The following is a 66,858-nucleotide window of genomic DNA, read 5'->3' on the forward strand; positions in this document are numbered from 1 at the left end:
CGTACCCAGAAACTGCTAAAGGAATGGAAGATTCAGTATGGTGGGCCAGATTCTAACTTCTCTTACACAGTTATAAATCCAGAATTACTCGATTGACTTCACACTGCTTACTCTGGTTTTACCCCAGCATTTCTGAGGTCAAAATTTGACCCAGCGGCCTTCCTCAGTAAGGTACTCACTTGATTTGTTGGAAATAGGGACCCTTTGGTGTTAAGCCAAATTGTATGGATAACAATGACTTTCAGCCTTTAACCTCAGTGCCATTGCCATCCTTTTCTTGTGGTGAGTCCTTGGCCTTGTAATTTTAAAACTGTGAAGTACTGAAATGCTGCTTTCTTCTATAGTCGTGCCTGTAATGTCCTTTAGCCTGTTGCCTCCACAACTGATAGACAGCAGGACACCCCTGCATGTTTTGAGGTGTGTCAAATATCACCCTGTGAAAACCCTGCAATAAAGGTAACAATGGATGCAACAAAGGAGATGTGATTTCATTATTACTGCTATAGACTGAGATCCATCTGTGAAAAGTGACGCTAGCTTCGAAAAGTCCTCATTTCAATAGAAGTGAAGGAATGAAAAGACTGCAGTTAGTAACATTTACCATCAAACAGGGATGGATTTATTTATTTTTTTAGAGAAATAAAAGTCATCAGATTGAACAAAGTGACTAAAGATGAGGAAGTGATGCAGATTTTCTTTTCATTGAAGTAGAATAAAAATCAAAGCATATTGCAATAAGTTATGTGGTAGCTGGTTTATACAACCAGGCCTTTCTGCTCCCTCCCTGCTTGTGCCAGAGAATTCCTTTTCTTGAAATTTTTGATGGGCTCCTCTCTCTCATCCCTCAGAAGACCTTCACCCCAGATAGATCCACCCCACACCAATATTTCATTTCATTGCTTCCTCCCACTGAGACCTTTGATACTCCCCTTTTCCCTCCTACATACCCACTGGGGCCATTTCACCTGTAGGGAGACACTAGCTGAAGATACCTTACTGCGAAAACCAAACCAAAAATCCCCTTGTCTGAGTGATACGACTCCCAGAGCAGCTTTCCTCTCTTCATCTGGTTGTGGGGGTCAGCAAGGTGATTCTGGGCCAGCAGGGAGCTGTTGCAGCTGGCAAAGGTTAGAGCAGCTGTGAAGTCTCTCCATATTTTGCCAGGGGTTGAACTGGTCCCTATCTGCTTCAAAGATTGGAGAAGCACAAAGTTGTCTTTAAGCCACCTCTCCTGACTGGGGTCCTGCCCAAAGAACAGCTTAGCCACACCCAAAGATCTGGTCCCTGCATTCTCTCCCCATCTCTGCAATTTCCAACTTCATTTATTCCCCATTCCCTATGTCAGTGGTCCCCAACGCGGTGCCCACGGGCGCCATGGTGCCCGCGGGGGCATCTTAATGCACTCACGTCCTGGCCCCTGGGAGAGCACCCACCAAAATGCCGCCGAATTTCAGCGGCATTTCGGCAGGGACGCCTCTCGATGACGACGCTTGTCGCCAACAAGTGATGCCATCGAGAGGCGTCGCCCCCGAATTTCGGCAGGGACACCTCTCGATGACGTCGCTTGTTGATGGCAAGCGGCGTCACCGCGAGGCGTCACCGCCGAAATGCCGCCGAAATTTGGCGGCATTTCGGCAGGTGCTCCACCGCCGCAGTGGTCCTTCGGCTGGCGCCTGCCAGCCAAAATGATTGGGGACCACTGCCCTATGTCATCTTGGGTCAATCACTTAAACTCTGTGCTTTGATCACCTCAGCTGTAAATCAGTGCTAAGAACAACTACCTTTGTAAATCCCTGTGCGATCCTCAGGTGAAAGATACTGTGGATGTGCAGAGCATTAGTCACTACTGTCACTGCTGGCAATAAAACTAATTCAATTCTGAAAAGTAACACTGGAAGAAGGTTTTTGCCCTACTTCTATTTCTGACTTGCACTGACCAGTGTTACTTCTGTTTGATTTTGTTTTGTGAACAGAATGCAGTTTGGAAGCTCCCCAACACAGAAAGCAATTCTTAGGCAAGTCACAATATATAAATAATTCTCTTGAGAACATAGCATGGGTTTGATTGTGCTACTGCTCAGCAGAGCTGATCATCTTGTTTCTGCCATGCCAAACACAGCTCTTTGGGGCGACAGCCCCACAGTCTGTTCTTAATCCCATTCCTGGCACACAATCACCAGCCCTTCCTTCTCTCTGCAACTTTTGCTATACCTATTTTTTGCAAGACTCAGAAAAGACTGGAGAAAAAAAAATCTTGTCAGTGTTTGTAAGTATCCACTAGTCTTATAAGAGGTCCCCGGAGACAAAGCCTTTGGATACGCAAAGGCCCTCATTTAATCCTCTTTCTTCTATGGCCTATATGAGATCTGCACTCCAGAGCTCCAACCTGTGGCATTATCTATGTGTTTGAGGGCTGAGGACAATCTCTGCACCAAATTTCAGCTCTGCTCCTATGATGCTATCCTGGGAAAAGGATGGATTATCCTGAGCCGTATGTTATCTGTGTCTGTGTTGAAAGGAGACAAAAAGAGGAGATGAGGCCTGGTCAAGCCTGGGTGAAAACATCCAACACTAAGTCACATCAGGCCATCAGGAAAAGGCAGACAGAAGGAATCATTTGAGTGTAAGAAAGTGTCGACCTTTCCTGGAATAACTCTGCTCCTCAGCATCCACCCAAGTAGTCGCCAGGGAGTTGCCTGGCTACATATATTTTTATCTATCTGCCGGCTAAATCAGAACCCCAAATGCCCAACATAGCACTTGGAAGCTTTCTGATACTCCCTAGCGGACCCTTGATCCATAAACAAGGAATGGGTTACGAGGAGACGTACAGATAGTATCCTCCCAACAAATGGCTAGTCTGCAAAGATGCTTCCCCTGCACTGAGTGGATCTCAGACACAGAGACACGGGAGAATCTGACCCTCAATGTCTGTCTCTGAGAGCCAATCTCCCATTTAATTATTTTAACATGTTATAAAAAGCCTGTGCACACTTCTCCAGTCCTTTCTATAACTTCCACTATCGCTGCACTAACTCAAATGAGGCGCTACTATCAAAGGGACAAATCCTGAACCCTTATTCAATTTTTTTCTCAGGCCTTATCTCAGGCCAAACTTCCATTGACTTCCGTAGGAGTAAGGAGTAAGCAGACATTGTCTAAATGAGGATCTTTCCTCTCAAGGTGATAAGAGCATCCATCCCCCGCAGGGATGCACTCAGCAGGAAAAATCTTACTGGATCATCAGGGTAGGATGTGTAAATGTAAGCGGAGGGAGGGTTTTTCAATAAATACCTTCCAGAGCAGCGCAAAATTACTCTGTGTAATTAACTGTTTAATCCTTGTGGGTGCACAACCTTGAAACAAATGGATAGCAACTTGGAGACGTCTTCTCCTTTGGCATCTCTGGTGATGGTGATATCGCAGTGCTTCTCCTGGAGATGTATCTGGAGCAACCATGCTCCAGCTTCTTTCTCCATCACACGCTGGTTTGCAGGTGATGGGGGAAAGGATTCAATAGGGAGTGGTGCCATGCAATTCAGCCTTGAGACTGGCTGAGTCTGTTCTCAGGTATTCATTGAAAGAGGCTTGCCTGCCGGTAGACATTCTGCCTGGAGTTACTGGAATTCTTTCTATATATGGAGAAGTCAAAGGTTCAGATGCTCTTTCTGTGAGCTGTTATTGTTATGATAACATGGTGTGCTTCTCTAGTATGCCTGTCTCTCAGGATCTCAAAGCATCTCAAAGGTCAGGTTCCACCCTCAGTTAAAAAAACCAGTGTGATTCTGGAGTAGCTCCAGGAACACTCCACTAAATAAGAGTGACGGAGGCCAAAATTAGACCCTGCCAGAGGCTTCACAACACTCCGGTGGGGGAGATAAGAGATTTCTTTGGATGGCAAGTCCCTCATGGGGCACAGACTGTCCCTTCTTTGATGACTACAGAGTGCCTAGAACATTATGGCTGCAACACAAATAATAACAGGCTCACTTCCCCACCATGGAAATGCAGCTGGCTCTGGGGCCGGTATCTATAGCTGTTAACAGGAACAGCAACACTACACATCATGTACGCTTTTCTCAGATATTCCTTGAAAGCCTTTGGTTCCGTTTGCCTTTTCCTAGGCAAGGTCATGGGTGTCTATGGCCCTGGCACATCTGCCTGCAAGACGGTAGAATCTACACAGTGCCACCTGCAACTCAGGCTAAGGCCATGTAATTGTGAATGTTGTTTTAATGAACATTGAAGTCTTACCAATCCTTATATATTAGAAACGGCCATCTAGCCAGCATGACTTGGAGATGCAGTGCAGAGCAGATGATAAAGCTGTAATCTCCAGTGGCATCAGGAAATCCCTCACAGGGATCACGCTCTTGGCTGATACAATGGGAGACTCGTCTAGTGGTGGAGTTGGGTGACACCTACTGGATGTACTCCGTATTACAGCCTATTACAGCCCACTGCAAACCAATCCTGGAATAGCAGCAAAGAATCCTGTGGCACCTTATAGACTAACAGATGTTTTGCAGCATGAGCTTTCGTGGGTGAATACCCACTTCTTCGGATGCATCCGAAGAAGTGGGTATTCACCCACGAAAGCTCATGCTGCAAAACATCTGTTAGTCTATAAGGTGCCACAGGATTCTTTGCTGCTTCTACAGAACCAGACTAACACGGCTACCCCTCTGATACTTGACACAATCCTGGAATGAATGCGTCCCCCTCCAGCCATGGTGTGGGGTGTGGATAGTGGTGGGTATTTAATTCAGTTACTGTGCAATTCCTCACCTCAACCCCCAGGTCAGCCAAATGCATTGAGAAACGTCATTGCAGGCCTATGACAGACTCATGTCTAACAATACAGGTAACAAAACAGAGTACTTTCTTTTTTTTAGGTCTTTACACTTGATTTGGGTAAAATTAGCCACTTGAGAAGCTTTGGTTTTAGATACACTGGAGAAGATTTGTTTTTAGACCCATGAAAAGCTGAGCAGTGCAGTTGATCACTCCTTGAGTCATTAAATGCCTCTAAACTACAGTAAACTATTATAACCTGTCACCAAACCTGCTCAGGTGAGATGTCCCGCTACTTCTTTGATTCCCTTTCAAACCCCTGGTCAGCTTAAGTTTGGCTGTCCCAGAATTTACTACCAAGTGTTCGAATTGGTGCTGTACCCTTCTAAGGGTAGGAAAATGTACTTTACTCCGTTATAGTTAGGGGTGAGGAGTGGGAAATGGTTGGCAAAACATCTAAGCCAAAGCAGCTCAGGGCTCCTGGTTATTCAACGTGGCGATTGTAACTTAACAAAGATACTTTCCTTCCCCAGACTCTGTCCATGTTCAAGAAGTAGATAATAAGGACAAGCTGCTGCTATTCAAACACAATGCTCCATTGTATGGAATTTGGGACCCTGTCCCACAGTCTGTATCGAGCAAGTGCTTTCCTCCTTCTTCTTTTTTTTTAAAAAGACATTTTTAAACCAAATGTTATTGTTCCTTTTACTAGTATTTCAACTGGGGGAGGGGGGCCCGTGGACAAGCTGCCCCCGGCCAAGGAACACAAACAGGACTTGCTGGGGAAATGAAAAGTCACCAAGTCCTGAAGCTCCTAAGGGAGCGTTGGACCAGACTTGTCAGAGCTTCCAGCTGAAATTAAATCCTAAAGCAAATCCAGCAACTGGGAATTGACTGGCGGGGGGATGGGGAGTGGCGGGGAACAGAGAGGCTGCCAGCTGCATCATTGAAATGGGGGGTGCTTTGACGATTTGGAAAAGTGTGTGTTGGAAGGGCCCGATCCTGCCCCCGTTGAGGTCAAGGGGGGCTTTGCGACTGATTGCAGAGTCGGGCCCTAAGGGAGCAAAGATTCCCCAGTGCAATGAGGGGTGCGAGCAAATGGGCGAAAGGGGGACAGGTAGATTCTGCCGGGAATACTCCGTCTAAAATATCCAGAGGCCTTGTCCATGTGGGTCTAAGTGGGTAGTGCCTGCGTGGGAGCTGGGGGTCCTGTTACTCAAATGAGGGGGGTCGGGGGGGTCGTGTTGGGTTTTCACTGAACCAGGCCCATTAAGGCCTATTTGAAACATTCTCCTGGCACATTCTGAGTGCACCTAAAACACCCCCTTGCTCTGTGCATAGCAAATGGGTTTAAAACAATCAAAGGGACCATTTCTCCCGCTGGAGGAGGATGCAGTTTTGATGCACGTTTTTTTTTTTCTCTTCTCTAGGAGTTTAATGATCCGATTTTTAGTGACATATACTCCCCATTCAACAAACAACCCTCCTGATACGGGGAAACCATTCTTCCTCCACCCCCCCCCCCCCGTATTTCCAGCCAATGCTGCCCCAGAGTCATGCCCGCTGACCACAACCTTTGCACCTGCAAAACGTGCAAGGAAGGAAGGATGCGCTCTCCCACCCGGGCGGCCAATGCAAACAGAAAATGAATGCATCTCTCGCAGAGGGACCGAGGCAGCGTGGTCCAGCCGGAGGTTAGTGGCTTGCAACCCTGGAGCAGCGAGGGATGGAGGCGCCAACTTCGGGCAGAGGATGCCCCGTGTGTTGATTTTGCAGAGGAAGAGGCACTGGCGGCGGTTCAGGGACCGGTTGCAGAAGGCGCAGGAGCGGGGCTTGCCGCTGCCCCAGGCAGTGCCCGGGCGGCTGCTTTTTGACGTGAGGAAGTGCAAAAAACGGCATGCAGTTGCTTTAGGAAGTCAATCGCAGGGGCCGGGGGACGCGTGCGCAGTGCAGCCCCTGCCAGCCTCTCCAAGCTCGTCTCTCTAAGGGTGTCGATTCTGGAGCTTAAAAAAAAAGGGGGGGTGAAGGGGAACGGATGTGCCTCAGCAAAGGGAAGGAGGGCTGCGCTGCTGCGGGGGACTCGGATGCACAGATTGTGAGTACCCCCCCTCCCCTTTGCACCCTGGCTCTGCAGCCAGCCTCCCCCACCCGCCCGGGCTGCTGCTAGAAATGTGCGAGCATTGATGCAAAAATCTTCTTGCTTCCCTTTTGTGTGAGTGGGGAGAGAGCGGGCCGGCAGCGTCTGTGCAGGAGCCGGGGAAGAGAGGGGTTTCCTCTAAGGAGAGACCACAGCACAGATGCGGGGGGGGGGGCGACCCCAACCTTGCAACACCCCTCCTCCTCCCTTGCACTGAATTGCAAATCTTCCATTCCCAGTGCATTGCTCGGGATTGTATCTCTTGGGAGAGACGCTAACCCCCCCCCCCCCGTTGGCTCCCAGCCTTGTATTCACTGGGCTCCCCCTGGCTGCCACCGCCCCTTTTTATTCCCCCCTCCCTCCAATAAATGCATCAAGTGCCGCTGGTAGCCTTGTAAACTGCTGCTCAGGGAGGGAGTGTGTCTGTCTCGAGGGGAGGAGAGGAATAAGCCCCGAGAGCCGCTCAGCTTCCTGGGCAGCATGCATTCCCGCTGAGCCGTTTTGCATTTGCATCCTTTCTAATGAAACCCATGTGCAATGGATTGCAACTGATTAGAGGGAGCGGGGGGGGGGGGTGAGGAAGGAAGATGCAGATAGACGATATGGAGGGGGGTGTCACGGAATTGCGTGCCGACTAATGGGGTGGGGGAAGCCCCAGGGAGGAGGAAGAGCCTGGGGGAGGCGCTGCCCCTCCTCCCCCATGCATCTGCTGTCTGGCTGACCCAGGGATTTGCCTTGCATGTCGCGTGGCAGCGCTGTCAGCTCGCACGAGGCGGGGAGAGGCCGGGCCGGGCCCCTGGCAGCTGCAGCAGGCTCTGCTGGGGGCGTGCAGCGGTTGCCTCAGGAGGAGGCTCTGCTGCCCGTCAGCCATGCAAAGCCAATGGGGTGGGGGTGGGGGGTCCCCTCCCCGCCTTGCTGTTAGGAGGATTCCCCCTGGAACAGCCCGTGGCAGCCTCAGGCAGTGCTGGGGAGGGGTGGCTCCCAGCGACCAACCTCCCCCCACCACCAACAGGTGGCCCCGAGAGTCAGGACTCCTGGGTTCCCTTCCTGCTGATTCGCTCTGTGACCTTTGTGTAAATCACATACATGCTCCGTGACTCAGTTTCCCCATGCCTCAAGCAAGGATACCTGGGGAGTGTGTGTGCTGGGCTGGGGGGAATAATACAGTGGGGCCCTGACCTTTGACTGGGGTTCTGGGCACTACGGGAGTGTAAATAATATTTAAGGAGCTGTGTGCCTCTCAGATGGGTTAGAGAAGCGCAGGCTGTTGTTGTCGCTTCATCCCTTTGAGCATCAACTGCGGAGGTGCCTTGGGAACGGGCAGGTTCCTCCGGGAAGCTCTGATGTCTCGGGAAGCTTCCTCGGGCTGTTGGTTTGGCACAGAGCCGGGGCCTTTTAAAAGAAACTAAACAAAAAGTGTTCGGAGTGAGTGGGAGGGATTTCCCGGCTTGTAGGGGAGTTCATTTCCCTCTCCGAATACAAGGCAGCCAGCCCTCTCGGAATGATTCTTAATCACCATCGAATGTGTGAAGAGCCGGGTGCTGCTGCGTTCTGCCTTGGGAGTGTGGTGCACCAAATAGCAGGTATTTCCAGGCTGTTTTCCTGGGGGCGGATGCAGCTTCAGATTTCCCTACACGGCCTTTGGCCCACCCGCCCTCTCTGCAAATGACCGGAGCTGCATGCTAATAAAAGAGTGCATTGCTGTGCAGTAACCGACCCAACTCCTTGTTACTATAAGAGGCAGTGACCCGGGTGGTCACCATAATACAGTTCAGGAAGGGCCTGGCTGTTTCCATATTATGGCACCAAAGCAGGCCTGGCGAGGGCGGGAGTGAAAAATATAACGGAGTCGTCACTTACAATAAGGCCTATCACAGGTACAGGGCGATCTGCGCCGCTCTCCCCTCCTGGCCTTTGAGGGCACCCCCGTGGGTATAAGCCCTCGTGTCTTTGCCTGTCCTGGGCTGCAGCTGCACCATTCTCCCATGCTGAGACCAAGCCTGGGCTAGGGTCCTCTGTGTATCAGTTGTGCTTGCCCAGCAGATCCACCTGAGTTTGGGTCCCAGGGGTTCTTTCCTGTGGGAGTCTGTGACCAGTGGTATTCAGTGACCAGAACAGCCTTCTTAAAACCCAAGTGGGGTTTGTTTTGACAACAGGAACAAAGCATTTAGAGAAACAGGATTTTGATACAACATGTGGTCTACAGCCAGATGTCGTACCAGGAGGTGTACTGTCCCTGATGGCAGCCTAGACAGGCCTAATTTCTTCAGTCTCCCCCACACCCCTGCACCAGTGGCCTGAACAACTCCCCCTTCTTTTGAGAGAAACCCATTTTAAACTGCCAGTATTGTTCGGTTCGTTTGCATTTCTGGGCTTGGGCCCTTCGGGACAAAACTAGTTTTGCAGGTTGGCTGGGAAGGGGTTAAAATCTTCAAAGCTGAAAGTCTGGGCCTGTTCCTTCACTTTCAGATGTTTGCTGAGGAGCGCTGATCTTGAGTCATTCTCTTCCTTCCTGCTTGTTTTTCCTATTAAACTAAACCAATGTGTGAGTGTCCACATGCCAATAACCAGGTCAACATACACTATTCATAAATTATTACAGAGCAGCTCCAGAGCTGTCACAAGGCCTATGAAGAGGAAAGTGGGAGGCAATGCAGTTTATTGTTCCCTTTGCACTCAGTTTCTCCAGGGGTTCAGGGCATCTTTCCATCCTGCTGTAACCCTGTATGCTCCAGAGTTTACTCCTGCTCCACGAGGCTTCCTTTCACTTGCTCGGTTCCTTACTTGGCTTTGCATAGGCACTTGCATTCTTAGAGCTGTTTACAGGAAGTATTTTAAAGCGAGTGATTTAGATACTTCAGTAAATAAATTTTTTTTTAATGTTGGATGGTACCAGTAATTACTGAGAAACAGGGTGAGGAAGAGGATAAACCGGGGTGGGAATCCGCCAAACATTTCATGGTGGTGTAAAATTGGAAGCCGGGTTGTGCACCAAGTAACTTTATAGGAATTCTAGTAAGCGTTCAGGAGTTATTGGTGGCCAGTTACCAGGAAACTTGAAGTGTGAAATATCTTAACCACCTACCTGCCCAGGATAATTATAACTGTCATCACCCCACCGTTGCCAAAGACTTCTTAAAAATTCTGATCTGCAGAGTATCCTCTTTAAGATCAAACTGCATTCAGCATTGTAACCATTATGAACGATATCAGGGCCCCTCCTAGTTCTACATATGTTCTTAAATTATTCGTCGCAGCCAATCAAATGATTTTCCTGATTGCTTAGTGCTCTCCATTGCGGTTTTGTCACTGCTTTGTATTTCATTCCAGTCCATTCTGCTTCTGCCTTTTCTCTTCTGAGTGGCAACAGAAGTGTTTTATTCTGCTCATTTTTGTCAGTTCTTTCTTAATTCTTTAAATCCAAGCCAGGCGGGCCCTGGGGAGTTCTTGTGGTTTTGCTAGGGCTCAGTACCAGCATTGGGTGTCACTGGAAACCAGGGCTGCAGAGTGTTTAATTAAATCCAAAGTTCCTAGAGGCATCATGCCATGGGTTCATGCTGGTAGCTGCTGCATTCTGAAGAGTCTAGTACACAAATCGCAGGCACAGTGCTTCACTAGCAATAAGTAATGAGGCAGAGTTGTAGGAAAGAGATCTTTACTGAGCATGCAGAGAGGACGCTGTTATATGCTGGAGTTTGGGAGCTAGCTGTCTGGGCTCAGTATGTGTTACTGAGCTCCTGGAGGACACCGGGGTAGGTTCCTCCAGACACCTGACCTTCTTTCTCCAGTTGTGTTCAACATACTACATGCCATATGACTTTTTTTTTCCCCCATTCCAAAATTTTCACACTTCTGGGAAGGTGGCTGTAAAAACATAGGGAAATTATGATATGTCACTAGTTTTTGTGGACAAAGCAGTTTTAACGTTCGGGGCCCATTTCTCCTTGAAACTGGTACTGACATACTATGAAAACGACATGAAAGTGGGACTAATTGCCAGTTAAGAATGAAAAGCAACAATTCTGAACATTTCAAATTCATTGTGAATAACATGCATTTCTGCTATGCCATCTTATTGAATCATAGGGCTGGAAGGGACCTCGAGAGGTCATCAAGACCAGTGGTTCTCAAAGCCGGTCCACCACTTGTTCAGGAAAAGCCCTGGTGGGCCGAGCTAGTTTGTTTACCTGCTGCGTCCACAGGTTCGGCCGATCGCGGCTCTCACTGGCCACGGTTCGCCGCTCTAGGCCAATGGGAGCGGCAGGGAGCGGCGGCCAGCACATCCCTCGGCCTGCGCCACTTCCTGCAGCCCCCAATGGCCTGGGACGGCAAACCGCAGCCAGTGAGAGCTGCGATCGGCCGAACCTGCGGACGCAGCAGGTAAACAAACCGGCCCAGCCTGCCAGAGGGCTTACCCTGGCGAGCCGTGTGCCAAAGGTTGCTGATCCCTGATCTAGACCATCCCAGTCATGTTTGTCTAACCTCTAAAAAATCTCCAGTGATGGATATTCCACAACCTCTCTAGGCATTTTATTCCAGTGCTTAACCACCCTGACAGTTAGGAAGCTTTTCCTGCTGTCCAACCCAAACCTCCCTTGCTGCAATTTAAGCCCATTACTTCTTTTCCTATCCTCAGAGGTTAAGAACAATTTTTCTTGCTCCTTCTTGTAACCACCTTTTATGTACTTGAAAACTGTTCTCATGTCCCCTCTGTCTTCTTTTCCAGACTAAAGGGAAAATGCCCTGGCCCTGCAAAGACTTATACATACACGTAACCTTTTTGCATGTGAGTAATCCCATTGAAATCAATTATGCATGCACTTAAATTTTGCAAGGTCAGGGCATTAATGTGGAAGCCAAACATGCTCATGCCACTCCTAAAGTTGCTAGCGAGTTAGCTTGTGTTATCAAATGTATCTAGCGATACTACGTCAGGTTCAGTAGTATGTGGTCAAAGGGGACTGGGGATGAAACTATACTTATGAAAAATGTTTGGTAATTAAAACGCTCTGCAGCTTGCAGTTAATAAAAAGTCGTCTCTGAATTTGGGCTCAGTGAGCTATCTTTCTCAATCCCCATGGAGTGATGGGGGATAGATCTTTTCTCCTGCTGTGTTCAGGTCATTGTTTCCCCTCTTCCTCCTGCTTCAGGAAAGAGAGGTAGAAACACATCAAATGTGGTAGGGGGATTTCACGTCCTCCCGGCTGTATACGGAAAAGAAGGCCTTATTGTTCGATGGATTGTTTGTTTGTGTAGCTGCGAAACGCAAATCTGGCTCAGGAAGAGGCATCTTCCTCCACAGGTGGAAAGGCCAAGCAGAACTGCGATCCTACTGATACTGGGAATGTTTTAAGCCTTTCCAAAGCTTGTTTTCCATTTCTTAGGTGCTTTCTTCCTCCCGCAATCTCTGCAGGAGCTGCCTCCAACTTCTGGGCTTGTATGGTGCCGACGCTTCACAGCTGGACTGTTATTTCAGTGGAACACTGACTCTGCCCCTGTCTAAGGGTTATGGGCATTCCGGAGAGTGAAACCTTCTCGCTCAGCGTGATTGGCTCATAGTAAATGAGTCCTGTCATGGTTTCCAACAGTAATGGGTTTAGCCCTAAATTGCAGGGAACTGAGTCCTCACCTGCCCCTGCCAAGCCTGTGCCTTTGGACATTTTGTGAAATCAAAAGATTTAGCTTGAATAAAAAATGTTATTAGGACACATAGAAATGAAAAAGGGGGTTTCCTGACCTTGGGAAACTGCGTATTGGGGGTTTGGGTTATATAACAACTTGCCCGTCCAATTCTCCAGCCATCCTCCATCCTCAGACAAGAGTTTGAGAGGTGTGGTTTGACCCTTGGAAGGTGCTTCGTTAACCTACCACGGGCTTTTGTGTGTTTTTAAAAGTTTTTTGCATAGACTATGTCATGCAAAATTTTAAATACAAAGTTTTCTCCTTTTCAACAGTGCTGGAAGTTTGCCACGCTGGTACTATATTGTGAGTGGGAAGTCAAAGAACGAGACTCCCTTCTTGCTGGGTGGGGCTGCAAAATCCATGTTAATGATGAGAGCTCTGAGGAAAGAAAAGCAGCTGGCAGGTTTGTGTTAGCGAGGCTGGGGTAGACAGCCTGCTCTGTGGGAGCTGAGCCTTGCTGTTAACGTGGTGTATCAGAAGGGAAGTCAGACAGCCAACAAGAAGGGTTTCTTTTCTCCTTCTCTGTCTCATGCACAGACACGAGACTGACTAGTTCTTGAACAGTTTCCTCCAGCAGAAAGCAAATGTCCATTAAAGTGCAGAGAAGAGCTGACGGGTACGTAGCCCCCAACATACAGCATTCACTAGCAAGGAAAGCTTGAAGCTAGTTGTCCGAAAAAGAACTCGGTGATACGGACGCAGCTTCCAAGGCAGAGAACTTTCTTTTGCTTGCTGTGAGAGTGACTTCAGTGCTAGCGAGAGGTATTTTAGTGACAGTCCTGGAAACTGAACTCCTCTATCCTCAGAACTGGTGCAGCCCGGGCAGTGTCAGCTCCTCAAGACCACTCTGCCAGCCGGCCTCCAGCCTGACCTAGCCCCTCTCAGTTCTTTGTGAAGAGCCCTTCGCAGTCTGTCAAAATCTGGGCCTCTACTGAGACTGCCAGCAAGGGCTGCAACTGTAGTAGTGTGAACCCCTGTCCCCTGGGAACGTGGGCTGAGACCCGTGCAGCACAGAGCACAGCTCGTTGTGTTGACTGTTAGTGAGACTGATGCCATTTTCCCCCGTCATCTCGCCCAGGCCTGTAGCAAGTAGCGACTTCCAGACGTTATGGACGTGAGGTGGAGCGAGACAGATGACACCCAGGGTAGAAAGCTCTGTGTGCCATTAATCACCCATCCCCCGAGCCATACACTTGCACGTTTGCAAATGATTCAAGATCGGGAGAGGGAGGGGCCAGAGGCCATTTCTCACCCACCTGCACTGCTTTTTCATTGCCTTCGGGTAGACTTTTGAGCGACGCAACCGGCGCGACATTCCTCTTCTGGAGGCTGATGCCTTTGTAGTACTCCCGACTCCTTGGCAGCAGTTAAACCACGGTGCCTCTTCCCTTTACGGTACCAGCATTTTATACCCAGTGTCGTGTCTGACGACCTGCCTAGCTCAGAGGTACGAGCGGAGGGCAGGGTCCTCAGTTACCCGTGGGTATGTGTTTGCGAGCTAAGCAGGAGGAGGCAGAGATGTTCCCGCTTGCTCTCAGTACTTGGGAGGGGCTCAGAAACCTTGGTGATATGGGGGGCATGTGATCAGTCTGGATAGATGGTCTTGTGTGGAGAGCCTGGCACCATAAACCATGAGGAAGAATGGTCTTGTTGTCTCCTGGCTCTGCCACGGCCCCTGTGGGAGTATGGGCAAGTCACCCGGTCTCTGTACCTTGGTTTCCTCACGTGTAAAATGTGGATCATGCTTCCCTACCTCATGTGCTCTGGTGATGGGCGCCCCCCATACGTGTCTAGGTAGAAAATGAATGAGGCTAGAGATAGAGGAGGGAGATGGGTGTTGGGTTCATTCGCTCGCTGTCTTATTGGTTTCTAGGGGTTGTGGTTCGCAGGAGGTTAACTGTCACATCCTCATGACATCTGTGTGTTAAACTCCTGTGTGCAGCCTTCAGAGAACCAAGAGACTCCCCCATAGCAAATAACTCATGAAGCCAGTTGAGCTTTTCTTTCTAGGAACATAGCAATTGCTGGGCTGGATCAGACCCAAGTTCCGGCTTGCTCAGTGTCCTGTCTCTGACAGTGGCTAGCACCCGCTGCTTCAGAGGAAGAAGCCTTGCAGATGAGATGAACCTAGGAGATAATCTTCCTCTGAACTCTCAGGAGCTCGAAGTTGATTTATGCCCTGAGTGTGGGGTTTTATAGAACTTCCAAAACTCTTATTTGTTTCATTAATATTTGCTATGAACGCTGGATACTCTTGCTATGCATATACATGTCTAGTCTTTTCCTGAAATCTGCTGAGCTCTTGGCCTCAGACAACTTGTGGCAGTGAGTTCCACATGCTAATTTTGTGTTGTTTGGGAAACTGTCTCCTTTTATCAGTTATGAACTTGCCACCTTGTAATGAACAATCTACCTTCTCTAAACCATTCGTTACATTGTGGTTGGACTGATTATAATTGAGAACTAGTGTGTTTTTTTTCTGGTGTGCATTCTGACACAAGTTCAATTCACTTTTGCTTGTATTCACTTAAAACTTGTTCTGTCTGTGAACGTTCCTAATGGTTTGTTTGCTAGAAAATGCACAGACAGCAATCACAAGAGGAAAAAGTGTGGTATGCGGGGGACTAGTGAGCTGGGCATTAATTGAGAACAAGATTTGGGATGGAGGATGGCCGAACAGTCAGTTGCCGAACAGTCAGTTGCTCTATTTAAAACTTGACCTCCCTTGTAGAGAGAGCTTTTTCTCTAGCCGGCGCTCAAAGCTTTTTATGAGATCTGATTCCTTCTCCGTTGCAAGAAGTTTGGGGTTGCCACCTGGTCCATTATTTTGTTTTGTTTTGTTTTTTTTTCAAACCGGCTGAGCGGTTTGCTTAGGTTTTTTTTTTTTGTTTTGTTTTGTTATCAGAAAGCCTTTTAAATGCTAAACAGACCCAAGTGTTTTTAACTAGGTACTCCTCCGTATGATTAAACATGGGGGATGCTTTCCTGGATGTTTACAAAAAGTTTCCAGAACAGCTCCCATGTGTTAGTCAAAGTGAATGTAACTAGAATTTTCCATGGAAAGCACCATGTCAGCAAAGGAGGCAGCATTTAATAACACGTCGCACGGCAGTGTACAAAGAGTGGCCACCTATCAGTTCTTCTTCCCTCCCACCCATGGCTCTAACTTCTTACAAGAGGAGAAGTGGCATAAGATTGCTTCCCCCACCTTCAGTTCTGCAGATGGGGGTGTTGCGTGGTGCCAGAAGGGTTCTTATTTCATCCTTGCCCTTGGGAGTTGGACTGATACCTGCGTGTGCTGTGATAGTGAAGAGGTGCTGGTGCCGTGATTGGTGAGTGTAGCAGTGACTCGCATCCAGGTCGTTGAGTTAATCGAGAGAGGTACTAGCATAGGCCGCGCGTTTCCGACTGTGTGTGAGAGAAGGAAAGGCCATTTGGCCGGCGTGGGGTTCCTTTTGAAGGGGTGGTCCTTGTCCTGATGAAAGGGAAACACTCTGAGCCTCATCTCCTGAGATGAAGTCTTGAGGCTGAGAGGCATTGCAGGTGACTTTGCTTTTTCAGCATATGGGTCCAAGTCTTACCCTTCTGCTACACCTCTGCACTCCCTTTGTAGGCTGGAGGGCAGGTCCTCGCAGTCTGCAGACATGGCCTGGTGTAAACTGAGGTCAGAATTCCACCCAGGATATTGACTGTTGCTAGTGCTGCCAGGACCCTGATGGGGAAGAGACACAGAAGGGAGTGTTTTTATCATTGAACCGACCTAGCACATTCCCAGAGGCAGGGCCGATGCTAACTTCTATGGAAACTCTCACTTCGTCTTGCAATGGTGGTGTTGCAAGGGCGGCTGGATGCTGCAGTGGCTCATAGGGAGTATTTTGTGTAGTTTATTTCCATGAGAGAGAGAGTTGGATTCGCTTAACACCACCAGTGAATTGAAAGGCAGCCTCTGAGTGGAGAGAAATAGAGAATAAAACCAAATGCTGGAAATTGGACCTATTGATTCAGGTTCAGCAAGGTTCTCCGGAACACGGGTATAGTATTAGGCTCTTGCGAATCTGGTGCTAACCACAGCCCTTTAACAGAGTAGCTGATGTCTCCTGGGAAAGATTGCTGTGGAGTCCAGAGCCATTATGCCTGCGCAGGGCCCTGTGTATCTTCTGTGCTTTGCTTCGCTTGTTCCTAGTTATGAAGAATTAGTTAATCGGTTTCGGCTGCTCAAAGTTATAATCCCCTTGTTTCCGACATTGCTGCTGCTTTCTATGGAGGTCACAGTGATGGCAAAAGCAGGTGGGGAATGAACAGATGAACTACTTCTCTTCACCATTCCTATTTGTATGCATCTCCCCTGAGCAGCACATGCTGATAGAAGAGAAAAAACCAAAAATAATCGGCATCTTCCCGCAGGAATAAAATCTCCTCCATTTTTCTTTCTACCCCACCTACATGGAACCATAGACATGCAGGGCTGGAAGGGACCTTGAGAGGCCATCTAATTCAGCCTCTAGTGCGGAGGCAGGACCAAGTAAATCTAGACCAGGGGTCGGCAACCTTTCAGAAGTGCTGTGCCGAGTCTTCATTTAGTCACTCGAATTTAGGGTTTCATGTGCCAGTCATACATTTTAACGTTTTTAGGTCTCTTTCTATAAGGCTATAATATATAACTAAACTATTGTTGTATGTAAAGTAACTAAAGTTTTTAAAATATTTAAGAAGCTTCATTTAAAATTAAATTAAAATGCAGAGCCCCTCGGACCGGTGGCCAGGACCTGGGCAGTGTGAGTGCCGCTAAAAATCAGCTCGCGTGCTGCCTTCGGCACCTGTGCCATAGGTTGCCTACCCCTGAGCTAGACCATCCCTGACAGGTGTTTGTCTAACCTGTTCTTAAAAACCAATAATGAGGATTCCACAACCTCCCTTGGAAGCCAGTTCCAAAGCTGAACTGCCCTTATAGACAGAAAAATTTTCCCCATATCTAATCTAAATCTTCCATGCTTCAGATTAAGCCCATTGCTTCTTGTCCTACCTTCAGCAGACGTGGAGAACAATTGGTTCTCTTTAGAACAGTTCTTAACATATTTTAAAACTGTTTGGGGTCCCTCCTCAGTCATCTTTTCTCAAGACTGAACTTGCTCAGTTTTTAAAACCTTTCTCATAGGTCAGGCTTTCCAAACCTTTTATCATTTTTGTAACTCTCCTCTGGATTCTCCCCAGTTTGTTCAGTATTGGACACAGGACTCTGGTAGAGGTCTCACCAGTAGAGCAGGACATTTACCTCCCGTGTCTGACATACGACACTCTTGGTAACACACCCCAGGACAATATTCGCCATCTGTATTCCTGAACTGTTTGTACATCTGTGAGCTATCAGCATAAGATAACTGTAAATAACCCATTTAGCCTGCATCTTTCTTGGAAGTTTCCAAGCATCTCTTGCTTCTGGAGAGAGTTTGGCTTGACCTTTCCTCCCCAACCTCAGCTGCCTCCTGAGCCTTTCTTTTAACAGTCAGGGAAACCCTCTCCTAGAGAGACTTCCACTGTCTGACAACATAGGGGAGAGCGCTGATGCCTGCAGCAACAATACACCTCGTGGAGTAAGAGGTCACCTGGGAAAAACCGGTCTGTCAGTTCTCCCTCTGACTTCCCCTGCTGAAAACCGAGCATGTGCAGTGATTAGGAAACGCGGGCTCAGGGAATAACGATGGCAGGTGAAAATATCAGTGACAAAAGAGCTCCTGTGCCAGGCTGCGGTAGCTTGAAGTTAAGCAGATAGCTTTAACCATATGTGTTAGGAGCTGAGGGGGGAGATTTTATTTGGTTATTGTGTGTATTACCATAGCACCTAGGAGCCCCATTTGTGAACCAGAACCCCATTGTGTGAGGTCCTGTACAAACACAGAACCAAACGACAGTCTGCAGCCCAAAGAGCTGACAATCAAAGTTCTGGTTCTCGTTGTTCTGGAGAGAATAATGGGATGGTCTTGTTTAATTAGAGATTTGGGGCAGTGTTCTTCAGCTAAGTTTTAAGAGTTCCCGTTTGTCTGCTGTTGGAATGTGTTTGTTTGTTTTCATTTCAGCCTATTAAATGAAATTTCCCCATGCTTGGACACAGTCACTGATTGCATGCCTTAGCGGTGCCCCTCTGTGATGGGTTGTCCCACCTGGGGTGCGGTCTGGGAGCCGTGAGAAACCGCTGTGCCCCTCTAAGACACACAACTGGGTTGGGGACGCAGCCAGCCTCACACAGTGGTGTGTCTTAGAGAGAGACAGCAGTTCCCACGGCTCCCACACTGCACCCCAGGGTGTGACAACCTGTCACACCCGCCTTTCGGGCCCCTATGTTCTGCATGTATTTCGTGTCCCCTTGCTTTCATTGCTGAGAATTCCTTGCTGCAGCAGTGAAGAGTCATGGCAGTGAGGCTGCAGAAAGTCACCTATGCAAATCCCGCAGCTTTTCCAGCTCCCTGCAGGATTAATTTATTGCATGGCCCCCAGGGTGGGTGTGTCACACACTGGCCATGCTTGGGCTATAGCAGGCTGAGGAGTGTAGTCATCAGAGACACACTGGGCGAGGGAGCTTTGTCACCTCAGGCTAATCCCGTTCCCTGCACTGCCCAAGGATGGGGCATACAAGTTACGTTTTATATACCGCTGCCTTCTGCGTGAAGCAAGTGGTGCCAGAGGCTGGGCCGCCTAACGTAACCCCTGGAATGCACCTGTAAATCCGATTAAAATACATTAAAAACCACACAACCCCTCTGTGTTTGGGGTCAGTGCTTTGCATCTCTGCCACCTCCTGCTGACAGCGGGTGGAGAAAGTGCACTTGACTCCCCTTGTGAGGGGAGGGAGCGCCTCTTTGCTCAACAGCGACCCCTCTGGCTGATCAAGGTAGGGCAGACAGGCTTCCACCCACTACGACAGGAGCTCTCAAACTGGGGGTCGGGATGTCTCAGGGGGTCGCGGGGTTATTACATGGGGAAGGTCGTGAGCTGACAGCCTCCACCCGAAACCCCGCTTTGCCTCCAGCATTTATAATGGTGTTAAATATATAAAAAAGTGGAGGGCGGGGAAGGGGATCCCATTACGGAAGCCTCTGAGAGCATGGACAGGCTTTAATACAACTGAATGGGTTTAAACCAGAGTCCCTGAAGAAACGATCGCATCCGCTAATGCGTCCGGAGAAGGGGGAATTGCTCTACTGTTTAAATAACACACAGCATCATTTGCTAACCTGCTTTGCAAGCTGCTTGGAGCAGGTGTTCCAAGCAGCGTGCAGGGCTGAATTCTGCTGTCTGGCCCATGGCACTGACATATTGGGTGTATTCCATGTTTCTTCCTCATGCAGAGCACCCAGCGGTGACGGCTGGGAATTCTGCCCCTTGGAGAGGGGCAGCGTGGCTCTGAGAACAGAGTGTTATCCTCGCTAGGTACTGGAACTGTTGTATAAGGCGCTCCCTCCGGAGCGGGTGCTCACTGCGTATGGTTCTGAATTTGCGCTGTCCTCCTTGGAGGAGGAATTAGGGTTCCCGGAGGCTCTTCATTAAGTGTTTTTCATCATTGTGTGACTTCCTTCTAAAGGGCCAGTCTGGCGCTGTTTTGTGCATATTTAAAAAATAAAAGAACCTCTTAGAATTAATAAGAGCAGGCCCCTGTTCAAAGCCCCTTGCCCCTCCCCAACCTAAAGTTAGACCAGAAAGGACCATTAGGTCATCTCATCTGACTTCCTGCAGAACACAGGCCATAGAATTTCTTCCAGTTATTCCTGTCTTGAGCCCAGTAACGAGTGTTTGACTAAAGCGTATCTTCGAGAAAGGCATCCAGTGTTGATATGAAGACTTCAAGTATGCTCTCTCGGGTGCTTCAAATCCTGGGTTAGACTGGATGAGAAAGTTCTTCAATTGGCAAAAGCGTCTAAAGGAGTTGGGCCCTCAAACACCCCTTAACAATTCAATGAGAATCAGGTGCCTCAACCCCTTAGGTTCCTTTGACTATCCTGGCTGAGACAACCAGCACATTTTCCAAGGAAATAATCACCAAAAAGGGACGCAGCCCCACAGAAATGTTTAAAGAAAGAAATTGAATGTTGCTTATCTCCGAGAGAGTGCAAGCCCACTGTTATTCCGGCAAAAAAAACTTGATCAAACTTGCTTACTTGAATAACAGCAGCTTAGCCAAAATGTCAGTGGTTTCTGGCATTCTTGCCTGATGTCAGCGTTTCTCAATTGCATGTGGGGGTTGCTTTTCCAAACGTTCATATGGGTTGAGTCTCCCTCTCACTGGTGGCTCATTTCCTTGGAAGGTGCACTTAGTCACCTTCTTATCTTTAACTCGGAGTTCAAATGACAAAAATCGGTCTTAATGATTTGTTCCCCCTCCTGGTTGTTGGGGGCAGAGGGTGTATTTAAAGTGGCAATGTCAGATCCATTTCTTGCCCCGAATAATAATTGTAACCAACGTTGAGAATGTTGTAATTGGCAATGCGTGTCTGGGTCCACCCCCAAAATATTAATTCCAGGACTGGAAGAATTGAATAAAAACATGGGTCTCCTTGATTTTTTCAAAGCGATGCCCAGGATTTAACTACTGGATAATTCTGATTGATTTCTTAAGGTCTAGATCAGTGGTTCTCAAACTAGGGCCACTGCTTGTTCAGGGAAAACCCCTGGCGGGCCTGGCCGAGCAGGTTCAGCCGATCGCGGCTGTGGCTGTGGTTCGCTGTTCCAGGCCAATGGGAGCTGCTGGAAGTGGTGGCCAGCACGTCCCTCGGCCCCCACTGCTTCCTGCGGCCCCCATTGGCCTGGAGCGGTGAACCGCAGCCAGTGGGAGCCGCGATCGGCCGAACCTGCAGACGAGGCAGGTAAACAAACCGGCCCAGCCTCCAGGGGCTTTCCCTGAACAAGCGGCGGCCCTAGTTTGAGAACCACTGGTCTAGATCCTATAGCAAATGACATCCCACATTTCCAGTCTGTGCATAGTACATGCAATAACTTTATATGGGTATTAAACAGTTCAAATTGATCATTCCTGGATTGAAGTAAAACCCTGAGGTGAAATAGGAAGTGCGGTTCAATGACAGTATACAGCGTCTCTGGGTCTCAAAGCCTGCACCTGTACTGTTTGAGCTAAAAGACAAGTTCAGCCTCTCTTGGGGGATGGAGTGATTTGAAGGAGGAGGGTTATTTGTGGCCAGCTTGCATGTTGCTTTAGCTTTCACTAGCTTTCTCCTAACTGGATCCACATTTATCTTGGGCATCCTGTTTTTCAGTTTTTCTCCTTGCTCTCTCTTTCTGTGGACCACTGTGGGGGTAGATGGTGCCATGCCTTTGAAAGAGAGTTCAAGTATTCCTTCGATTCAGGTGTAAGCAGATGCTAAACAAATAATTATTGATTGTTAGACATCTTTTATGGAGCATCAACGATTGTTTAATAGCTGCCTGTGTATCATAGTAGTATTAATCCTCCTATACATATGCTCTTTAACCTCCACTACTGGTCTTTTAAAATTTTCAGTTAGGGTTGGTTATTGTGTGTGCTGCTTTTATTCTACTTAATAATTACTTATGTTTTTATGGAAGTGTAAGGCTATGGCAAGGCGCTGTAACAGCCATGTATGGATTGCATCGTTAGACTGCAGGGCGTGTTTGTCTAATGAATGCTTAACAAGCTGCAACTCCCTGATGAGATTCCCAGTATATATGTGTAGGGAAGTGAATTTATAACATAACCTACTTCTTTGGGCCACTGTTTTAACTTCACATCTGTGCCCTGAGTTGGCTGGAGCTCATCAAACTCTAGGGATGTCACAGCTTTCTGGATAGTGTTAAGCAGAGGGATCAAAATACCTTTGGGGACCTGTGCAGTTAATAAATACAGCTCTACCCCACTATAACGCGGTCGTGGGGAGCCCGAAATCCCTACCGCGTTATAGCTGAAACCTGTTATATCGGGGTAGGGGCAGCGGGGCTCTGGCAGTGATTTAAAGAGCTCTGGGCTCCAGCCGCTGCGGGGAGCCCCAGGCCCTTTAAATTGCTGGTGGAGCCCCGCTGCTGCAGCCCCGGGGTAGCAGCGGCAGGGCTCCAGCGGGATTTAAAGGGCCCAGGGCTCCCCACAGCAGCCGGAGCCCCAGACCCTTTAAAGTGCCGCCGGAGCCCCACTGCTACCGCGCTATACACGAACCCGTGTTATATCGGATAGCGTTATAGCGGGGTAGAGGTGTATATAACCTAATATGTGGGTACCTCGTAGAATTTCACAGCTGCTGAGGAAACCCAACAGGTCCCTAGAGGAAAACAAATTCCGCAGTGCTGAGACATGTTTATGGCTGAGACTTTTCAGCTAAGACAGATCTTTTGATTTGGAAGTTCTGTACGCCTCCTCTTGTTTGATCAGTCTTTGCTGGTTCAGGGGACAGGATCGCTCTGAAATTTGCCACCCCAGCTGAAACAGTTTTGCAAGACATTAGGCACACTTGTAGCTTTTCACCCCTTACAAGAGTCTGCTAGATTTTAAAGATAGCCATTCCCTTTCCTGGCCTGCTACACTGAGAAGTTTGGTGCTTCTGTTCTGTTGCTACTGTAGCTAAAAAGGGCTCAGATACTTTGCATTTTATATAACCCTGTATGGCTGTGGACAGATTTAGGACAAGGCAGTCGATTACAACTTGTTCCCCTCCCCCCTCCCCAGTGTTGTTCATACAGAGGTACAGTTGCATGCTGATTGTTCACAAGCTGTTTTTACAAGTTGCTGATGAGCAGACTGCAGTTAATTCTGTTCCTTTTTATTCTGAAGGAGTTCAAAGGGGGATGAGTAAAACATGCTACTAAATTCCCACCACGCCAGTGGATACAAAATATATTTGGGGCACCTCCTCAGCTGGGGTAGATTGTCACGGCTCTGTTAAAGTCAATTGAGCTGTGGCAATTTACACTAGCTGAGAATCTGCCGCCTTACGTGGTTTGACATATACTTCGTTATCCTGTGCTTTCAATCAGCGTAGGTGGAATCTCTGGCAAAGTTGCTACAGATGAGGGTGAGAGATGGGTTTTGCCCTCCCTTCAGAACACAAGCTGTGCAAATCGGTTCCAAGGTTTTAGCCTAGTGTGGGATCTGGGGTGAAGCCCCCCCAGGTAGGTATATCTGCTTTGCAGCACTCTGCGTGGTGGAGCTATGAGCATATGGAAGAGAGTTGTCATGCTGTACGATCCTCACACAGAGACTGTGCTAGCGAAGGGTTAACAGAGGCCAGGTTAGGGTTAGTGCGTTGGACTGTTCCCACAGCCATATGCCCTCTACAAATCCAGCCAGTGAAAATGGCTGTGATCCCTGTATCAATCTGATTGTTATCAGCAGACCAACGTAGACATTTGGGTTGGGAAAGATCGATCCGATGATAGAGCGCTCTCCCCTCCCCGCCCCCCGCAGGATGAGGGTTCCAAATGGAGAACAGCTGGAAGGAAGAAGCATTTCTCTCTCCTGTTTAAAATCCCGCCATTGGCTGTTGAGCTACATCATTGATAAAGAGACACCTGAGTAGGAAGAGAAGAGCTTTTAACAGCCCTGCTGGGCTCTGTCTGCTACCAGCGCAAAGGAGAGGGCTGGTTTTCCAGCAGGCAGGTAGACCGGCAGCCGTTGTACACCCAACCCCAGGGAGCCCATGTGTGTCTCTCTCCCCTCCTTAGGTTTTGTTGGTTTTAACACAGATCTGGTTGCCGAGCCTCTGGGTTCATATTCCTCCTGGATCCAGCCATCCCTGTGGCTTTTGTGCTGAGGAAGAGGCCTGCAGCAGTTCTTACAGCTGCCTACTCACGGGATGAGTCTGCAGTTGAGTCCTGCAGGTTGCCCCGGCCCATGGTGTTTCCTGCTGCCATCTCTCGATTTCTCGTCTTTCATTGTGCTGAAGCCTTGATCCAACAATGAGCAGGAACACATGTCAGTAAGAACGAAACCCGGGGAGAAATCTGTGCTGCAAATTGAAAATCTGATGTAGAGACGGCAGCCACTGAAGAAGTGGAGCTGCGAGTCATGCTGCCAGGTCCGGAGAATGACTAGGGCTAGTGAGGGGATGGTCATTGAAGGCAAAAGGTCGCTACCTGCTTCAGCCAGGGCAGAATACTGCAAACTCAGTCACCTGGCTAGAATCACTGAACAAGTAGGAAATGTCTTGGCTTTCTAGGTGAACTAAAAGCCAGGAAGGTGTTTAGACAGGTGGAAGGAAGGGGAACAAATAACTTGCAACATGTAACCTCTTGGACAGACTGTTGAGCATCAGTCTCCACTGCCTTGCAATTTGGTTAGTCGCTTAAACCTGTGCAAAGCAGGTGTTGAACATTCCCTGTGGTGGAGAATCCTGATCTGGTAGTGTTTTATGTCCCTTTGCACAAGCTTATATGACAGTGCTTGGTGTGGTGGAAAATTGAGACCTCCGCCTGTTTATTTCTGTTCACAAAGGGGTGTCCGAATTCTTGAACATTTTGGGGCTTTATGTTGTTCAGATTCAGAGTTTGCAGGTCACTTATGGACACAGTCTGTTGTGAAATACAGAAATGTAGGTCTGGAAGGGACCTTGTGAGGTCATCACGTCCAGCTCCCTGCACTGAGGCAGGATCAAGTAAACCTCGACCATCCCTGCCAGGTGTCTGTCCAACCTGTTCTTAACAACCTCCAGTGATGGGGATTCCACAACCTCCCTTGGAAGCCAATTCCAGTGTGTAACTACCCTTGTAGTTAGAAAGTTTTTCCTAATATCTAATCTAAGTCTCCTTTGCTGTAGATTAAGCCCATTACTTCTTGTCCTACCTTTAGTGGACATGGAGAACAGTTGCATCACCATCCTCTGTATAACAGCCCTTAACAGATTTGAAGACTATTAACAGGTCCCTGCTCAGTTTTCTTTTCTCAAGATTGAACATGCCTTTTTCTCATAGGTCAGGTTCTCTAAACCTTGTGCTATGTTTGTTGCTCTCCTCTGGATGTTCGCAGTCCCTGTTGTGTTGATTAGTTACGTAGTTTTGACCAGTATTCTTGCTTAAATTGCGTTTAACACAAGTGTTCACCGTTGAGAAAGCTCTACTGCTGATGAGAAAGTGAAAGGGTTTTAGAGTCGTGGCCCAATCAAAATTTACTCTCAGATGTGAGTGAATATTCATGGGGACACATATTCCACTGTTGCCTCAGCTCTGATGCCACGTGCCCATTTTGGGTAGGATTGGCCTCCTTGGCTCCCCCTTCTCCTAAAGCAAGCTCTGTCCCAGTGCCTGGGTGTTAGGTGAAAAGAGGGGGCAGCAAGAGAGGCTGGAGGTACAGTGGGAAATAACACCCATTCTTTATCACCAGCAATGACTGGAAATAACTTGGTCCTCTCCTTCTTTTCTGGTTAAGGCCTAGGCCTCCCTCCAACCCCGAGTGTCTGCCTTTTAGTTTGTGTTCTGGGATGCCAGCACAATTGTTGGATGGTAAAAAGGTCCCATAAAACTGTCTCTCCTCTCCCACCACCTGCACAGATTCATTTGCATTTGTTGCTGGAAGCTGAATTTATAAGAGTGATGAAATGCAGAGGGGAAATTAACAATACTGCTTTGCACTCCACTAGCATTGGTCAGACGGGGATCTCAAAGCACCTCAAAAGGAATTAGGCTTCACCGCTCAACTTGTGAGGCAGGGATGCATTACTCCCCGCTAAGAAATGGGGGGAGGTGGAGGCTCGGAGAGTTTACATGATCACTAAGGGTCAGAAACTTGAGCGACGCTTCACAGGGCTGGGGGCAGAATGGAGGATGGGGGCTTGCATGGATCACTGACAAGCTACTATTCCTGAGGTGCACGGCTGTCATGGCAGTGTAGGGAGAGGCAGCCCCTTGAGTAGCTTGGTCCCTGTTCGTGGTGGGCTTTGAAGATCAGGGCCTGGCCCTTGGACGGGTTTGGGTACTAGTTGGGGATCCCTTGCATGACAGCACCGTGGCAATGATGGGTTCCTATTCTGGGCCCGTTAGTTGGAGTTCCTGTCCGCTAAGGATTGGAGGAGAACAGCGCGACCCAAAGGCAGCACCGTTGCCCCAAGCAGCCAAGAAGGTGCAGCACACTGGGTTTCTCTCCTACGGGCTGGCCTGTAAGCGTCTGGTATGTTTTCAAGCCCCACCTTCTATTCTTTTTTTAAACTAGATTGCTAAAGAAAAATACCAATCCTAATAATAGCTCGTACAACTTCCTGTACCGCTGCCAGGTAGCAAGTGCAGGGTGCCGAGGCTGTCAGACAGCCGTCGCGGTGCGGGGCGCCGTCGTCTGAGTAGGCAGAGAGCTGTTGGCTGCGCTGAGACGTGCCAGGTGTTTCAGAGAGCGGCTTTGGGAGGCCCTCTGGAGCAGTGGTTCTCCATCTATTTACCACTGTGGGGTGCATATGCAGCTCCCTGTGTGTTATGTGGGCCGCTTCCACACAATAGCTCTACTACCTGTCTGGCCCTGAGGATGTCTCCTGGGCTGCACGTGTGCTGATTGGGCTGCACGTTGAGAACCAGTGCTCTAGAGCCCGGAGCGTTCTAACTGCTGCACCCTGTCCCGCAGCAAACGGGCTTCACCAGCATGAATTTAGTCGTCATATGGGATTTCTTTCTCCTCCCCCTCCGTTAAATTGACTCACTCCGTTTCCAAGCGCTGTGGCTTCTCTGTCTTTAAAGCATCAAGTCCAGTCCCAGTGTAGTGTTACAAAATAACCTAGGGCCGAGTCCAGCGACCTTCCGCCCGCTCCATTCATTTCACTGTGGGACCGCTCTCTGAGTGCCTGGAAGATGGGCCCTTCCTGTGTTGCTGAGCTCCAGGTAATCTGACTGCTGCGAGGGGAACGGGCAGGGAATCGGAGGAGAGGGACAGTTCCTGTGCAAATGCCAAGAGCACGCGGGACTGATCTGAAGAGCAAATGCAGCATTTTCCTGCCTAGAGGGGCAGGGTGGGGGAACTTAATCCAGCGGCCCTGAGTGCACACAGGGTGCAGAAATGTCTCTGAGCCTGGTTATGTTACCTGATGCCACGAGTTAACAAGTAAGCAAACAGGCATTTTGACTGGAGTGTTGAGAACTCTTCTCCCTAGGGTATGGCATAACCCCCCCCCGCCCACACCCACCCACACACACCTTTATTGCAAATTGGTGTGAAGAGCACAGCTGAACGTCGTGGAAATCCTGCGTGGGAGGCCGTTCAGTAGTCAGAGTAGAGAGGTCTTGGGGAAACCCTGCTGCTAATTTGTGTGACTTGGGGCACGTCACTTAATGTCTGTGAGCCTTTGCTACCCAATCTGTGTGCTGGGGACACTACCAGCCCCTTTGGCAAAGTGCACTGAGATCCTTGGATTGAGAGCCCCGGATTACAGGAATGCGCTCTGCTTGGGGACCGCATGTCAGTCCCGTTCAAAAACATGACTCATAGGGTTAGACGGGACTGCAAGGGGCATCTAGCTAGTCTAACCCCCTGCCAAGATGCAGGATTTGTTGTGTCTAAAAATATATAGACTGCAGCTGCCCAGCTTACATAGCAGTTTAATGGTGGAGCATAATACACCTGTGCTTTGTAATCTGCAAGGGCTTCCCGCTCAGTTCTGGGTGAAATTCAAGAAGCTGACTTTGCTTTATAAAGGTCTAAACTGGGTCCGGGTTGCTATAGAAACTGGTGATTCCCCTCGTGTTCCGGCCCCACACGCTGTGGGGGAAGACCCTCTGTTCTAGAATTTCCCCTGACTTGATCTAAAAGAGTGCGGATTTGCTGGTGGTCCAGGCACCTTGAGAAGCCTATTCGTACAGGCTCTTCCTACAGGCCATAGGGTAAAAGAGGAAGATTCTTTTTGTTTTGTTTTGTTTTTTTGCTGCAGGGAGGGCGGAGGACGAATCTGCTTGTGGTGTCGGCATTTTGTCAGCGTGATGGGGGTTTTTTTCTCCCTTCTCTGTTAGTATGTGTTCAAAACGCACTTAGCAAGAGCACTAGGTGCACAGTGTAAAACTGAAAGCGTTGCAGAGTGGTCGTCCGGGATCTTCAATGTGTCAGTCCTTGGAACTGTTGTGAGTTGCTGTTTCTTTCATGTGAATGCAAGGGTTTGCGGATTGCCACAGTGTGAACTTGTGAAGTCTGACTGTCCAGCTGTTTGCCGCTTATGGTGTTTCCTTTGTTAGCACTGAAGGTGTCAGCGTTTTGAATCAGAGTCTCCCACCCACACATGTAATTCAACTTCTCCTGCATCCTGCAGTGAGTCTGGTGTTGACCTCAGGCCTAGCTCTGTAAAAGGTCATGACACACCAAGACTGAAGGAGGTTATAGAACGAAACAGCTTCAGTTGCTTTAGCGTAGTAACCAACTTTAGATGGGGTTAGAACTAGACTTCAGATGGGGCTGTAATGGGTGATAAGGAGAGGGTGTGTCCTGCATGGATCCTGTTGGCAGAGATAATAGTCTGGGATCGTTGGTGGCGGTGCCTGCGGGCGAGAGCTGCGTGGAGCTGCTTGCACGCCTCCGCCTAGGAGCCAGACCTGCTGGCGACTTCCAGGGCACACCGTGGTCCGCGGTGCCAGGAGAGGCAGGAAGCCTGCCTCTGCACCCCAGCTGCGCCGCTGATCGGGAGCTGCCGGAGGTAAGCCTCAAACCTGCACCTCAATCCTCTGCCCCAAACCCAGAGCCCCTTCCTGCACCCCAACCCCTCATCCCCAGCACCACCCCAGAGTCCGCACCCCCAACCCAGAGCCCTGACCCCTTCCCGCACTCCTGCCCCAGCCCAGAGCCCCCTCCCACACCCTGAACCCCTCATCCCCAGCTCCATTGGGTCGCGGGCATCAACAGTTTTCTTCAATGGGTCGCCGGAAAAAAAAGTTTGAAAACCATTGCTGTAAATGGATGTCTCTGATGATTAGCAGAAACAGCCAGGGAATCCTGGAAACCCACACGAAAGGCAGTGAGATTCATGCTTATGATACACTGGCAAAAAAATAGGTGTCCTCTAAGAGAAGTCCTTCTTTAAACATTGCTGCTTTCCTCTGGGGATGGGAGGGGGACAGTGGTTCATCTGGTCCCTCCCCTGTGTAAACAGTGGTTGGTGATGTATGAAGCGGGTCTCTGCTGGCTTGAATTGTGGGAGCCACTGTTACAACTTCCCAGGCACATTCTCTTGAGCTCCTCTCCCCTGGGTTGTGTCTCATCCATTATTCCTGTGTTTTACACCATGCAGTCTGTGTGACGGGCTGGGGAATTCAGTTGTTTGGCCAAAGTCCCAGCTCCCTCCTCTTCTGCCCCACGCCAGCTAGTTCAGGAGCGTCCTGCTTCTCTCTTAGGGCTGGCCTACGCTTAAAACATTTTAGGTCGACATAGCTACATCGGTCAGGGATGGAGAAAATCCACCCCCTGACCAGTGTCACTCTTCCGACCTAGCCCTCCTTGTAGACACAGGTAGGTTGATGGACGAATGCTTCTGTCAACCTAGCTACCGTTGCCCAGGGAGGTAAAGTTCCTACACTGACAGAAAACCCCTTCTGTGTACGTTGCGTCTCCATGATGGAGTTAAGCCAGCGTAACCATGGCGACGTAGCTGTGCTGGTACAATCTCCGTACTGTAGACATACTCTGAGTGGCATCTCTTTGGGAAGAGCGGCAGGAGCATCCTTGCCTTAAGGGGCAAGGACAGGCAGTGCCCTCCTGGGGGATGGGTGCGGCGCTTTATGGCCTTGGGAAGGGAGGTGCCTTCTTGGCAAATGCGAGAAGCGGGTGGGCCTAACCGGAAAGCTGTCACACTGAAAAGGGGAACCCCTGGTTTTCCGGCGCAGTGAAAGAGAATGACTTTGCAAAAGGAACCCTCTGTCTGAACAGCTTGCCTGGGCAGAGCTGTGGGATGGCTGCTGTCAAGCTGGTTTGGGTGTTAAGTGCATGGGTGTGTCATGGAGTAGAGGGGAGATAACTGGCCTTTGTGCTCCCTCGCCCGGGTTTGAAGCTGAAGAAAACAGCTGGTGTTAGGCCTTGCACTTAACTGATAACCCAGTGGTGCTTCAGCTGCGGGAGGTGCTCTCCAAGCACGGGCACCTAGAGATCCGGAGAATCAGCCCAGTTTTTCTTTGGCTATTCAGATCAGGACACCCCGCCCCCCCCAGCACACTCCCACCCTGTTGATCTCATCGCTCAGGGACCCCTACCCCAGAAAAGCTTTAGAAATACCATGTCCCATGCGCTCTCCTGCTCACAAGCCTCTGTGTCATTCACTTTAATTTAACAGGAGCACTTGTGGGACCTTAGAGACTAACACATTTATTTTAGCATGAGCTTTCGTGAGCTACAGCCCACTTCTTGGGATGCATAGACTGGAACATACAGACAGGAGATAGTTATACATACAGAGAACAAAACTTCCACCTTTTCATGTTCTCTGTATGTATAAATATCTCCTGGCTGTGTGTTCCATTCTATGCATCCGAAGAAGTGAGCTGTAGCTCACGAAAGCTCATGCTAAAATAAATTTGTTAGTCTCTAAGGTGCCACAAGGACTCCTGTTCTTTTTGCGGATACAGACTAACATGGCTGCTACTCTGAAACCTGTCACTTTAATTTTAATCCCGTTTTTGGCCATTGTCCTGTGGGATTGCTTCTTCCCAGTATTAACTGAAAAATGGGGTTTGGTTGGTGCTGGCATTTGAGGGTCTCCCTCTGGGTATGCCTCCCCCGCTGGAAAATGCTGGAATTGGTGACATCAGCAGAGTAGGTGAAGCCCAGGCGTGGCAATCTCAAATCAGTTTTCACTCTGCTTCAGCCTTGGTTTAACACTCTGGGTGCAGAGCTCTCAGCTGGTTACAGTGCGTGGCATTTTATTGAAAAAAGGAAACTGAGGTTGCGTTTCTGATTGTGTTTTACTTTGTGAGTCAGTCTTCGCCAGAAAACCCAAAAGAACCAACCTTACTTTGTGTGTAAAGCGGGAATGGCTCCTCCTCGGTTATCCACAGGTAACAATTTGTAACTCGGCACTCAGATCAGTACAGGATGAATCAGAAGGTGACGGCCCTTTGCGTAGGCTGAGAACAAAGTTCTTTCACTCTTGTTGGTAACAGGTGCTTTACGTGAGAGACCCTTGATTCATGACTGCAGCTTAGTGTGACAGAAGGTTAGAAGCAGTATCGCACGCCTAGCTGTTAGGTGTGCTGCTTGTGGAAGGGACAGGCAATGTATAAGTGATGTATAAGGGATGTTCGGGCTCAAAATTTGGCTCTTACAAGTTACCCTGGCTTGTTACTGGAAAAGTGGCCATGTGAGTACCAGAGGCCAGTGCTGATCATTCAATAATGCCCATTCCAGGAGAGGAAAATCAGCATATCATTAACCCTATTAATACTGGTGCATCCTCAGCAGCTGTTTTGCTGTAGTAAATCCATTTAACCAGCAGGAATACCAGGACGTTCCAGGTATTTCCAGCAAGCACTAAACTTGTGATTCTGTGGGTCAGATCAGGTAGGGGCAACTTCTCGATTGTTCTTGGTTTCCAGTTGTTGGGGGTGTTAAGCTCTCAGGCATAACACGTTGCTTTTAGCTTAAATGGCAGAAACTCTTGGGAAGTTGCTTGTGCATCACAGGGTGTTCTTATCTCAGAGTATCTGTCTTTGTAGCTATGCCCATAGCTGGCTATGCAGTGACAATCTGTGTCAGACATGGGAGCACAACCCTCAGCCTTCTGAGGTGCTTGAAGTGGGAAGAAAAGATGATCGTGAGATGTTAGTGGAGTAAGTTTTGCACCATTCCTGTCCTCGATTTTGATCAGCGCTGTTTTTTTTACCATCATCCTTCCTAGGAAAAGCGAAAACTCAGGCAGTAATTCCATCGGGGTATATATCTTTCCACTCCCCAGTAAAACATTTGTCTAGTAAATGTAAGAAACACAAGCTCTGAGTTTCCTGGACCACGTCAACACAGATGGGAGCAATCCGGGGACGGGCCTGTCAGCTTTCACTCTGCACAGGAAGGCTCACCGGAGAGGAGAACTCATTTGATGGTGCTTTCCCAAAAAAGGTCTGAACTCTTCATTTGATTCTGCCACTTCCCTTGCCACTCCCTTTCCTGTTAGAGGAGGTACTCAGTTTTTTATTCCTTTCTTCAGATCTGCACGTCTGTTTAAATGCTTCATGTAAACTGAGATGCTGTATCAGGAACTATAGCTGGGCTGCTGCTGGAGGGGCACGCAGAATGGCTAGATTGAAGGTTTCCATCCACAGAACAGGTACAGCAGTGGTACAGGCGTCTCCTTTGCTGCTTTGCTGAATTGATTCAAAACACCCGCCAGATTCTCTGGTCTGGGCGAGCTGTGCTCAGCACAGGATCAGAGAGGAGCGGGGGAAGGTAGCTTTACCTCCTCTTTGCAGCTTCCCACCCCGGCTAACATAATTTAGAGCAGTAACAGGCCTGCTGTCTTGTTCTTAGCTGTATGTGATCTGTGTGTGTGTGTCTTGTTTAATAAGACTGAGACTTTTCAGCTTGGGAAAGAGACGGCTAAGGGGGGATATGATAGAGGTCTATAAAATCATGACTGGTGTGGAGAAAGTGAATAAGGAAGTGTTATTTACTCCTTTTCATAACACAAGAACCAGGAGTCACCAAATGAAATTAATAGGCAGCAGGTTTAAAACAAACCAAAGGAAGTATTTCTTCACACAACGCACTGTCAAGCTGTGGAACTCTTTGCGAGAGAACGTTGTGAAAGCCAAGATTAGAACGGGTTGAAAAAGAATCCGATAAATTCATGGAGCAGCAGTGCTGCTTTAGCATGTGGGTAGGGGTGGCAGCCCACACGGCAGGGGTCCAGGGGAGGGGTCTGGGCTGCCACTGCCCTGCCACCCGGCCCCTGCAGCCCAGGTTACACATTGTGGGCCGCATATGTGGCCCAGAGTGTGTAATATGTTGAGAACCACTGTCATAGAGGATAGGTCTATCAATGGCTATTAGCCAGGCTGGGCAGGGATGGTGTCCCTCTGTTTGCCAGGAGCTGGGAATGGGTGACAGGGGTTGGATCACTGGATGATTCCCTGTTCTGTTCCCTCTGGGCCCCCTGGCATTGGCCACTGTTGGAAGACAGGGTATTGGGCTAGATGGACCTTTGGTCTGACCCAATATGGCCGCTCTTATGTCATGACTGTGTTGGGAGGTGGCTCTGGATCACTGAGATTTAAAGGGGCAGACCTCAAGAAGCCAATTTCCCAGCTGCTTTGCACAAAGAGACTGAGAATCAGACCTAACCACCTCTAGCAACAAGGAGGGTGCAAATCACTCTCTGTGCCCATCCAAACCTTGGTGCCTCCAAAGCTGTCAAGCTTATGTCAGTAGAGCCCTGAGCAGCTAGCGGCTTGTAATGACTTGCGCTCAGAACTCAACTGGGGCTGAGGTTTGAACCAAGCACCTGGGGACGGGGGGAAGGGCTGTTTGATCTCATGACTGCTCTTTGGAAGCACCCATTCCCTCCTCTAGATCGTTTAGAATTAAGTGCACTCTCGCTCGTCTCGTGCAGTACTGCAGGAGCCCGGGATGTGCAGGACTCGCTCTTAAAATATCACTTTGTTAGAGATTTCCCAAGTGATAACACCTTGTATGGCCTGTCCTCATGTGAAATCCTTGCCTGGCAGATAAAATCAGCCCAAAACTTTTCAGCTTGGCCACCTCTCGGTTCCCTCTTGGTAACCCCCTAAGTTCTCATACTCTCTCTGTTCATGTGACACCCTAAGGTGATACGTCAATCCACTTCTATTCTAAGTGTAGTTTCTCCCTTCCTGCTTAACTTGGTGGACTGATTGTTAGTCTCTATCGATCCAGGACTGCGAACGTTGTAGATAGCAACTGTGTGCTCTTTGGTACCAATCTAGGAGTCTACCCCAAGCCATAAAATATAGATGGAGGGTGTGTGGGTGCCATATTAAGTTTATTTCAGTCTACAGTTACCACCTTTGTCATTTTCTCTGGGACAAACTGATGTCATGATTGCACTGACACCTTGCAGAGTGATGTTTCAGTGCATCAAAACATCAGTGTGTTGTAAAATGATGGTGACTTTGGAGGCAAATTTGCATCCTGCCAACGGTGTTTGTAGCTATATCCTGTTAAACAGGACAAACAGATCATTGAACGGACACCTGACTTAGCGGTAGTCTGCTGTGTGAATTTACAGGAAAACGCTCTATGGAAAGGCAGACTCTGTTCTCGTTTATCCGCTTCTAGTTAAAAAAAAAAATACACAACTTTTCTATACAGTTTTTTTTTCTCTCTGTATTGTTCAAAAGTACAATTTTCTCTCCTGATGAAATTGAAATTAACATGGCTTTTGTCTGTCTGTGTCTGTGCCCCAGACGCTTCTGTGTTAGAGGTAGGAATGCGCACATGAGTGGCATCAGTGTTCATTGCTTGGGTAGCTAACACATTGTATTTGTATCCCAGGGAAAACTGTGGCTTTTGGGGAGGAATAGTATTTCTCAGTGGTAGTGGTCGACTTTGAATTTTTAAATTGTAAAGACCTGCCCTCTCTAGACTTTAAAAATGGTGAGGAGTCAGTGTCAAGGTCCCGTTTGCACCCAGACTTCATTGAAAACATTTTCCACCTATGACCCCTTTATTCCCTTTTATTACTGATGACCAAGACGTGTATTTTGAGATACAGACCCAGATGTCCCAGTTCAGGTGCACAGTTGCTGTGACTACCAATGCAGAATGTGCAGTTGTTCATACAAAATGTATCTAACTAGCCACTTGGCTGCACCTTTAAGTCACTTTGCAAAAGTATGTGTGGTAACAGCTCACCCACATTCAGCATGCAGTTGTATGTGTGCCTTGCAAAGACAGTTACATGCCCAAGTCCCACGCTGTTATGTTTTAAATGTACTTTCTACTCCCAGAGCTGTGGGCAGGGGCACCCTTTAGTGTGGACTTTTGAAGACCAAAACCGAAATTCATAAACTCCTGAAAATCTGTTCCAGAGACACACATACATGCACACGCTCTCCTTCTCCTCTTCACACTTCAGAATTTCTGGCATCAGAACTGGGCCCTCAGCAGTGAATTCTGATGCTCACAGTCACTAGATTCTGACATCCCTGAGACCAGGGGACCATGGCAAAGCAAGGGTATGAGAGGCAGAAGGGGTGCTTTACAGACACACTGCTGGGACAAGGCTAGTTATGTTGGGCTTTGGGAAGCTTTGTCAGAAATGAGCAAGGGCCCCTTTAAGGGAGGTTTTATTCTGTCTGCTTGGGAAATCTCCCTTGTTCAAGTCTTCCTCTTTTCAGAATTATCTCTCTCTGTCTCTTGCCCACAGTCTTCCCTCTCCTAGGCTCTTGAGACAAAGTATTTCAACTCCAACTGCTGGCATCAGCTAGCCTAGCTGAACTTCCTTCTGTGTGCTGTAGTGTGGCCTCTCTCTATGAATTGCACTAGTGTCTCTATGCACTGCTTAATATTGTGCCTTTTGCCAGCTCTGTGTAATACGTCCATAAACACCCTGTAAAATATGTGCCGGCAATTGCTGTGAGAGGAGTTAACGCTCCAGCTGCATTGCAAAGCAAGATCCCTCCCTTCCCCTCTGACCCCCCACCCATCAGGGGCTAGCCAGGTACACCAGGATACACCGATCGACATTGCAGCCTGCTCCACGTGATTCCAGATGCCACCGCTACCCTTCCAAATTCCATGTGATGGGGACAGAAGGGAATCCGGTTTGTCTCTATGTGACCTGACATGGTTAGTGCAATTTTTTCCTCCTCCAGGCCTTCTTCATCCCCGAATTTCCCCCTATCTTTATGTCCCATGCCATTCCCAGCGGCCATTATGCTCCTGCCCCGGGTGGGACTGTAACAGGGCTCCGCTGAAAGCGAGTCAGTGCTGCCTCTGCAGGTGGCTTGAGGGGTTTCTTCTGAGCCGCCTAACGAAAGCAAATAATCATATTCTGCCCTCCAGGTGCAGCACAGTGTGACACAGGTCTGGAAAGAGTCTTGCATGGGCGTGAGCAGTGCACAGTGCCACCAAGCCAGCCCTGTAAACCTGTCTCGTTGTACGGGCGTATGGGCTCCCCGATGCCCACAGAGGGGTTCCCAAAGACTTGTGCCTCCCTTGCGGATTACTCTGTTACAAATTGACCCGTTCGCTCCTGCACCTGCTTTGACTTTCTAGGAACGTGGGGGTCTTGCATGGGAAGGTTTTGCCAACGGCCCACCCTGTCGGCGCGCGAGAGTAAAGCTAGTCCCAACCCCCCCGCCAAACCCTACGCTCGCCCCGCCTTTGTTGGTGAAAGAACCCTGAAATCTTTTGACCAGCTCCGCTAAATGGAGCCACGTTTGTAGGCTGTAGCTTGTACATCGTGCAGCACAGAAGGGGTTAAATATACCATGACTCTCCTGCTAAAAAAGTCCCTAATGCTTTTCAGTGTCTCTAAGACACTTTCCTCTTGGCTCTCCTTAGCAGCGTTGTTTCTCAGGATCCCCAGGCCCTTCTCCACCCCATGTCGTCTAGTCAGGAAGCTCAGTTTTGAGTCCTACGATCCAACTGGTTTAGAACTGGCCTGAGCTGATCCTCGATTTACTGCACCAGCCTATGTACCTGTTCGGATATCAGCAAAGACGAAGCTTATCCTCCGTAAAACGCTCGCTTGCCATTGGACCACTGATATGCCCAGACCCAATCGTGCTGACCAGTGTCGTCTCCATGTTTCTTTGTACTCCCTCCCTCTGTCTGTATCCATCTGTTGTCTCTTCACTTCTGCCTAGGTTGTAAACTCCTTGGGGCAGGGGCCACCTTTTTGTTCTGGGTTTGTGCAGCGCCTAGCGCAATGGCCGTAACAGGGTTCCTGTGTGGCCACGGCAGTGCTAATCGTACTAAATGTATGTGAGTTCTAAAAGTATGGACCTCCTAGTGGAAGAGTTGCACTCACCGTAGGTGTGCTCCCTTGTGGCTGGGTGGAGCGTGGCAGCTCGTCCGTCGCTAGCGCCCCCTGCCGATGCTCGTGGCGGTCCAGCATTAGTCTGTCTCTTGTTGCGACTCGACCTTTTTAGCCAACGCACGTTCTAATCCGACTTCTTCCAGGGTAACAAAGTCCAGAGTCCTTCCATCAGGTTTTTGTTCCTGACTCTGGGCCCTGTGGTCCTTACAGCCTCTCATCCCAGGGCCTCCAAAAGTCCTTGTCCCTTATATCAGAAGAGTTCATGCCACATTCCCCCATGGCGGGCAGGGGAACCAGGCCCTCCCACTACGCTGGGAGGCCAAAGACCCTTTACTGACCAGCTATGGTCTGCACCACCAGAGTCCTTGCTGCTGCCTCCATTGACCCCGTCTTCCTACCAGCCATATCCCCCACCTGAGGGCTTCTGTGAGCCAGTCCCCGGCAGCGTTCCACCCATGGTCCTTCCACCGGGGAGTCCTACCCCTGCTCGGCTCCCTTCAGGGTCTCCCCTTGCTCCTGGGCTCAGTCTCTCCCTGCTTCTCCCAGACCCTCCCCCCAGGCCTCATGCAGGAGCCTGACCTGCTCTCTCTAGTCCCTTGAGGAACCGCCAACACAGCTTCCCTCAGGCTTCAGTTCAAACGCCCCTTAGGCGCAGGCTTCTCTCTGCCTTTCCCCCAAGAGAGGAAATTCCCAGCTGCTTCTCCTCTGGCTCTCCTCAGCTTTCCTGCCCACTGCCCGGTGCTTCTCCCCAGCCAGGTCTGGTCATCAGTTATGCTCACTGCCCTTGGGCTCAGGTTCTGGTTAACCAATGCAGGGTTTCTACACCCCCCCCACACACACACACACTCCTACGTCCCTCTCGGCCTCTCTGGTTCTACGTGGTTCGTCTCATTCACAAGCCGGAGAAGAGGGATCTCTGGAGAGCCCCGAATCTGAGAATGGGGGAGCTGATGAAGGGATGGTATTGATTGCCCAGCGTTCAGTTCATTGGTAGCTTCGGTTATTGCAAATGTAAACAGAGGCCTATGCTAGAAACCATTGGCTTGAGTTAGCCCAGGAGGTTGAGAGGAGAGCAGAGCCCAGAAGGATCGAATGCCGTCTTCCCCTCTCTCTGCCTTTTCCCAGCGGCTTGCCTCTTCACACGCTCTCCAGCCATGGTGCTCTCCTCTCTATGCCCTGCTCTCTGACGCACCCACGCACCTCTGGGCCCACTGAGGAGTGGAGCTGGGCAGAGGCGTAGCTGACAAAGCCCCTTTTTAGGATTAAAGGGGAAGCTTTCCAAGTACTTGGGGTAGCCGGGTTTCCTCGTGTTTACTCTGTTCCTGCCCATCATCCCGTTTTGCTGTAATTAGAGGCTCTGAGCGCTGCATTCCTGCTGGGAGCCGCTACCCTGTTGGGAAGCAAGGATTTGTATTAGTGGATAATTACTTTTCTACAGCGTATTGAAGCTTTGGCTTAGTTATTGCACGTACCAAGGACAGGAGACCTGAGCAAGATTGTCTATAAGGCGATACCCTATTTCCATTTGTTCGTGGTTGGCAGCTTCCTTTTCCTTGGAACAATCAGGTTTCAAGAGTAGGGTCCGGGAGCTGGTTTTGGTAAAGCTTAGCAAGTGATTGAGGCTGGGTTGCTGCTTGGATTTAGGTGTTTGCAGCTCAAGTTCACTGTAAAATGAAACAGCAGCCATCATAATGGGAAAGGGTCAGTCGACAAGCAAACCAAAAAGAGAGCGGCTTTCAAAGGTTGCCTGACTGCAAAGCCCCCTTAAAGAGAAGCCGAGATTGCTGCAAAGCAGGTTAACAAGGTCACAGGCACTCTGCCAGCATCTGAAATCTAAAAATAGGTACATTTGAGCAGAGAAATAGAGACGCTCCCTTTCAGCTCCAGTGAGATGTATTGGACAGTGGAATTTCTTCAAAGGGCCGGGAGAGAAATGTATAAATATTGCTGCTAAAAATCAAATAAAACAAAATTTGTGACTGACCCTTGTAAAGGAGGGTTGCTGCGTTATGTTTCCTGGGGCATACAGAGTGCCTTGTGCAATTTGTCTAGATGTGCACGAACGCACAAATTACACTCCATATTAACGCCCTGCTAGAAAATATGTACACAGGGTAACAGCTCAGTGCAGCCAGCTGTAGAGAGACAGACCGGTGCTGTAAAGCACCATAACAGTGACAGGTCTGAAAAAATGGCCTCATGTAACCTCCCAATTGACAAACAATTCTCATTATAACGGGGTGTCTCTCAAAGTGCAAAAGAGTGGACACGCCACCGAGCTCACTCTCCACCTCCCATTCTTGCAATCGTCTTCCTGCCTTTCCACATGGTCCACAGTCATCAGCAATGAGACAATTTCTCTGTCCAATCCTTTCTAAATCCTGCAGGCAGCCCTGTGTGAAATAGAGGGAAGGGAATGTAGAGAGACAACATAGACTAGTGGATAGCATGCACTGGGCTGGGAGTCAGGAGATCGGGATTCTATTCACAGCTTTATCACTACTCTGTTGTGTGATATGGGCAAGTAACTTTGGCTCTCTGCTCCTGTTTCTCATCCCACCCTTTGTCCTATCTCGTCAGACTGTAAGATCTTTGGGGCAGGAACTGTCTCTTGCTCTGTTTATACATCTCCTAGCACAATGGTTCCTAATCTCGGTGGCATCCTAGTGCTGAATTATGCAGCAGCCTGACAGGTTTGTGGCAAGCACCAAATGTTTTTAAGTGTGGTTATTGACTAACCAAACCAAACTATTTTCTGCTGCCTCCCAGCATTCAGTTTACTGTGCTGCTGATTTTGTACGGGCAGCACAGAACTGTGTTGTAGGAGTTATCAGAGGGGTGGGGAACTGGAGGCTTCAACACATGGGTGGTGAAAATATGGGTCATTGATGCCCAGCGAATCTGCTGGTTTGAGCACCAAGGAGCACAGTTGAGGGTTTTACTTTTGGGGAGAAGTTTTTACTTTTACCTTCATATAATGGGCAGTGGCAGAAGTGATGTGTAATTTTGGTGAAGGGCATCAACTCTTAGTTCCTCATCCTTGACAGCAACCACACTCCTCACCATCCCAGTATCTGCTGCTGCATCCAAAAATGATGGCTAAGCATGCTAGCGGGATGTTTCTGCTAAAATGATCAACAGTGAAAAAATTAATTATTGTGACATTTTAATTGTTGTCGTTATGATCCAGAGTGAACATGGATGGGTTACAGCTCTTGGAACTATGGTTTCAGGCTGTCTTATTTGCAAATGCAGGCAGCCAGGCATGGCTGAATTGGGTCCCGTTTGGTTTACATGATGAAGATTCTTTTTGCAATCATGGTCTTTAATTTTAATTAAAGCTTAAATTTAGGAGCATAGTTATGCCGTAAACTTTTCAGTTGAAAAGTTGTGGAAGACATGAGCCTGGATGGAACATGGCCCTAAAATGAGTTACCATGATGCAAAGTTGAAGTAAAAGCAACAACATCCGTAAATAAGCATTGAACAGGTGGTTTAACCAGCGTTACCAATCACGATTGACTATAGAGGATGGGATGGGATGGGATGGCCATGCAGCCTTTGAACGATGCTGTGGGGAAGGGGGGATAAATGTAGCATTGTAAGATAATAGTCTTTGAGTTGAGGCAGGGCTGCCATGACAGTTCAGCAAGGCTACCTGGCTAGAAGGTGTCAGGTAAATTTTGCCTGGAAAGATTCCAGCCCCAGAGTAGGTTAGATTGATTTAAACATGGTTTAAATCCCCAAATCGAAAGCCTTGATTTCACCTTTTTCCATTTGTATGTCTGTAATTTTCTAAAGAAAGATGCATTCTCATTCATTGATATAACCATTAAAACATGTTGCTTTACAACTAAATAGAGAGCCTTTACACTAGATTTGGTACATCTTTTTGCTACCTAGGAGGATATGCTATTATAGCTATATACATTTATTTAAGCAGTTACTTAGCTTAATATTTTCAGATTCTTATTAACTGTACCTTTTTAGTATGTTAGAACATGGTGAAGGATATATTGCTTTTTTACTAGATCATTAATTTTTTGTTCATGATTTGTGTCAAGTTGCATTAGGATAGTAACTGAAATTTAATTAAACACACAAAACAGCATATACAATTTATTTTTATTAAACAAAACAAGCCCTTAATACAGTACATGACCTAGTGTGCCATATTTATAAAGCTTGACCTCAAAAGCTGGATGTTTTCCCCCAGATTCTTTCTTTATATAGAAAAGCAGCCTTTAACTCAAAGTTTTTGCTAGAGACTCGGATTCAGCATATGTTTTTTTTTATTTGTTTTAAAAGATCATAATAAGTTTAGGCCTTAACATATTTTGTATTAAATTCAAATTGCATTTTAAGCAGGTTTATTTTTAAAAATAAAAACTTATTATAATTTAAATAACAAAAAAAAAAATCTGATTCCCCCCTGCTCCTCCAAAAAAATCCTCAGTTTTCATCCACCCTGGCCCAGGAGCTTGGACGGAGCCCAGAAATTACCTGGGAGCCTAAGGAAGGTATGTTCTCTGTGGCTTTTCCTGCTAAAGAAGTGGGCTGCAAAATTCTTCCCAAACTGAAGTTTCCATTGCCCCATCATCAGCCTGAGATACATGGACTCCAGTAAGGAGAAGCTCAGTTCGTGAATCATTCTGGCTAGATTCCCATCTGAGAGGACGGGGCATAGTTCCCTGCCACGCTGAAGCTGCTTCTCACCATTCTTCCTGCCCCAACTTGGAGTTACTTTGATAAATGGAGGGGAGAGGTTGATGTCATGGCTGGATCCACTTCAGTCTTGCTTCAGCTCCCTTCGACCTGGCTGTTCCCTTCATTGAGGGGCTCACCTCATGCAGGCATGGTTCTTGTTTATGATTTGTATTGCATTAGTGCTTAGAGACCCCCATCGTGGCCCCATGGTGCTGGGCATTGTACAACCACGCAGTAAAGAGACAGTCCCCGCCCCAAACACTTTGCCATCCCAGTCGGTTATTGGGCTCTCTTGGCTGCTGAGAAGGAGCTGGGTGCTGTCAGTGCATTGTGGCTCCTCCCAGAGTCTCGGATGGGGTCTCTGGTCGATTTTAAAGAGGAGGGAGGATTGGATGGATACCTGCAGAACTCAGGCCTCTTGGGGATGCAGGCAGCTGCTTATCGCACCGTTACCTAGGTCTGGTGTGAGCTGCTCCATCCACTCCAGCAGTAAAATGGGGATAACAGCACTGCCTACCTCCCAGGGGTGTTGGAGGATAAATACGTATGTCAGAGATGGTGAGGGGATCAGGCCCTAGGATGCTGGGGGTATAAAAGTACCGACGCTCGCAAGGTTTGGTAAGTGGGTGGGCAGCACCTCGAGGAGCGGCTGAGTGGTAGAAACATGACAGGTTGACATGCCTCCATTGCCATCCGTCTAGAACTGTATGTCACGGCCTGGTACTTGTCTTCTGTTCTGCCAGAGGGTCCTTCCCTCCTGTCAGTGAAATGTCTTCCAAACGGGCTGAGAGTTCTTTGCCATGCCGGGGGCTTGGGCGGGCCCTCTGGTTTGCGCAGCCCAGATCAATGAACCACTTCTCTGTCTGGCATGGTTCTTTCTGCTGGGATTCTGCCGCGGCTGTGGTGGAAGAGGAGGCGTGAGTGCATTGCGTCTTTGAGCCCCTCCGGCCTTTAGAGCAGCAGTTCGAAACGCTGCTCTGTACCTGTTCCGTTGACTCGCGCCTCTTAGCAAAGGAAAACTGTTGAGCCCTGCTTTTTAAGAAAACGTCCCTTTCCCATCTCTCTGTGCTCAGATGGCACTATCTAACTCTCCCTGAGCCTCTCCAGCGCAGTCCCATCCTGCATCACTGGACTTGCCTCTGACGCCTGAGTCTATCGACTCCCCCTTACAGGGCTTCCCAGGAGGGAGGTAGATGCAGCTGTGTCTTAATGTCACGATGGAGCTCGCCCGGGGAGGCAGTAAATTCCGTGGCTGCGGAGAGCATGGGATTGCACAACAGAATTCCAAGCAGAGCCTTCCATCATAATATTTGGGATAACATGCCTGTTTCCCCTGCGTGAGGCTCTGGCGTCCAAACAAGAGGCCGTCCCCAGGAAGACTGTTCGGGGTTGTTGCCTCGTAGATAAGGAAGGGTTTAATGTTATGTTTGGAGGATTTGTTTGATCTGCCTTCCAGGTGGAAGTCAGAGATCTCCCAGCCAGAAATCCTTCTCTCAACAAAGCCAGTGCCGGGAAGGCCAGCACTTTGTGGGAGGTATTTCTGAGCATGTCCTAGGGGCTGTGTTTCACTTAGTGAAGTGACTATGCACCAGGGCCTGCCTCCCTGCTTGGTGAAATGCTGTGCAGGCATTTGGGGTACCAGAGGCCAGAGCTGTCCCATGGGTACAGTGAATCGGGGTGACTTCCCCAGGCCTCATGGGCTGAGAGGTGAGGCGAGCGGGGTGAGGAGGCAAACCACTGGCAAACAGGGGGTGGGCGAGGCCGAGCCCCCCCTACCAGAACCTCCCCCTCTCCCCAGCGCCTCCTGCCTGCTGGTGCACCCCACCAATCAGCACCTCCCCCTCCCTCCCAGTGCCTACCGCGCAGCATGCTCGGGGAGGGGGCGGAACTGGGTGGGGAAGAGGCGGGGTGGGGGTGAGGGCTTGGGGGAAGGGGTGTAGCAAGGGCGGGGCCTGGGCAGGCCAGGGGTGAGCACCCCCCAGCATATTAGAACCCCAGCACCTATGTCCTGGGCCCCGCACTCCCCTAGGGACGGCCCTGCCAGAGGCTCTCAGTAAAACTCAACTCTCTACTACGAAGATGGCTCTGGGGGAGCTTGAATCATGCCCTGTCTCTTCCCCATGCGAGCAGAGGTGCAAACTGGTTCGACTGCAAAACCGGTCTTCCCGTAGCGCTCTCCACCCGCCCGTAGGGTCTGTAGGGCACAGGTGTCCTCAGCTCTGTTTCTCTCCATCCTGTCCATAGCAGGACAAGACACTTTCCAGGGTAGCTCCTATCCATCCATCCGCATTGGCCATTCCTACCTTCACTTGTCCCTCTGGCTGAGGAGGGGTTAGAACCTCCCCAGGTCTGGGCAGCCCAGGACAGGGTGTGTCGCTGTTAATCAAATCCATGTTCCTCCTGGATCATTACCAAGGGGCCTGTAACAGGCCGGGCCATAGTAGTTCATATGGGCAGAGGCTCTGCTCTCGCTTTATCCAGTTCTCTAAGGCTGTGTCTACGCTAGAGGAATCTAAGGAAAAATGACCACTAGAGGGAGCTGTCGAGTAGGCAGGGCAGGGCTGGACGACCCCAGGGCCTCATCTACTGTAGGGCTCCCACCGGAGCACATGAATCACTGGCAGAACCTGGCGTGGGCACTAGTGCTGCAATGGCGCTCTGAGCTGGGGAGCGGCGCACAGGGCGTCGTGAAGCATTAGCAATGAGCACTGCAGAAGGGGCTGCTTGGACAGACACTCCTAAATGAGCAGCACTTGCCCTCTCACGTTTTATTTCCTTCCTTGCATCCTTTATGTTCTTGCCCCTCTGCCGCTCTCAGGAGTGCTCCTTTGGCTCCAGTGCTGGAGACGAGCCCTTGCTAACTTTGAGCACCTCCCTTCTCAGTGGCTCTTTCCTGCCTAAATGTCCCCAGCCTGCAGGAGAGAGGAGTCCCTGTTTTGGCCTGCAGGTGGATTTAGCTTAAGGAATGCTTCTCTGTTCTCCTAGGCTCCATCCAGTAGGCTGCAAAGGCCCTAGGGGGGCGTGTCGACAGTCACCGGCACCTGGGAGGACAGGCGAGCAGAGCTGGGCCAGCAGGGAACATACAAGCTGCCCATGCCGACTGTGTATGAAGCTGGGAAGCAGGTGAGCTGGAGATCTGACCTGCTGGGGGACCGGAGATGAAATTACCATCGTAAAGGAAAATCCGTGGACTGGCTGGCCGGGGCAGAGCCTTAAAGAAATCCCAGTGAGCCACTGAGCAGGTAGCAGTGCAAAGGCAGGATGTACCGCCCAAGGCTTGGCAATCTGGGCAGCCAGATTCCTGTCTGTGCTTTGCATTCTGGAGGCAGAAAGAGCCCACGCCCTCGCCCCACCCCTCTGGAGTAAGAGACGTTTTCCTCTCTAGCCCAGCTGCTAACTGCCCAGGTTGTACAGGTGCCTGGTTGTTACATGGTAGCAACTCCTAAAGGTTCGTCATTCTGTCCAGAGGGTGTGTGAGCTCTGCAGTGCTGCTGGCGACCAGCGCTAAGCAGAGGAGGGAATCTGGGTTCCAGGGAGTGGGACGGAGTGGGGGGGAGTTGAGCTGGGAAGGGTTCATAAGGCCCTGCGACTCGTTTATCCTCTCCATGCTCTTCCCTTCCAGTACACGGGACCTGAGTCCACAGAGAGACCCCTTTCGATGTCCCGGCATGAGACCTCTCCGACGACGGTGCAACCGGCTGGCAACCAGCGCCCCAATGCCTGCTGCTTCTGCTGGTGCTGCTGCTGCAGCTGCTCGTGGTACGTCCTGTGCCCTGCTCAGTACCAGAGGCGCCAAAGAAGCCCCCTCCCCATCCCTCTCACCTCCTGTGTCACCATCTGGCACCATTGTTGGATCCCCGTGTGGATCGTGTTCCAAAATCTCCCCCATCGGCTCCATGTTGCTCAAACGCCAGGTGTATTGTTCATGGGGGGGCCCCTTAGTCTGAGATTTTGTCCTTTGCTTAGGTTGTAAGATCTCCGAGACGGGGACCATCTTGTGGTCTGTGTCTGCAGTGTGCTCCTCCTGGCCCATGGCAATACAGCCAAGCTAGCACAGCTCTGCCAATGCCCCATGGCACTGAGCCCAGAGCACCCCTTTGGGGGCGATGTCTGCAGGCTCTTCCGGCTGGGTGTGATGTTGGTCCAGGCCTCCGACAATGCAGAGCTGCCTTTTCTTAATCTGCCACTAGAAGCTTGTGGAGTATGTGTGGGAACGGCCTCCCCCACCCGCCGGGCTGAAGCATCCAGGACATTTGTGTATTTGCGCTTGGTTTATAGTTGAAGGCTAATTGGTGCAGTGTTTAAAAACTGACTGTAAACACCGTTTTGAGCAGATGGCCCCAGTGTTTGTGCTGCGGGTTGATCCGAGCCCCATGGAGCACACTGTGCGTGCGTGTGTTTTCACTCTCCTCCACGCAAGGAAGTTGTAGCTTTTTGTCTGAGATTCTGAACGTAGTAAATGGACAAAAGGGGCAAGTTTTCTGAAATGAACAGAGTGTAAAGCAGCTTGTGGTCCGGGGAACCCTTGAGGCAGGGCCTATTAATCGCTCTTTGGAAACTTGTTAAATCCACAACACACTGTGCTGCCCCTACCAGACCGCACAGCACGGAGAAGTGGGAGTAACTTTAGGGCCAAAACCTGGTGCCCGTTTCAGGGGGGCACAGAAATCCCATGCGGGTGATAAGACTCTCGGTCCCCCAGATCTAGTGCCAATAATCTATTTCAGATGGACCTAAAACAGTCCACAATGTTCTCCTGATTCAGAGGGAGGGAGCCGCTGCCCGGCTAGTACCAGCACAGATTCATGAGGTGGGGTATTTGCTTCTCTGGTGCCAGTCGAACTAAATACCCAGGCCTGGATTTCTGAGCCCAGCAGGTGGGGAGTCTTGTTGTCTGGTTATTCCCATGTCTGCACACAACCTGCTCAGGATTAGGATGCCCAACGCAGGTTATTTTATTTTATTTAGCCAGGTTAAGGGGGGAATAATGATTCTTCCTGGTTAGAATCGCTGTCATTGTCGTGCTGGGAGCTGCGTAAAACCATGTAAACACATCTGTAAGAGCAGCTGGCAGCAGCTGCTGCACCGTTCACTGGTACAGTGTCCCTGCCCAAGCAAGATGCCCCTAGTTTTCAGTGTCAAACAGCATTTGCGCGCTGAACGGCAGGTCCAGAATCGGTCCCTCTCCCGAGGAGGCAGTAGGATGCTGGTGGGGTGCACGAAACCATTCCGGAGGGCTGGGCACATTTGTTCTGTGCACTGTATGACTAGGGGGAGGGAGATTAATGGGGGGGCATCTGTGACCTTTGGAAGCCCAGCCTTTCACGAAGGAGGATCCCACAAATACCCGCCGCACAATGGTTGCCTGGGAACTTGTGTGTGGGAACTTGGCTGTATGGTTACCATCTGTGCCTCCCTCGAAAGCTTGCCCCTCACCATGTCCGCCGGGATTCAGAGAACCCATTGCGCTGTTTGAGGCTCTGTCTCGGGTGGTTTGTCCGATGTTCCCCCTTCCGACGGCTTCTGACCTTCAGTGGCTCCCCAGACTCTGCACTGTTACTCCCCAGCTCATCAGAGCAAAATCGCCCCTGCTGCGAGATCAGTGGAGCTGGTGGCTAATTCCAGGGAGGAGTCTGGCCTGCTGTGGCCTAGGGATGTCTGGGCTGTGCAAGATGCTGAGTAAAACGACGATTGGTTGTGTCAGCTCCTCCCCATACAGGCAGACATGAGGTGCTGTTTCCCTGCCGGGCCTCGCGGTCCCTGCACCGTGCCCGGTCCCCCTCTGCACAGCTAGGGGCGGAGAGTGAAGTACAGTACTCCAACAAAGCCACCTTCCGCACAAGGGAGAGTCCCCAGATCCATCGCAGCGGCTCTCTCCCGTCTGGACTGTGCGGCTTCCTGCAGACGGGAACCAGACCTGTTGATCCAGGCAGACTGACAGTGGGTGGACCCTCCAAGACCCCTTTGCGGAGTAGCTGTCCCCACACCTCACCCCCAGGGTTGCAGAGGAATCTGATGCTGGGTGAGGAGGCAGAGGCAATGTGACTACTGCTGTCCAGTTGTTACCTTCTGCTGGAAATCCCTGCTCAAGCCCCGGCCCAGTGTGCACGTCCATGTGAGTACACACACAGACACACACGTTTTCCAGAACCTGGCTAACCGTGCTGAGACACCCCAAACTCGCTACACAGACCCTTGCTTTATCCCCTGCCACTTTTGGCCTTGTTGATTCATACAGCAAATAGTTTTTTTCTTGCAATAAACTTCCCAGTTGAAAACAACAACAGCGCAGCGTATGCTTCCCCCAGACACAGAAACGTTCTTTGTGGCCTTTTCAGACTTTGCAAGCTAAGCAGGATTGGGCTGTGACCGTGCTTGCAGGGGGGACTTCTAAGGAACATGTAGTCAGTGCAGGAGATGGTATCGGTGACTCAGTAGGTGGCACTCTCTCCTCTGAGTCAGTACCAAAGCAGCGCTCCTGCGTAGTGTAGAGGTGCGGGGTGCTATCGTCCGGATGAGGCCCCGTGGCGCCGTCTCTTAAAGTAACGGGGTCAATGGTCAGAGTCCACTTGGGCTGATCCCATTTTGCTGCTTTGAATTTCCCCTGCATGTTTTGCTTCGCCACTTGTCCTAAACAGCTGCAGGGCACCCACGCAACAGCTAAGCTCCACCCCAGAAGTGGTTACATTTCAGAAGTAGGAAGCGTGGCCCTGAACTACCTTGCTGAGGGGTGGTGAGAATTCATGAAGGTTCTGTAAAGCCCACGTCCTCCGGTGGGACGAGCGCTCTGAAGCACAAACCGTGTGTGATGTATCAAAAAAACAACCCAGTACAAAATAACTTGAGAGAGAGGGGAGCGAACCTCTGCCATGCTAAGCTGTGAGTGTCACGGGGGTGGCGGGAGCACCGGGCCTGAGCAGGCGGCTGTAAACCAGCTGACAGCCACCCCCATGGCAGAGCTGCCACAGCCCATCCTGGCTCTCACGCCGCCTCGGTGCCCTTCTAGACAGGGGCCCTGGAGGAAGTGAGAGGTTGCCCTGGCTGTTTTCTGAGCCCCACCCTGCTGTGCAGACTGTGCCTTGCAAAGGAAGAAGTTTCTGTCTTAATTTGGTACGAGCAGAGAAAGGACAATGTCGCAAACAGGAAGTGCTGCTCCTGTTGCGGTTTTCCACACATGTGAAATTCAAGAGGCCCAAGGCAAGTTGCCTGCCCGCGTGCTGCTTTCCGATTGCACAGCCCCCTTCCTGGCGAGAGAGGGGAGACAAGGGGGCTTTGAAAAGAAAACCAAACTAACCCCGTGGAGCAAAACCGCCCGGGGGAACGAGGCCGTGCTCCTGGCCATGTCAGCGGCATGGTTTCCACAGGCAGTCGCTTCCAGAGAGCAGGTCCCTTGCAGCTCCCAGTGGCAAAGACTGGCCTGCAAATTCCCAGCCAGTGGAACTTGGTATTGGTAGGACCTACACTCTCCTAGGTCTTGCGTAGCACTTTGCATCAGTAGAGCTCATGGCTGTAGCTTTAAGCGTCTCTTCATATGGCTGCTGCCAGGGTGGGGCTTCCAAGGTATCCAGATTTGGGTCGTGTTCATGTTATTGTGGGGAAGCTGATCGTCCTATGGAGAAGTGAAGGGTGCAGCGGTTCAAGTGCAGAACTAGGAGTCAGGAGTCCAGGCTTCAGTCCTAGCTCAGCTTCCTATGTGACCTAGGGCAAGCCATAGAGCATTTGTGCCTCAGTTTCTCCATCTGTAAAATGGAGATAATCCACTTGAACTAACTCCCAGGGAGTTTTAAGAGTTAATTCATCAATGTTAGCTGCTGAAACCTGCACAAGAAACTCCTTTTTATTAGCCAGGCTCCTGTTTTCGAGGCTATTCCAAAGGATCCCCATGCAGACAGACTCAATTCTGCTCCAGTTTCATTCGCCCAGAAGGTGATTTTTGTCCGTCCTGTTGCAGTTTCCTGATGGAAGTTGTTGTCTTTCCTACAAGCTCGAAGGGCTAGGAGAACCTGAGCTGCCTCTTGAACCTGCTGCTGGTGCTACTCCAGACTCCCGCCAGCTGGGGGTGCTCGAGGTGTGAGTGCCTATCCCAACCCCATTCATGGAGGGCAGCCAGGACTTCTCAGCACCAGCTCTAGGGAATAGGCCTTTGAAAGGCATCACAGTACCTACAGCCCCCGTGGTACTGTACCCCCTTTCTCACTCAGACCAATTTGGCTCGCTCCAGTGAAAATTTGGGGTTATGAGAAAATATAAAATCCAAGCTTGGCGTTCCCTGCTGCAGCTGTCAGACACTGATGCAGGCGTTTGCTTCTCTCGCTGACTCCGTCTCAGGTGCTATACCGTCTCCCATCACCGTGGGATCTGAGTATCTCAGTGCATTTCTTAAATAGGAGACTGCACCGGCTGCAGTCAGAGGTTACCCCGCTCTCGGTGCGCTTGGGGCTTCCGGGAACTAGATTCATCTGAAATCCCATCACTGCAAAGCGGGGTCCCTTCTACGGCCTGAGCCACTGACTTCAGAGCTGAGCCAGCCTAGAAACAGGGCACCAGCCGGCTACTCAGCTCACTTCACAGAGTCTCATGGTTTCATTTTTTAGTTATTATTGTAAGTGGTTCCTGCTGGGTTCATGTGTCCTCTGTTGTTTTTGGCCTGGGGCAGCAGTGCCCTCTACTGGCTGGTTCCAGTAATCGCCACTTTGAATTTTCCATGTTGGCGAGGGAACTTCAGGTCAAGAAGAGGTCTGGGTAGCCCAAAAGCTTGTGTCTCACCCACAGGAGTTCGGTGCAGTCAAAGCTCTTCCCTCACCCACTTTGTCTCTCTAATATCCTGGGACCAACACGGCTCCAACAACACTGCAGGCCTCTGCCTTAGCATTTATACTGCTCTCGCCCGGGAGCTGGACTCCTCATTCAGCGCTAGCCTGCATCTCCGAGGCTTGGATTTTAGGGTTGGGGAGACAGTGGGGGCTGTGTGAACAAGGGCAGGTCTCTGTGCCTCTGTCTCATCTGGTCAAGCTGCAAGTTCTCTGGGGCAGGGACCATCTCTCATTCTGCGTGTCTGTAGTACCTGGCGGAATGGGGCCCTGCTAACAACAGGAACCAGGCATCTCAAAGGGGCTTCCCAGTTAAAAACACGCCAGGACACCCGGTGCTGTTGGCGCTTGACTTCGAAGCAGGGAGGGAAGAGCGCAGACGTTTTTTAGCCTTTTACTAAAATCAACCAACCAGAAGTGTTCCGGTTTGCGGAGCTGCCGTGCTCGTGGCTGGCGGAGAGCAGAGTGATCGCGGGCAGCTGGCAGGAGAGGGGGGCAGGGGCTGGCTTTGCCCCGTAGCAGCTGTCTCACATAGCAGTGGGTATTAACCTGGCTCAGTAGGTGACGCAGCAGCAGTTGATGTTTCTGTATTGGGGGAGGGGATCAGAGACCAATATGGCTCTGCAACTCCCCCAAAACAGAGACCTCTTGCAGCCCTTGTTACTGTCTGACTGCCCGCAGTCACCTGTGCCTGGCTGGAAGTGGTGGAAGCAGGGGACGTGCACTCGCCTTTCTCCACAGGACACCATCGTGAAATCCCATCGAGGGTAGCGGCTGAGGTGGGGGCAGCTTAGGGCTCTGATGCATTGGGGGAGCTGGGGGAGGAAGCAGACAGGTACAGGTACAGGTCAGGTAGCTGCTGCCTCTGGAGGGCTCCGCATGTGTAACCAAACAAGAGGCGATTCAGCAGCCTGAACTAATTGGGGCTGAGTCGCATTGTTGGTGTGATGTGGCCTTTCCCCCCTGGGCTTTGCTGAAAAGCAAATGCTAAGTGTGGTTGGTAGGTAAACTGTATACAGCTAATCAAGGTGGCCCCTGAGGATTCTTTAAAGCCAGGTAGTGACCAGACAAGGATGGGAACTGACAAAGGGCTGCAGCATCTATGCAAAAGATCCAGAGACAGCGAGAGACCCGATCAGTTGCACCAGGCTGCAGCAGAGAGCGAGCGTTCAGGCTCGTTTTCAAAGCCAGCCTGACCCTTGCTGGCCGGGCTTGGCAGACGCCAGAGGCACAGGGTGGATCCGTCTGGCTGCACAGCTCGCATCAAGCCTGGGTCTCTAGTGCCGTTGTGGAAAGGTGCAGCAGCAGCTTGGCCGCTGGGCCACAAGCGCGTGAGCCTCAGCCGGCGGCTGTTCCCTCTGAGCGCCGTTTACTACCTTTCCGTCTCCTTGTTAGGAACGAAGACCGGGAGCGAGCGTGGCGGGCGTCTCGAGACACCAAACTGGAGCCCATTCCAAACTGTGAAGCTTGGTGAGTGAGTCTGACCCTTTCTGTGAATGGCTAGTGGGCTGGCGGCTGCCTGCAGCCATAGGTCGGGCTGCCAGATAGGCTGTCTAGCCAGTCTGCTGAGCGGCCGGCAGGGTGTGTTGGATCCTGACTCTGCCCCATCCCCACGCTGCCTTCGCACTGGCACGCACACACATCACGCTGATCTGCACCGGTGCATGCACACGTGCATCGCGGCTAGACCCGGGACCGGGGAGTCAGAACTCTGGGGTTCTAGTCCCTGCCCTGTCACTGGCTTGCAACTTTCTCCTGGGTCACACGCAGCTTCTCCTTTCTGTGCCTCGGTTTCCCCCAAAAGGGGACATTGTAATACGTCCTTAACTGGTGAAGGTGCTCATGAGACTGAATTCGTTCCCGTTTGAAGGTGCCGAGGAGCGTTTAAATGCCGAGCTGGGGGAAGTGCTGCAGGCAGCAGGTGGAAAGTATTGTTTCCTCCCCAGCCGTTGGTGCGCGCCCCTCGCCCCCTGTTTGCTGCGTGTCATGTGCCGTCTCTTGCACTGGCAGGGCTGTTCCCCCCCCCCCCGTGTTTAAGCTTTCCCGTGGCCGCTGCGCAGTCAGCCTGGGCTGAAGAGGCTGCCAGCGGCAATGGACTGAACCGTCCCATGGCAAGGCGCACCCCCATTCCCTTGCAGCCTGCGGCTCAGGGCTCAGGGCTTAAGAGGGGCGGGTCAGAGGGGCAGTTTATGAACGAAAATGATAAAAGTGGGGGAAGGAATAGTGATTGGCGAGGCCAGCGTGGTTCTGCTCCCTGGCCCCACCTCCCAGCCTCAGACACCAGCACCACTCGCTGCTTGGGCTTTGCCCGGCCCCTCCTGATGAAGTAAGAATCCTTTTCTAGCACCTGCCGCCTGAGGATCTTGGTGCTTTACACACACCTGTGCTGCCGCTGGTGATCATCCCCCGTTAACAGGAGAAACTGAGGCACAGAGAGAGGCTAAGTGGCCTGTTAGGGAGTTTTGCCTATGGCCACAAGCCAAGTGGCTGGCAGAGGCAGGAATCAGACCCCATTCCTCCTGGTTCCCAGGCCTGCACTTCAAGCACTAGCTAATACTTTCCCTGCTACAGGAGACCAAGTAGACAGGAGTCCTGTTATCATGGGAGGAGAGGTTATAAGGGTGAAGGTACCAGCTTACCTAGGCCCTGGCTGTGCCCGTCCCCACTAGATTGGCATGCTCCCGGCAGTGGTACCCTCCTGCTGTTCCAGGCCTGGTTTTCCCACACTGAAACTGACAACTAAATGTAGCCAGCAGTGATCTAAATATACCTCGGGCCGTAAGGTCGCGGAATACCAAGGCTGAAGGGGGGTGGCCGGCCCGGCTGCTGTGGGAGCCTTTGCCATATAAGGATTTTACAATTAGTCGAGGGACTGGTCCGTTCTGTTGGCAAAACGAGGCTCCGTTTGCCTTGGGAACCCCAGCGGGTGGGTGAGGCATGGACCTGCTGTCGGCCAGCGCTGGCTTCTCCCTATCTCCCCCCTCCCAAGGCCAGGAATCAGACCTGTCTGGAGGGGCAGGCATCCCTTTGCAGCACGCTTGGCTGTGGAGTTTGCATGAAAACCCCAGAACTTCCTCCAGGCAGCATGAGAGAGCTGGGCATTATTCAGCTTAAATCCTGCCATCTCAGTACATTGCCTTGCTGCTGCTGGAAGAACAGCCCAAGCTCCTGGAGACAGTCCAATGACTTGAACTAATAACTGAAGTCTGGAAGCTAAAATTAGGAATTTGCTAAACGTGCGTCTGGCAGTCGCTCAGTGTGCTCCCGTCCTGGGTTTGTACAGCACCAAGCACAGTGGGGTCCTGGCCCGTGACTGGGGAACCGAGGGGCTAATGCAATGGAGACAGTAATAATAAACTAGAACATACATTCCTGCCAAGTGGCTTTCTCGCGCTGCCCTTTAGAAAGTGGCACGGAACACGTGGTGATATCGGAGACCCGCTTCTTTTCTCAGGCTCCGAGGCTTTGATGGTTTCCATGTCTCCCAAACAAATTCCTAAGCCCCCCACCGTAAAGGCTGTCCGGGGAGATCGGGAGTAGAACAGAAGGGGCGCTGTGGTTACAGCTCAGACGTGCTGGGCTGGCAGTCACACACACACACGTAGGGGATTCGCTCCAAAGACGTCCATCTTGCAGTCCGAAAAGGAAACCAACAATAAATGCAGATTTCCATTTTTGTGCTAAACTGACATTCTGCAGAAGCAGCTCTGTTTTTTTTTTTTTTTCTCCAGAGCTTACAAACTGAGCAGCGCTCAAGGCCAGGAGATGAGATGTGCTCTCTTCAAAATCCTTTTGTTGCAACTATAAAATAAGGTGGGGAGGGGTGTTGTGGTTGTTCTTCGTTCCCTTTTTGACTGCTCGCTGGAATGCTGTGAAGTTGCTGCCTGGCAGTGAAATGGTGTGTCTCAAACTGTGAAATTCAGTTGAGATCAAGAACGGCCTCTCGCCCAGTCAAATGGACGATTAAACAAACTGAAAAACCCCGGTGTGACCATTTCAGGAAAGTGACCAAAGGTGGGACTAGTATTAATGGTACGTTATAGCACTACCAGGAAAGTGTTAGACTCATCAAGCTCCAGCTCCTACAAAGTATTTAGGAAAATCATTGAAATCAGTGGAAGTGATACCTCTGAGGACCTGGCCAGAGTGCCTTCCTCTATCATTCTTTTCCACAGTGCTTCTCGTGTCAGTCAACCCCAGAATGCTGGGCAGATTGAAGAGCTGATCAAGCTGGAGAATTAAATGCGACAGTTGCAGTCTGGTTCCTAAATTCTATAGTCCAGATGCATCTGGAACAGAGAGAGGTTGAGGGAGAGCTGTGGGCAGGTTTTCTAACGGGCAGAGGAACAGCTGGTAGATGAGTCACAGGGTGAGAGTTTCCAAACTCTGTCAAGCCTCTCCCGGCCTGCCATGGCTGCGTATCAGAGGGTGTTGGCTCGGAGCAGGCAGGTGGCTCAGGCTCACAATAATCCTGTTTTGTTCCCTCCTGTCCCTTTCTTTCTTTCTCCTGACTCCCCTTTTGTTTCGGGGACGCCGGGGCCCGACCAGCCTCAAGCCAACTCCCGACGAAGTGCAGGGCTGGGCCCAGTCGTTCGACAAGCTGATGAAGAACCCAGCGGGCAGGAACGTGTTCCGGGAATTCTTACGGACTGAGTACAGCGAGGAAAACATGCTCTTTTGGTTAGCATGTGAGGAACTCAAAAACGAGTGCAACAAGCACACCATCGACGAGAAGGCCAGAATGATCTACGAGGACTACATCTCCATCCTCTCACCCAAAGAGGTACTGGGCTCTCTCCCCGCAGGCTGGCAGGGGTGATTCCTGAGCCCCTGTGCTCTTGGGAACTCCAGGCTGCTTGGTAGCCATAATCCAACTGGGGTGGGCTTCCCTGTCGAGGCAGCGAGGGGAAGGGAGTCCACACGCTCACGTCATTCAGCCTTAGCTGGCCCCACTGCGGACAGAGGTGCTGACAGGCCCAGAAAAAGGGCTGGTTCCCCATTCACAGCTCAGAACAAAACAACCTCGGCCGTTGCTGGAGCAGTGCCCCTGCTGAAATCCGTTCAGGACCCGTTGTCCTCACGTATGGCCTCGAGCCTCCGGCAGGAGCTGGAACGGGGACTCACCTGATGGGGAGTGATTGCACCCAAAAGGGTGGAAGTTGTTTGACATCCTTCCTCCCTGACTAGGCTCATGGTGGCATTACAAAGAGGCGATCACTGTCAGGCTAGAAGCACCTACATGGGGAATACATACTTGAGAGTGGACTCTCTGCTCTGGCAGACAATGGTATAGCAAGAGCCAATGGCTGGAAGTTGAAGCCAGACAGATTGAGACTGGAAATAAGGTGTCGATTTTTAAAAGGGAGGGTAATTAATCCTTGTGGATTTTCCATCATTGGCCATTTTAAAATCAAGACTGGATCTTTTTCTGAAAGCTCGGTGCTAGTTCACACAGAAACTGTTCCAGGGAAGTTCTATGGACTGTGTTATACAGGCGGTCAGACTAGGGGTCTGTCTACACTGCAGTTAGACACCTGTGGCTGGCCCAGGCCAGCTGACTCAGGCTTGCGGGACTCGGACTCATAGTGGTGTAGATGTTTGGACTCAGATGGGAACTGGGCTCTAGGACCCTGGGAGGTTGGAGGGTCCTAGAGCTCTGGCTCCAGCCCGAAACATCTACACCAATAAAACAGCCCCATAGTCCAAGCCCTGCGAGCCTGAATCAGCAGGCATGGGCCAGCCACGGGTTTTTAGTTGCAGTGTAGACATACCCTAGATCAGTGGTTCTCAAACTTGGGCCGCTGCTTGGTCAGGGAAAGCCCCCTATTGGGCTGGGCAGGTTTGTTTACCTGCCACATCCACAGGTTTGGCCGATGGCGGCTTCCACTGGCCGCGGTTTGCCGCTCCAGGACAATGGAGGCTGCGGGAAGGGTGGCCAGTACGTCCCTCGGCCTGCGCTGCTTCCTGCAGTCCCCGTTGGCCTGGAGCGGCGAACCACAGCCAGTGGGAGCTGCGATCGGCTGAACCTGTGGACGTGGCAGGTAAACAAACTGGCCCGGCCCACCAGGGGCTTTCCCTGAAAAAGCGGCGGCCCAAGTTTAGAACCACTGGTCTAGATGACCGGAAAGGTGCTTCTGGCCTTGAAATCCATGAATCTGTTAAAAGAGAGGGTAGGTTAAAATGTTCTGGGAATTGGACTGGGAGCCAGGAATCTCTTTCTCAGCCTGCCTTTGACACTGATTTCCTCTGGGATTTTAGGTAGGTCACTTAAGCCATTATTTTTTTAAACTTGATGCTTAAAGTAAAGACTAACTCCACATCTGGGCATCTAATGCGGATGCCTGATAATTCAGACGTGCTAAGCACCTTCAGCTCCAGAAAGGTACAATACGATCCAATGGCTGGAAGTTGAAACGAAACACATTCAGACTGGAAATAAGACTTAACTTTTTAACAGTGAGAGTAATTAACCACTGGAACAATTTACCAAGGGTTGTGGTGGATTCTCCATCACTGGCAACCTTTTAATCAAGATTGGCTGGGTTTCTAAAAGCTCTGCTCCAGGAATTGTTTTGGGGCAGTTCTCTGGTCTGTGTGATTCAGGAGGTCAAACCGGGCGATCACAATGGTCCCTTCTGGTCTTGGAATCTGTGAATAGCTGCAGTGAGCTTCGAGGTCAGGGAGAGTTGCAGGCTTGCACCCCTGAAAACTGGGCCCCTTAATTAGCGGCCTAAATGTGGACTTAGCCCCCACATCCTGCTAGCACTTGTGCTTAAGAGTCTGCAGGATCAGGCCCTCTGAGGCCTCCCACTTGGTGGCCAGATTGGAGGACATTGGTCTCCATCTTCCCCACCGGTAAAACATGGCTGGCGATAAAATGGGGATGTCGAGAGCGCCACCTTAAGGCAGAGGCGTGCTGAGCACTAACGGGTGCCTGTTTTCAAAGCGCGGGTCGAACGTGAAATATCAATTTTAAATCAGGTTTCAGAGTAGCAGCCATGTTAGTCTGTATCAGCAAAAAGAACAGGAGTCCTTGTGGCACCTTAGAGACTAACAAATTTATTTGAGCATAAGCTTTCGTGGGCTACAGCCCACTTCATCGGATGCATAGAATGGAACACACAGTAAGAAGATATTTATATATACAGAGAACATGAAAAGGTGGAAGTACCCATGCCAACTGTAAGAGTCTAATTAATTAAGGGAAGCTATTATCAGCAGGGGAGAAAAACTTTTGAAGTGATAATCAAGGTGGCCCATTTCGGACAGTTGACACGAAGGTGTGAGGATACTCTAACATGGGAAATAGATTCAATTAGTGTAATGACCGAGCCATTCCCAGTCTCTGTTCAAACCTAAGTTAATGGTATCTAGTTTGCATATTAATTCAAGTTCAGCAGCTTCTGGCTGAAGTCTGTTTTTGAAGCTTTTCTGTTTTAAATCAGTTATCAGTAGATCTCCTCACTCGTTTAGGGTAAAACTATCATGTAGCAGAGTTACTCCGCCTTCCCGCACCCCCCTTAGTCCCCGACGCAGTTGGTGATCATGCTGTTATCACTAGTTGGCGATCATGCTGTTATCACTAGGACCGGGTCCCATGGCAAGTCCACACCTTGTGTCTCTGGCCATTAGACACCTCCTACCTCTAAAACACTCCCTGCTGGAGCTGGGCTTGGCCCAGATCATCGTCTTCACTCTTCAGCCCACCCCGTGTTTGCTCTTGGTGTTGGTTTTTAAAGGTCAGGGCACATGAGACATTTGTCACTCAGAACCCTGCAGCCATCTCATGCGCATAGCGGGTACCGTGGAACGTAGGTGTAACTTGGGTCGGGGAGACACAAAGCCGGAGAGTAAAGGTAGAGGACGGATCTCTGGTATGCCTGACTTGGGGTACTCAGATACGGGGGCCGTTGCCCACTAAAGCAGATACTGGGTGCATGTATCTAGGGGGCGTGTGGAACTTACCCAGAGACAATACTGAATACAGCGCGGCTGTGTCAGGCGTTACCTTGTGACCTCCTTGAGGTGGAGAGAAACGCCCAGTGAATGGATGGGAGATGGGGTGCGTTACTGGCTTAAACCTCAAGAGGGCACCAGGAAGCCACAAAAGCCGCCTACTCCCCTCAGGAGTTGCAGGAGGGATGTGAGGGCGGCCGGAGGGTTTAGTGGCATCTCTGCTCTGCTCCCCCGTCAGCTGGTTTTCCAGAGGCCTGTGGGCCCCTTGGATCGGCACACAGCTGCTCCCATGCGACAGCACAGAGCCACAGGGGCAGGAATCCACCTGTTACCGGCCCAGTCGCGCTCACTGCCCACATCGGATGCTAGTCACTTGTGGTCCATCTACACTGCATTTCAGAGCCCCCGCTGGCCCGGCCCAGCTGACTCTGGCTGAGGGGCTCGGAGCCGCTAACTCTGCCGGCCGAGGGGAAGGCCCCACCTCTGGGGAGAGCAGAGCTTTTCCCAGCGCGCTCTCCCAGCAGGCAGAGTAGCCAGGCCTGGCGAATGCAGCCACGGGCCCAGTTCTTTCCTGCTTCCTTTGCCCCGTCCTCTTGGCCACCCCTACTGCACTTCACCCTCCCGACTCTGTGATCGCAGATTTGGGCTGAGGCCGAAGGGTCGGATCCAGTTCAGCCCTGACCTCGGCAGGGGCCGATCCCATCAGCGGGGTGATCCCAGGGCTCGAGGCTGCCAGCCAGCCACTGAGCATGCTGCTGCGCATCTTCCCCTCCTCTTCGGCCAGCACAGCCTTGTCCCCGGAGCCCAGGAGAGCCGCGGCGAGGCCCCATTGGCTCCAGTAGCGCGGCCCATGGGGAAAGCACCTTCTCCTTTTCAGCCAAGGCTGGTCGGGGGGGGAGGGGGGGGGGGGGAAGGAGGCTGTTCTGAAAACCGCCCGGCCTCATGTGCCCATTGCAAGCCTGGGCCTGCAGGGTGCAGGGGAGCCTGGCAGAAAGGGGGAGTGAGACTGGGCTTTGGCACTCTGGGTGCAGGGCCCAAGCCCTGTCCCTCCCTTCCCCTAACGGCCTTGTCTCCTCCCCTCCTCCTCCCCAGGTGAGCCTGGATTCCCGGGTGCGCGAAGTCATCAACAAGAAGATGCAGGAGCCCTCGACGCACACCTTTGACGACGCGCAGCTACAGATCTACACCCTCATGCACAGAGACTCCTATCCCCGCTTCCTGAACTCTGCCATATACAAAGCGCTGCTGCAGAGCGTCTCGCGGTCGTCCTCGGAGTCCTAAGCACCTGCCACCCTCGGCCCGTGGCAACGCCACAAACAGTTCTTTTTGTACACCGGTGTCGGGGGGGATCCCCGAGCTCTGGCTCTGTCTGGGGCAGGCGGGGAGGCCTCTGGGACCAGGGGGCCGGAGCTCCCGCTCCCCTCCCATACCCCCCTCACCATCCACCTCCACTTTTTAGCTTTAGCAATGAACATCAGCCAGGTTCCCCGGCCACTGGAAAACACTGTCACCCCTCAACCCCGCACCACATCCCCCCTGCTGCTCCCCCACCGCCGCCGGTGCCACCTGTGGGCGCTGCTGAATCGGACCGGGCTGGCGCTGCCGTTCGATTGTCAAACTCAGGCCTCACTCTTACTACTGAATTCCCGTCAGGAGCAAGCGGGGGGAGTGGGGGATTGTTGCGGGGAGGGGAAGCCCCAAGTGGCTGGACTCTGCTCCCCCTCCCCTTTTGAAGAGGTCACTTTATCCCCTCCCTGCCGCGCCCGGGGTCACGGCCAGGTCCTGTCTCCGTCTTTTTGACGTTTTTATTTTAAATGCTTTTTGTTGGCTTGACGGGGGGGGATGGATTTCACAAAGCTCGCGTGTCTGTATGAACACGGCCAAGGGTCAGGTTTACATTGCTCTGTTAAATGGCCCGAGGGTTCGACCTGTGACTGGGACCAGGCCCAGTGCCCTGCCCTCTGTTTACAGCCAGTCGATAGTAGCACCTGAATCAGCCTGCGGGAAGCCGAGCTGGCAGCCTCCTTTCCCTGAGCTGGGCAGGGAACTGCGAGGATTGAGCTGTAATGTCCTGAGAGCCAGCAGGAGCTCTGCACCCGTCCCCGTCTCCCCCGCCCCGTCCTAGTAGTGTTTATGACTTGTTCCTGGGGCTGCCTCCAGTCCTGAGAGCTGAGCAGGCCACCTGGCCTGCCAAGCCGCCTCCTGGGGTTGCCACCCAACACGGTGGTTCCCAACCAGTGGGGGTGACTGGTTTTCAGCCCCGATGGAAATCAGTGCTCGCCTGCCCTCAGAGCAGCTCGGGAGCCTGGGGAAACGGCCCGGCGGAATGTCGGCTCAGTCTTTGCAGAACAAAATCTCCAAGGTTCGAAGTTTTCCAGAAATTTTAAAAGGTTGAATTTTTGTTCCCATTCAGAACAAAGTTTTTTTTTAAATTTTGTATTTTCCCAGGGCACAGGAATTCCAGGGGCCAGGCGGCTCTATTGGGGATACAGAAAATGATGTGGGGAAGCCCCACCCCTTTTCCTCTAATCCCCCGGGGGCCTGGGCTCAAGCTACAGGAGGAGAATGGTGCACTGCGGAGGGAGAGGGAAAAGCAGAGGTGCTAGTAAGCCGGTACGGCGTACTGGCAAGAGCCGGGCTCGGGCAGCGATTTAAAGGGCCCGGGGCTCCTGCTGCTGCGGGGAACCCCGCCCCCTTAAAGCGCCACCCGAGCCCTGCTGCTGCAGCCCCGGGGTAGGAGGGGCAGGGCTCCATCAGCAATTTAAAGGGTCCGGAGCTCCACTGCGGTAGCAGCAGCCAGAGCCCCAGGCCCTTTAAATCACCCTGGGTCCAGCCGCTTCTGCAGCTGGTAGCTTGGGGGGTGATTTAAAGGCCCCACCTCTTCCGGTTGAGGCCCCGCCCCGCTCAGGACTCTGGCCTACCAGTAAGTCCTTTAAGTTACTTTCAGCCCTGGGGAAAAGAACATGAGAAATGGACAGGAGGGAGCTGAGATGTCCTAGCCCCCAAGAAGCCAGCACAGCCTAATGGAACTAGATTCAACTGGCTTCTCCTTTGGGCTTGGATCTCTTCTCCTTCCCCCATCCTGGCTCTGCGTAGCCCCTCTGCTTCCTGGCTCACAGGGCCTGAGGCAGGCCAGGGGGAGGAGAAGAGAAATGCAGCAGTGTGTAGACGTGAGACGCAGCGGTGGCTCCATCTGCTCCCTGGGGACACTGGACAAGCCGGGTCTGGGGCACATGCCCTGACCTTGCCAGCGGAGGCTGTGGCTGTTTGGGGCCAGAGAACAGCTCTGTGTCCCTGTGCCCAAAAGAGCCCGTCTGGGGGCAGCTGAGGGAGAGCAGCAGCAGAGGGCGGAAGGGGTGTTGGGCGGCTGCCAATCCGGCTCATGCATAGGGGCTCCCTTTGGGAGGCCGAGCCTAGGGCCACGCAGACAGCTCGGCCATCGGGGTCGCACGCCAGCCTGTTGTCGCCTCCATACGCTCCCTCAAGGCTGGCCCTAGAGTTCCAGGCTGTCTCCGGGGCACGCGGTCCTGTGCTCGGGCGACAAGGGGTGAACAGGAGGGAAAGAGACCACTGTGCCTTGGAGACCCAGCCTGAAACAGCTTGGGTGCCATCTCGACTCTGGCCCTATAGCGTGATCATGGAAGACATCATGGGGGGTGGGGGGGAGAAATCAGGCTGCAGCCCCCTGTTCCAGCATCACCCCAGCCCTCTACTGGGCAGGGCCAGATATTTCCAAGGGCAAAAAGCAGCAGGGGAGTCTTTTTATACAACGTAAAGGAGCAGCCAGCAGGGCAAACGCAGATCATGCCCCACAACAGATGCCTGCTCCCAGGGGACTCTGTGCCAACTTCCATTCTGCGCTCCGGGTGCCCTCGTCTCTGATGCACCCATCCCCCTGACCCGGGGGCCCTTCGCTGCTGGCCTCGCGTGGTTGGTTTCTCATGAAACTTGATTTATTTCAGTGCTCATGAAAGCACTGGCTGGGGTCGATGCTTAGTGAGACTGTCCCAGTGTGAATATCCTCCAGGTAGCTTTGCCAGTGCATCAGCCGCCGCGTGGGGCCTTTCTCTTGGGAACCCCACTGCGAGTATGCATGGTGAGCTGCGAGGCGGCCAAGTCCCCCAGGACGAGGCTGCATCTTGTCACTGCTGTTTGGCCCCTGATCCAGATTCAAACTCAGATCTGAGGCCTACCAACCTGCTGCATTTGCCACTCACTTAGGGAAGGGGTTAGACTGCAGTTCCGCCTGCGCTGGCTCAGGGGGAGATATTTCTCTACCTGCCTTGCGCAGTTCCTGGGCTTTGAGCAGAGCCAGTTGCAAAGAATGAGAGGTGGGGTCTAGTGGGTATGGTAGCCAGGCAACCCCACTGTATCCACTCCACTCCGTTTACCAGGGCCACTTCCAAACCAGTGGCAATTCCTGGGGCTGCACCTTACTGCCTCTGAACGTGCTCTTGCAGCTACATGCCAGGATCCTGGCTACTTGATCCATGCTGCAAATCACAGGTCACTGCAGTGAAATCCAATCCCTGCCCTGGGGAATCACGGCTCTGGAGTAAACACCAGACAGAACAAACAAACCAATCCACCTGTTTGACTGCTCCCCTCCACCTCCCCGTGGATTAATTTGTAAGGAAACTTGCAGGCATCCCTTATGAAAAGATACTCCAGGACAATGGCCCCATGCACACCATGCCTGGGCCTGGGCACATTAGCGTATCTTTGTAAATAAAGGGATTTCCTTCCGGAGAGGAACAGTTCAGTGTTGCGTGTATGACAGCGATCTTTGTCCAGGGGGCGGTTTGCTTGGGATGGGAAATGCCTTTGGTGGAGAGTATAGCTGTATATTTTTGTAACGCATGAGGAATGGTTTATTGAGCAGCCAGCTGTGGCTCCCATATTTAGGATAGTGTGCCGATAGCCCTTGCCCTCGGTAGGAAATGAACCAGACACCACATCACAGCCAGCTGTGCAGAACACACACACACACACCCCTGGCTTTTGTATCTTCAGATCATTTGGAAACTCTGTGTCCCAGTGTAAAGGATGCTGATCAGTCTTGACTGTCTGTATGTTTGACCAAAAACAGCCCACAGTTTTAATATTTATCCTCCCCCCACCCCCCAAAAAAGAAAAAAAATTTAGGAACGTTGGTCCTTTTTATTGAAGATATTTTTTAAACAAACAAATCCTCTGCTTGTATTTTTTTTGTTTCCTTGCAGGTGGTTGCAGTTGTGTGGAAAATCATGTTTCAATAGATCGAAATCTGGTTGTATTTGCCAAATGGGAAATTCAATCCTCTGTCTCCCACTGCCCCCTCCCCCTCCCCAAAGGTGAGAGAAACTAGGAGCGCTCATTTATTAAGGCATGGGCCTATCATCTTAATTAGCTGGTTGCTAACGAAGAAGGCTCATGCACCTGGGTTCACTGCCTCCTAGCAATGGATTGATTGCATCTTCTTTGGAAGGAGCAACACGTTGAGTGAGAACCTGTAATACCTGTCCTAGCCACGCTTACCTGGGTAGATTGCAGGATTGGCCCAGTGAAAAAAACTTCCCGGGAGGTAACTTGTGCCATCAGAACTATACACGCGCCCCTGGCTGACTCCAGCATGAGTTGCCTGGGTACCTGCAGGTGGTATGTTGCATGTGTCAATCAATACACATCTGATGTTCCACCTTCAGGTGAGGGGGTTGGTTTTGAAAGGTGTTTGTGCACCAGACCTTCACATGTGCACATTTGCATTGCTTAACTCACACCCAGGCATGTGGATGTGGCAGGGGGGGAGTTGTGTGTGCAAACCCCAGCCTGCACACACACACACAAGTGGGTTGGGAGTGCACAGGCCAAGCCAATTAAAATTGCACCTTTCACAATCTGGCCCAGGATTTCTATGCCTTCCTCTTCATTTGATCATAGTTAGTGAGTGAACAGCTGATGGCCGGTTACTCAGCTGATGAAGGTGCCTGGTCCCAATAGTACATGGGGCCAGCTTGTGCTCACAGTTCTCACACTCCTCGGCCCACTGAAGTCAAGGGTCAGATCCTGCCACAGCAAAGCAGCCGGAAAGCCAATGCCCTGGTGGATTGGAGAGGATGGTTTATTCACCTATTCAGCCTGTTTTTTGATGTTGGATTTAGGAATAGGCTACTTCTGGCCCAAATCCTGCAGGCCTGACTCTGGCAACACTAGAACAAGTGGGAGTTTTACCCAAGTAAGGAGGGCAGCAGTGAGTAGCCAGGGTAATTTTCTCCCCCCTCGCTTTGCCAGACAATGCGGAGAGATGCTGAGAAAGGATGCTGGTACCATTTTTATAGTAGAGGTGCTGAGAGCTATTGAATCAAACTGTAAACTCTGCGTATGATGGAAACCACTTCAAGCCAGGTCCAGCACCTATGGATGCAGGGAAAGGGGGAGCAGGAGGGAGCAATGAAGGGCGACCGTTTGTGATTTGAGGTGCTGATACAGGAGGTGGAATCACTGCTCCGACATTCCGCTTCCAGTGTGGGGCAGGCAAAAGCCGGCTGCCTGGCTCTGCGAGAATGAATGTAGATGGGAAAGAGAATGTGACCAATAAGGAGGGAGGGAAGATCCCACCTCTCTCCCCCAGCACAAAAATCTTCCTCAGAAGAAGTTGGGAACAGACGTCCATGCTTGGAAGCAAGCCAGGAAGATGGGCCTGCCAGCAGCTGCTGAAATAGTCAGAAGATTGGTGGGTCGCTGTTGCCTAAAGGCCTGGCTTTGCAATGGGCTGGAGGGGAGAGGCGGGGGCTCTGCTCGAGGGGAATCGCTGAGTATGAGAGCGCCCTCTCACCTGGAGCCCGTGGCATGAGGGGGGGTTGGGAATAGGCTGCCAGCATCAGCAAATTGCATGGTTCCGCTGGCCAAAAGACGTGCGGCGGGGGCATGCTGGAGCTGTGGTGGCCGTTTTCTGCCACCCCCAGGTTGAGGGAAGGGGACCTAGGAATTTCTGGGCAGAAAATTCAAAAATGGCTCAATGTCGGAGAAAATATGGTGTCTTTTTAACCGTTAACAGCAAGGAAAACTGCCCTCTTTTTCTCAGCCTAGAATCAGGCCTATTTCCCAAGGGCAGAAGCAATTTTGGGTCAAAAGAGCTTGTAAACATTGATTTCCAGGGTGCAGCCGGCAGCCATCTTGCAGGCAAGTGCCTTACCGGGTGACACTGGCCACTGAAAGAGCCTAACCCCAGTCTCCTACGGCAGTATAGAGAGCCTGTATCTGATCGCCCCCATGTAAGTGCCTAACAGGAGTGTCCACCGGCATCTGGGCCTGGTCTGTTGCTTTTAGCCTGATCTAGGCTAAGCAGATGGCTTTACACTGTAGACACCCAAAGGCTGAGTGCTGCTGTTGGTTACATGTGTGCAGGTCCATTGGCTTCAATAAGGTAGAGAGAGAGAGAGAGAGAGAGGGGAATGGAAGAACTTGGCGCTGACCATTCTGATTAAAAATTAAATCATAACGTTCCTCATTAAACCAATATCAAAGCAGCACAGAAACTGGTTTCTGAGGAGATTCCATAGTGTGGGTATAAATAACAATGCTCGTTTTTCAAGGCCAGGACAGTCCCCCACAGGTGTCTCCAAAGACAACTGCAATGATTGTGAAATACAATTCAGTGCTTGTAGGGGTGCTTGGTTCTCACTGTGAGCGCTCTGCCTGAGCAAAATGGAGGCAGCTTTCTTTTAACTCAGGATGAGCTCAAGCTGCAAAATTCAGATCCCTCCCCTAAATTTAGGAGGTTTTTTCAGCACAGGGGTTTTGGTTTGGCCTGTTATGGCCCCAAATTTAGGGACAGTTTGCACAATCCCAAGCCAGTGCTTGGACTCTGGGCACCCTCTAAGCT

General features: G+C 50.8%; 2 protein-coding genes across 2 annotated transcripts in view; both read left to right on the forward strand.

Moving 5' to 3' along the window:
* LKAAEAR1 (LKAAEAR motif containing 1) overlaps positions 1–476 on the forward strand; it is a 14,722-nt gene extending 14,246 nt beyond the window's left edge. The window contains exon 4 of the mRNA XM_039499482.1: positions 1–476. This exon is cut by the window's left edge and continues 242 nt beyond it. The gene's annotated coding sequence lies outside the window, so the exon portion shown is untranslated.
* Positions 477–28,463: 27,987 nt separating this feature from the next.
* On the forward strand, positions 28,464–60,416 carry RGS19 (regulator of G protein signaling 19). Its single transcript, XM_039498243.1, has 8 exons — positions 28,464–29,217; positions 32,404–32,621; positions 32,710–32,829; positions 45,214–45,351; positions 45,851–45,987; positions 52,434–52,508; positions 55,587–55,821; positions 60,087–60,416. The coding sequence occupies exons 4-8, from the start codon at positions 45,322–45,324 to the stop codon at positions 60,273–60,275; spliced, it is 666 nt and encodes a 221-aa protein (XP_039354177.1). The 5' UTR covers positions 28,464–29,217; positions 32,404–32,621; positions 32,710–32,829; positions 45,214–45,321; the 3' UTR covers positions 60,276–60,416.
* Positions 60,417–66,858: the final 6,442 nt, after the last annotated feature.

Source organism: Mauremys reevesii, linkage group 13, assembly GCF_016161935.1.
Source record: "Mauremys reevesii isolate NIE-2019 linkage group 13, ASM1616193v1, whole genome shotgun sequence".
In the NCBI taxonomy this organism is placed as follows: Eukaryota; Metazoa; Chordata; order Testudines; family Geoemydidae; genus Mauremys; species Mauremys reevesii.

Coding starts and splice junctions, on each gene's coding strand:
- RGS19 (XM_039498243.1), top strand. CDS start 45,322: ATGCCGACTGTGTATGAAGCTGGGAAGCAG. Junction 45,988..52,433: donor TGCTGCTGCAGCTGCTCGTG/GTACGTCCTGTG, acceptor TCTCCTTGTTAG/GAACGAAGACCGGGAGCGAG. Junction 55,822..60,086: donor CCATCCTCTCACCCAAAGAG/GTACTGGGCTCT, acceptor CCTCCTCCCCAG/GTGAGCCTGGATTCCCGGGT.